We start from the raw sequence: 72,089 nt of genomic DNA on the forward strand, positions 1-72,089 counted from the left end.
CCAATGTGTTCACTTTGATGGGCTGTCTTCTGAGTGGTCAAACATTGCTAATGGTGTTCCTCAAGGTTGTGTTTTAGGTCCACTTTTATTCTCCATGTATATCAACAGTTTAGGTGAAAATGTGAATGAAGCTACTTTACATTTCTTTGCGGATGATACCATTATGTACTGTGCAGGTCCCTCCATTAAAGAGGCTGGTGTTAAATTACAGCCTGTTTTAAACATTATTCAGACTCAGCTCTCTGAACTAAAGCTTCTTTTAAATGTTGATAAAACCAATGTAATGCTCTTTTCAAAAGCTAAAAAGACACCAGAGCCTGTTGTAGATATTGTTACTATGCAAGGACAAGTACTTGAAGTGGTTACCTGTTATAAATACCTTGGTATCTGGCTTGATGATTGTCTTACTTTTAAACTTCATGTCAATAACCTGCTTAAAAAGCTGAGGGTTAGACTAGGTTTCTTTTTCAGAAACAAGTCCTGTTTCTCGCTTGAGGCCAGGAAAACGCCAGGAAAAGGCTAGTCACTGTGACCTGTGCTTGGTGATTTGTTGTATATGAATGCACCTGCCCATTGCCTGAACAAGTTAGATGCCACCTATCACAGCGCACTGAGATTTGTCACAAATTGTAAAGCACTTACACATCACTGTACCCTGTATGTCAAGGCAGGTTTGCCATCACTTACTGTAAAGAGGCTCAGTCATTGGTACACGTTTATTTATAAAGCTTTGTTGGGTAAACTCCCGTATTATATCTGCTCTCTGATAACACAGAGAGTTGCAAGCAGCTATTGTCTGAGATCGCATGATGTAGTATTGTTAGATGTGCCAAGAGGACTGGACTTAGGTAAGACAGCTTTTATGTGCGCAGCTCCACTTGCTTGAAACAATCTTCAGCAAGAATTGAAACTGAGCAATCTCATTCCTCTGCATGTTTTTAAAGCTAGGCTAAATTAAATGCTCGTTGATACTATGGGCACTTGTAAATGTCTGTAACTATGTAAATGTATCCTGTGAATATAATGTATGATGTCCTTTATTGTTTTTTGTTTCATGTGGAACCTATATGCTGCAGGTCTCCCTTGAAAAAGAGATCTATGATCTCAATGGGACCAATCTGGTTAAATAAAAGCTTGAAATTAAATGAAAAAAAGTTCATTGAGCGGTTTCACACAACAAAAGTCTTGCTTCACAGTTTTACGGCAAATAAAAGTATTTTTAACCAGTGTGCTACTTTTAAAGCAAGCAACAACATTTTTTCAAATCTGTAATCAAACAGGTCCGCAAAAACACTATCGAAGCAGTTCCTGCCGTTGCTGCGTTCAAACAGTAACAACGGACTCTTTTTCTTAGTGGATGCATGTCATTTAAAATCAATAATAGCCTATTTTTTAAATCATTAAAAACATTTTCTAAATCTATAAAAGCATTTAAATTAATATTGGGAGTCATTTCGTTACTTAGTTGAGAATGTGGCCTTGTAATAAGAGGGATAATGTGCAGCGAGGTGGTCATTCTGGGGAAAAGAACACCCGACAGGCTGAATACCTATGCTTATTATATTGTAATAGTAGATTACCTGAAGGAATAGATAGGGAGGAGGAACCAGTGTTCATTCTGTCTGGCTTAGCATATTAACAAAGGAATGCATGCACCACCCCCTTCCAGGTGTCCCGATGCGACAAGTATCTGAATCCTATTTACATTGAACACTTAAGTTACACAATACTACCTGGCTTAGCCTATTATCATAATAAAAGCAATACCTACACCCACACATGCAGGTAAACCAGTTTAACAAGTCACACAATGCTGTCTGGCTAATGATAATAGGCTAATTATCATACTAAAAGGGGTACACCAAAGTGTCCCAAAACGTTTCAGAAAGAACTGTTTCCGCCAGAACCAGAGAATAGTTATATGTATTTTTGTAACTAATTAACTGATGAGATACAAGTAGAGTTTAAAATATTGCTACAGATTTTATTTCACATAATGCTATCAGAAATAATGTATTAATTTATTCAATGCTGGTGTTAATTCAACATCTTAACAGAAGACACATTTAGAACTTAGTTATTGTGAATTATCAAAGATATTATAATTATATTTTATTTCCATATGTGAACCTTTAAGAATGTAGCCAGGGCCTGTCATTAAAGGAGGCAATCCAGGAAGCCTTCACTCTCTCAGACCTGCTGCTGACAGAGCCTCTTTGTGATCTCTGATAGATGTGGTCATTATTCTGCCATCTTGTTTTTAGTATTGTTAAATGTGTGTGTGGTGGGAGGGGGAGGATTTGGGTAAGTTTGGGGTTCCCTCTACCTCTCTTCACGTAAAGTCTGTAGACACACTAGGTTAGTAGATTGTTGCACCCTGTAGTTGTTTTGTTTCCTTGTTAGTAGAACAGGTAGTGAGGGCTTTTTTTTGAGTTTTGTTATATTCATTTATTTAATTTGGCATAATCTTCTTTTTCTCCTCACTTAAAGAACATTTGTTGGCATTTATTTTGGCGTAAATAAATAAACTTGTGTTCTCTTTCACCCTGACTGTTATTGGTTGTTGTGTGTTACTGTCTCCATTTTCCCTACACTTTATTAGGGATGTAACAAACACATTCATGTATAACAAATGAAATAATCCAGTAATTCAATATATATGATTCTAAAATTGGACATTATGCACAGTGAGTAGTAAGTAGTGGTTGATGCCAATACGTCTCAGTTTATGCTGCTTTATACTTCTACTGTACTACATTTTAGAAAACAGTCTGTATACTGTTGGAGTCAGAGGGTTCTAACACCCAACTCGGCTCCGCGTGTCCTTTTAGTGAGCTGGGTAAAATCATAAAAGAAGGGATTAAGAAACACCAAGATACAAGTTCAAACAATAATCTGTTTTAATGATAAAAGGTAACAATACAATACAATGAGTACTCTGGGCTCAATTCTACTACCGTGCGATACCAATATCGGAGACGGTCAGTCAGAAGGGGCGCCGAGCATCAAAATATCACAACCTTTATACACAGGTGGGGAGGAGTTGTATCGGAATAATTAAACATGTTTAAGCCAACTACTGCACAATGTTGTAGCAATTTAGTACTCACAGCATGAAAGAATAAAACACAGGTATAGTTGAACAGTAATCACACAGCACATATATTTACTGCAATGAAAACACACACCCATCTGCCCTAAGCATGTGTAACGCACACTCTTTTTTACCATGCAAGCATTCCAGAGATTTGAGCTATTGTCCAAATAAGGATGTCCCCTCGCTCACATCCCACTCCAAACACAAAGGCTTCACCCCTCACATCTCCAGCTTCTGGCCACACAGATCGCTATTATTTGATACAAAGTAATTAAACACACATATATTTAAGCAAACTCATATCTTGATACTGACAACACAGGTTACTTTAATAATCAATAATACACCACTGCATTCATTTGATAGCTTTTATTTACTCATTAGATATAGATTAGTAGATCATTCAAAAATATAAATCAATTATTAAACACACTTTGACAGTTATTTATAGGATAAGATAGCCAGCAGCAGGACATCAAGTTATTCAAATTAGCTCTACATTTACTAACTGTGATAAAACACATCAATAATCATTATAGTAACCCAGTAACTCAATATATATACATATATACGATTCTGAAAAGGGCAATTATGCATAAGGAGTACTTTTACTTTTGGTACTTTAAATATATTTTGATACCAATGCTTTTGTACTTTTACTTGTTACACAGTATTTTTACCCTGTAGTATTTCTACTTTTACTTTAGTAGAATATCTGAGTACTTCTTACACCACTGCTACCATAAGTTTGGAGCTGTGTGCTACGAAAGCCGGAATTTAAAGCAAATATTTTACAGCTGAAGACTGTTTTTAAATGTAGAGCAGGTTGTAAGCGAGACCCCGTTTGTAAATGAGGAAACAGTTCAGCGCTGCTCCTCCTCCTGGAATGATTCAGATTTTTGATAAGCCCTCCCTCTTCTTCCTGTTCTAAGACACAGCCAGCTCCACTCTGTACACGCCCCTGATACAACTTCCTACCGTTAGAGAATATCACCAGTTGTTCGTCCCACATCTTATTTGGCAACAGCGTCTCGTCGCTACGGTTCTCTCTCTCTGTGTTCCTGAGAAAGTGTGTGTGAGCTCCAGCACTACTGATCCATCATCTGTGTGTTTGGATAAACCTCTGAATGGACTGTGTGCTCTTTTTTCTGGAGCGTTTACCTCGGACTATAGGAGCTAGCTTAGCATGCTAGCTGGAAACACGTTAGCAACACTAGTCAGATTAAGAGTTTGATGGAGAGAGAAACGGTGTGTTTAACGGAGTCTGCAGGAAAAGGTGATCTAGTAAACATGAGTAAAGTCCAAATGCTGCTGTCGTTGAAGAAGCAGCGACTCACTGTTGAAGAGATATTTGCTCTGTTTGAAAAAACGATAGGAGAGCTCGAGGAGGAGCTGTCTCTTTCCAAAGAGGAGATCAAGAGACTCCAGAAACTACTGGACGCTGTTTTACAGCCTCAGCTTCGGACACACAGAGCAGGTCTGTTCCCTTTACCCTTAATTAACTCTTCAGTCGCACTTTATTATCACATTAATAACACTTTTAGACCCTTTTTCAGCACTTGCTGCAGGTAGTAAATCCTGAAGTAAAAGTACAAACACCACGCTGTGAAAATACTCCATTGCAAGTTAAAGTACTGCATTAATATCTTATTTAAGTAAAAGCAGTGCTTAATTTGTAAATCATAAGGTGCCGGAACGCAAAGTACATATGACAGCTCAGGGATGACGAGACGCGTACAGGTCCCGGAACGTATACAGAAAAGGTGCTGAAAACAACATGAAAATGTCCACTTGCAACGCTGTGGGACTTACAAGCCTCAATTTCAAATAGTATCCATGGTATAAATGTTATGACGATCATTTATAATTGTTTAGGCTAGTACGCACAACATAGGCAAATGCCCACATCACCACAGGTGGGACTTCAGTATACAGCCAGCAATTAATTTCTCAACAGGTTTAACGTGTAAACATTTTTTTTATTAGGCCTATTCAAAGATTGGCACGGCGGCCTATTAATAGACAGTATGTTTGCTCACCATATTTAGTTGTTTAAAACACCCCACATCACGAGCATGTCCGGATTGTCCTCTATCTCTTTTTTTCTGCTTTTACTGCGTGTGTCTGTGGCAGTTCTGTGTCCTTTGGCCACCCAGGACCTCACGTACGGGACTGGATTGAATTTAGCCAGGGGGGGTCCAACAAGATTTAGGAAGAGTAAAGATGACATGGTAGATGTGAGCAAAGAGCTACGGTTGGGAGTGCAAATCAAGTTCATTTGAGAAAATCCGCGCTCACATTCAGCACTTGCAATGGGAATGCTGTTGACAGCAACAAGTAACTCCATCAGCTCATCGGGGGTGTCTTTACCATCTGAGTCTCTGTACGTTCTGTAGGCCCGTATGACTGCGCGCGGGTTGGCAATGTTGAAGCGCTGACACAGTGACTCGACCTCAGTCTCTCCATACAGCGCACCTGCGTCCTCGGGCCAGTATTGTGCGTAAAGCACCTTCAACTCCTCAATGAACTTGTTATATCCAGTTTTATCTGGCATCCGGCCTCCTTGAGATAACATACGGTCCTCCAAGTTCTTGGCCACAGTTAGAAAAAACTGACCTGTCGCTGGACGTCCCACACTCTTCTACGCTCAATGCGCTCTCCTCTCCTACTGAATCTTCCTGCTGTAAGCCAGCTGATGTCGCGGTTCCGCTCGCCTCTTGCTCCGGCTGTTGTACCGGGCTAGTTGATGCCAGGGTACCTACCCTTTGCTGTTGGTGGTCCACCTGGCTGACGGTAGCTGGCTCCTGTTCCGGCTGGCGGTGAACCTGACCCGCTGCCCCGGTTGGCTAGCTGTCGGTTAGCTAGCTGGCTAGCTGTTGCGGCGCTAACCTCCTCCTGGTTTTGACCATCAACATGACCGCTGCAGCTGCCCTCATCGCTGCTTGTGGAGGCTTTTCTGACTCGTTTTGAAGTGTCTATTACCTCTTCCTTCTTTTTGAAGAAAGACAGTAAATGTAACTGTCTTTTTGACATGCTTGCATTGAATCACCGTTTCTTCCTCTCTGCGACGTGCTCCTCATGTGGCGAATTTCAAAAGTGAAAGACGTTTGTCCGTTGGTCCAGCTTTTCATGCGTCAACACAGATCTCCGACTCTTTCAAATCTTAATCTTAATAAACGACATGAAATTCTTGGGATTTTTTCTGTAAATTAATATCTGCATATTTTATTTCATTTTAACCATTTTTAATTTTTATTTTTTGTGAGAGGTACCGGATCTGCCCAAATAGGTGCCGGAACACAGGGTGGCCAAAATGAAGAGGTGCCGGATCCTGTTCCGGCAGGATCCGGCAAATAATAACAACACTTTCGATTAATTCAAATTGTGCGAGAATAATTCATAAAGAAATCAATGAATAAATATGTTAAATAATAAATTAAACTAATCTAAAATGTTACTTGATAAAGAATAGGGGAACTAGTACAAAGGTCATTAAGTAATTAAAAAATTAATATAAATTAATGTAAAATCTCATCAATCAATTATTGCTAACATGTATTTATAATACATTCTGTATTTATAAAACGGACAAGTCAAATCAAGCAATCTGATTGGTTCTTAGCCGTGATATACTGAGCGTATACCACGGGTAGAATTGTAAGTTACTTTTCACAACAAGTCAGTATCCCTCCGCGTCTAAGAAAAACAGTATACCGTTGCAGTTTGCTTTTCATACTGAAACAAGAAAGCAGCGGAGAAGTAACGGGGCAGAAACCCTCCCTTTTACGCAGCGGTCCAGACATAGACATCAAACGGCAAAACATATTCAGTGTGCAGTTCCTTTGGCATTAGGGCAGGGATATCTAGACACTTTCCAAGGTTTGACATAATGAATTGTGCTACTTTTAAAGCAAGCGACAATGTTTTCAAATCTGTAATCAAAGAGGTCCGCAAAAACACTATCGACCAATCAGATTGCTTGATTTTACTTGTCAGTTTTATAAATATATTTGCATTTCTTCCGTTACGAAACAAAATTACAAAGCATAACATTGAAACATTTAAGATTAACTTCGACCTCCGGGGGGGTCTTACTATGGAGTAGTGGATTGAGCAGTGCCTATCTCCAGAAAAAAAAGCACCTAACGAAGAGCAGGTAGACCAACTGGAAAAGTACCACCATTCAAAAGCTTTCTGATGCAGGTCTTGAAACAAAGCAGAGAAATTATGACCGTTAGTGGCCACAGGTGCGAAAGCTCTCTCCAGAGCTACTGGAAGCCGAATCTCGGGGACCGGAGAAAATGGAGCAATATTCTCGCCACGCCAAGCAACAGCCTAGAACAACCTCAACCTGTACAAGTAACCACGTTAGCCATGCTACTGATGCTGGACAGTTTTTCAGTGGGTGCACAATAAACGGCAACATACAAATGAATGTAAGTAAATAGCCAAATAATGGATCAACGCTCTGTCTAATATGTTCGCTAGCTGTTAGAGTTGTTGCATAGCAACCACCTTTCGTGCAGAAGGCAACGGAGGGACTTTTAATTTGAACATCATTATTTGCTAATAAAAACTATTTAAATTAGATTGTGTATTTTTCTTTCATATTGCCACACTTGGTAACCGTTTTATAAAAGCAATAGCTCACTTCAGGCCGTGATCTATTGCTTAAATATATATATATATATTATATATATATATATATATATATATATATATATCTTTTTTTTGTTGAGGGAGATATACACTAGTATTAGACGCAGTCAAACGTTTGGACACATCTTCTCATTTGAAGTTTTTTATTTATTTAAATTGGTTCTACTTTGTAGATTTATACTGAAGACATTAAAACTATAAAAGAACACATATGGAATGATCTAGTTAACAAGAAAGTGTTACAATAATCCAGAATATGATTTATATTTTGCTGGCTACTGCAGAATGCTTTGGTAGCCATGCTGGTTAAGGGTGCCTTGAATTCTGAATAAATCACCTACAGTGAGACCAGCAAAGCCCCCCACCTCACCTCCTCCTCCATGCTTCACAGTGGAAACCACTTATGCAGAAGCCATCCGCTCACATTCTCTGCTTCTCCCAAAGACACAGAGGTTGGAACCAAAAACCTCTAATTTGGACCGATCAGACCAAAGTACAGATTTCCACTGGTCTAATGTCCAATCCTTGTGTTTTCTTGGCCCAAACAATTCTCTTCGTCTTGTTGTTCATCCTCATTAGTGGATCTTTGCACCAATTGGACCACGAAGGCCTAATTCACGCAGTCTCCTCTGAACAGTGCATGTTAAGATTGTCTGCTCCTTGAGCTCTGTGATCATTTATGTGGGCTCTAATCTGAGGTGCTTTAATTTGCGGTTTCTGAGGCTGGTAACTCTGATGTATTTTTCCTCTGCAGCAGAGGTAACTATTGCTCTTCCTTTCCAGGAGGGGTCATCATGAGAGCCAGTTTCATAATAGCATTCGATGGTTTTTGCGACTGCGCTTGAGGATACATTCAAAGTTCTTGACATTTTCCGGATCGACTGGGCTTCATTTCTTAAAGTGACGATGGACGGTCGTTTCTCTTTACTGGGTTGAGTCGTTCTTGCTATAATATGGATTACAACAGCAGTCAAATAGGGCTTTCCACTGTGGACTAACTCTACCTCTGCACAAAACAACTGATGGTGTCAAACACATTAAGAAGGCAAGTCATTCCACAAATTGACTCTTGACAAGGCACCCGTGTTAATTGAAAACCATTCCAGGTGTCTACCTCATTAAGCTGACTGAGAGAAGCCAAGAGTGTGCAAAGCTGTCATCAAGGCAAAAGGGGGCGACTTTGAAGAATCTAAAATAAAAATCATATTCTTGAATTCTTAACAATTTTTTGTTAACTAGATAATTCCATATGTGTTCTTCCATAGTTTTGATGTCTTCAGTATTAATATACAAAGTAGAAATAAATTAAAATAAACAAAAACCATTGAATGAGAAGGAGTCCAAACTTTTGATTGGTACTGTATATAGAAAACACACATTTTAATATTTAGCAGGTTCCTTCATCTATAATCATTTATACAAGCGCAACTTTGAACATGTACAGCAGTAAAATGCAACATACATAATAATCAAGAAACATCATAAATTAAACACTGACAAGGAACATTTTACTGCACCATCATTACTTTTACATAAGAAGGTGCTGTAAAATGTTCTGTTAATACTTGGATACTTTTACTTAAATAAGGTTTGAATGCAAGATTTCAATTTGTAACAGAGTATTTAAATTCTATACTGTAGGCCAGGGGTGCCCACACTTTTTTGGCTGGTGAGCTACTTTTGAAATGACCAGCTAACCGAGGTCTACCAACCAAAAATAAAAACCCAAATTGCAAGGGTTGCTGAATAACACGTTTTATTTTTACATGGGATAACTACAATAGGGCTGCAACAAACGACTAATTTGATTATCGATTAATCTATAGATTAATGAAACGATTAATCGACTATTCGGACTACTACTGTGTGCCTTGCACAATTTCTCAAACGCTCTTATTTAGCCATCAACTTTTAGATTTAGTTTGAGGTTGTTTTAGGCATGTGGAAACTAACAATGAAGACAATAAAGATGAATACTTAATTCAAAAATACATATATTATTAAATTAACTTAACAAATTGTGAACAAAATTAACATTGCTTTTTATTTGAATTAAATAAATAATATTTCACATCAAAAGAAACAACAATGTTTTAACAAATCTTATTAAATAATCTGATGACAGAACTGGAAAGAGAATAGCTGAAACTTTAACAAAATAAATAACTCAGTTCCTCTAATCATTAACCCATGTTTGTATAATGTAGTTAACTCCGTGTGTTGCTGCTAGCATACATAACACCTGACGTGGAAACGTTACTCGTGGATGGGGCTACAGAGCTACTCGAAAGACAGTCGAACCCGGTGCATTCCTCCGTCTGAATGTGGTGCACTTTTGCTAAATGTTTAGACAAATTGCTCGTGTTACCGCCCTTACATGCTAAACACTTTTGGTGACGAGCATTGTCCACCTCAAGACGGGTAACATGTAACCACACCTTGGAGCGCTTCTCTCCACCATCTCCTCCGTGTGTTGCTGCATGTAGCAGATGCGTGTGTGTAAACTGCCCCGCCCCCTTGCAAACAGACGGGGGAGAGAGAGATCTCTTCTGGATTGGAAAGATAGAAAATACACCGACCATAGACGCATTTGTTTGTCTTTTTGCATGTTAGAAACGAGTTGGCGACACTAAGACTAAGAGATAATGTTTGTGTAGCAATAATACATGACCTTTCTCTTTCTCAACTCGCTACTCGGAGGGAAGTCGCTGTCATATGCCTTGTGAACACTCCGATAATGCCTCTCCACGTTACCTTTCTTTGGCAGAGCGACGCTTGCTTTACAAATAAGGCAAATAACCTTTGAATGTGACATCACAAAAAAAGATTCTCCCTCCCATTCTGTGTGGAAGTGGTATGTCTTTAGCTTTTTGCTCGTTCCCGCACTCATTTTGTTGTTTGTCTCTCCCGGCACTTGACTGATTTTGTATCGCTTTGCATTCTGTGTTAACAGACTGGAAAGCAATAGGTTGCTTTTTCTGTCAATCAAGTCAACTCCTGAATTAAGTGGCAGGGAGGCCAAAGGAGGAGGGATCAAAACCTGTTTTGTCTATTTTAACGGAGCTGGATTTTTTTTAATTTATGAATGACTCGCGATCTACCAGCATTGCCCCCGCGGTCGACCGGTCGACCGCGGTCGACGTACTGGGCACCTCTGCTGTAGGCGTAGTGTATCTGTGAACGATCCCAAATACAATTGTTTGCATTGCAGCTAGTGCTATACCAGAAGAAAAAAACCTTTTTCATTTTTAACTGGAAGTGGAAAGGGGCGGGGCTACATGAGGTGAATTGAGCCAACAAAAATACACAATAGGTGGGACTAAGAAAGATAAGGTGAAAATATAAAAACAAAGGCATTAATAAGGGCTGCAAAATCTCTCCCATTGTAATGGTGATTTGATGTTTAAATGCTAACACTTAACAGTTTGTTCTGACTGTGTGTTTCCTATTTCCTGCAGATGTCCAGCTGCCGGTGGTGGTTAAGGAAGAGCTTCTCCCTGACCAGCAGGAGTGGAGCACCAGTCTGGACCAGGAGGACCCAGTGCCCCCCCCACACATTAAGCAGGAACAGGAGGAACTCAGGATCAGTCAGGAGGGAGAGCAGCTTCAGGAGCTGGAGGAGGCTGATATCACCAAATCCACTTTCGCTCCTGACCCTGTGAAGAGTGAAGATGATAAAGAGAAACCTCAGTCCTCACAGCCTCATCAAAGACAAACTGAACACATGGAAACAGAAGCTGATGGAGATGACTGTCGAGGACCAGAACCAGCCAGGAACTCAGATCCAGAGAGCAGTTTACAAACAAAGACTGAGGACGACACTGACGACTCTTCTGAACCTGATGCAGGAGACTCTTCTGAACCTGACACTGAAGACAGTGCTGATTGGAAAGAGACCAGAGAACCTGCATCAGGCTCAAACTCACTGAAAAATAGACATGAATCTGTCAGTGATCCACAACGTAGTGCTGAAAATAAACCATCCAGCTGCTCAGTCTGTAAGAAAGCTTTTTCAAAGAGTGGACATTTAAAGGTGCACATGAGAAGACACACAGGAGAGAAACCATTCACCTGTACAGTCTGTAAGAAAGCTTTTTCACAGATTGGAAGTTTAAATGTACACATGAGAGTCCACACAGGAGAGAAACCATTCACCTGTACAGTCTGTAAGAAAGCTTTTTCACATAGTGGAAATTTAAAGGAACACATGAGAGTCCACACAGGAGAGAAACCATTCACCTGTACAGTCTGTAAGAAAGCTTTTTCACAGAGTAGAAGTTTAACAGGACACATGAGAGTCCACACAGGAGAAAAACCATTCACATGTACAGTCTGTAAAAAAACTTTTACATGGAGGGATAATTTAATGGCACACATGAGAGTCCACACAGCAGAGGAAAAATAGAGCTGCAATGTTTGTGACAAAATATTTGAATGGCATAATCATTTCAAAAGACACAAGTGTGTTGGTCGTCAGCTGCTTCTGTAACTGTAAGAGCGTACATTCGTCTATTTTGTATCCTGATGACCTAATGCATGTAATACGTTACTCCCTAAGCCTGATTTCACCCACCTGCAACCGATTTGCGAGTAATCACAAATGTTCATTTTTTTGACCCCTTGACTTGACTATTTTTTGTTTAATAATCTTTACATCTCCTCGGGATCAAGTTCCCGTGTCCTGCCTTTCACCTGCTGATCACCCACTGCTCATTTAAGGTGGACTGACCTTTACAAGGGACCAGCTAGTCTTAGTGTCTTAATGCAAACGTTTTGTAAAGTGATGCCAGAACAAAAATGTGCTGTTGGGTTGTGTGCTCTCTGCAGGACGGTGTCTGTACTCAAAGATTGTCTATGAAATGAGAGCTTCACTCTGTTTTTGTTGTCTAAACCAGGGGTTCCCAAAGTGGGGGTCGCGACCCCCCGGGGGTTCGCGAGACCCAGAGTGGGGGTCGCGAGATAATTACAAAATAAAAATGGAAAATTAAAAAATATATATTATAAAAAAAATGTATTAATATTTTTTATAATTTTTTTTTCAATTATTCTTAATAATAACATTTGCATAGACATTTTTTTCTTTGACAATCCACAAGCGCAGTGTTTCTCAAACTTTTTTTTTTTTTTCGGAAATTAATTCACTAGCAACCCCCACTAGTCATTCAATGACTAAATTATTACATCATACAGTCATTACATCATGGGTTTGCATTGCAATAATAGAACGCCTAAAACTCAACTTTATTTCTTCCAAGTTGCAGGTGTTCATTGTTTAGAAGTTCGCTGTGTTTCATCCAAGCTTCCACTTCGTGCTCCGATAATGCTGAAAGTATCTGTTGTATGCTTTACCTGCTCCAGTAACAAAAGTGTAATTCACTGGACAGAGACAAGAGATAGTGGATAGGTCCAGAAAAGAACAAGAAGATAGTCCGTATAGTCAGAAAAGAAAAGAGACTCACTCAAGAAAAAAGGTTCTGAACCAGTGAGAGTTCTTCATTTGCACATAAACATGGTCAAATATTTAAAGTTGTGACCAGATGGTGTCTCCCTAATCAGTGTATCTACGGTCCATTTGTTTTTCTTTATTACACAAGTAAGCGGAAGAGCGTCTGAGATGCCTTTTTGTTTTTTTACCTTACTAAATGTTCTAATGGTGATTGGAGCGAGGGGCGGGGCGAAACTCGCGGAAGTGATTTAAAAACAAAAGCCCTCGTTTGCTTGGAACGGTGATATTATAAACAAGGGGAAACAAGGTGAATTTAGCAATCACAACGAAAACGGCCAAGACACATATTGAGCCCAGAAAATGAATATTATTAAGGGCTGTAAATATAATAGGCCTATGTCTAAAACGGACAACATTGTTAGAAGATTTAAACTATACAGCGATTCTGCACTGCGGTCAAATCAGCCGTCTCTCGAGTTTGTTTTTTCAAATCAACTGCTCTTCACTTTTTTTCCCTGCTATATTCAATGAGTGATACAAATATTTTTTTTTACCACAACTTCTTAATAAAACTGACACTGTTGGACTCGGTACTCATTTGACTGCTACCAGAAATGAAATGAAGTACTTTCATCCTCTGTCAAATTCCCCTCCATAGTACATATTGCATGTTTTCTGCTGTCTTTGAAGAGTGATAAAGATACAATTTTACCATTAGTTCTTAATGAAATTGATACTGTTTGACTTTGTATTAGTTAGCCTACTACTAACAATACATTTGTGGGGGAGACTTCTGAGTTTTGATGGCAAACACTGACGGTTTATTTGGAGCTTCAACATATCACGGGCCACGAGTTGACCACACGGTTGAGATGCCACAATCAATTCTGAAGAACTCTACCCCAGACCCATGTATTTAGCTAGTTCAGAGAGAATAATTAACATTGTGCATAACAAGATAGAATCATAACACCTCTATCAGCTGATGCAAACAGGCAGGAACAGGGAGACAAAACACTGAGAGCACAGCAGCCAAGGTTACAGGTGCGTGTGCTCAGTCAGGACAGTATGAACTGATCAACTGGGTCAAAGTTATGGGCCTTGGAAAATATTTCCCCAACAGTTCCTCTCTTTTGATGCATTTTGAAGACCTAAAAAACCTTAGTCTAATAATATTTTGTTCAATACTTAAATCAATGGGAATCTTCAGATTTGATTGTGGACTTACACAACATTGATTGCCTCAATAACAATCACATTAAGAACAACATAATAAGAATGAAACATTCAATCAAAATGATCGAGACAGCCAATCATAATAGAAACATCATCTCTCGTCAGTGTTTGGAGCATCTTTTGTCAAAAGCATAATAATGAACACATATACAATCACAGATACATAATAGCAAAACCATTTATTAAACTATGTTTTAACATTTAATCATTAGTTAATCTTATTTATCAAATTATAAAATAAAAACCAGCTGGCAACTTAAAGATTTATTTAAGGCAATCACTAGTCAAAAGCGTTTAAAATCAGGATGATAAGAGATCCAGCTAAGGTATAAGAAATTCAGACTGGTGATCTAATCAATCTGTAATATGCAAAATTGCAGTGTCTTCAATTTAGGATTATATTTACGTTAGCTTCATTAAATATTAAATCAAAAAGACTATGGCATGATAACATAATTCCATTACTTAAAGTATCAATCCAATGTCATTTCAAAATCTGAAGGGAAAAGTTAAACAATTCTCAAAATGTTTAACAATCTGAAAAGGAACAGTTAGGTAAATATTCAAAGACTATTTCAAATGTGTGGTCTAAAATTATATTTATAAATTATCATTATTATAAGCAAGACAATAAATGGCAAAGATATGTAGAAAATAAATGTATTTAAGATACGTTTATAACAAACGTAACGTGGGAGAAAATACGTTTCTCGCTAAACGTAATTGAGAATGCAGTTTAGTTCTTTGGGAACGTCATTTTTAGGGGACAGGGTTGCCCAGCTCGAAAAGCATTGCTTTTCGGCCAAACTGTATAGAGAGGCGAAGTCCCTCCCTTTCCGGTGGACCTCATGGCACCTTATTTCGGAAAAATTATGTATTGAAGTCAATGGCGAGAGAAAATTGAATTGTGCCACGAATTACACATATGATGTTTGTCAATCTTAAAAAATGATTTCCAGTTTATCGTAAAACTGTTGAAATATAAGACTATGAAAAATACGCAACTAGAAAGACTACAAATTCCAGAGTCGCGTAAAGGATGTCAAAACTGATGTCATAATTGTTTTCCTCCACTAAATATAAGAGATAGCTAAGTTAAGGAAACTTCAACAAGATGCCTGTGTGCTTTGTACCAGGTTGTAATCATACCAGCAATGGGTCTTGCTCGTTATTTCGCTTCCCGTCTGATGAAAGGACCAGGAGTGGTTGGATCAAGTTAGCTAACTAGCTAGTAGCGAGCACGTTAGTTAGCATTACAGCCTTAGCCTTGTCATTTTTATTAGCCTTAACATGAAGTATAAGTAACCCAAAATGTGAAACAGTAAGAGTAGTAGTCATATTTCGTGAATCCTTTGAAGAGTACTGTCACACCGGTGTGATAATACACCATTTAAGCCCGGGGGAGACATGCTAACGCTAACTCTACATTAGCATCGGCGATCTTTTCTACTTCATGCTATCTGCACAAATGGTTAACATTGAACATTAAAAAAAACAGGCAGTTCAGGGAGAATCGAAGGAAGGCAGGCACATTTGCATGACATTCTTCCCTTGTTTGGCAAGACAGTAGTGACGGCCATCTTGGTGACGTGTGTTGTTGTGCGAGACCAGAGATTTAGTTGGGGGAAAATCGATCTCTGTGCTGATGTAGAAACTGCATGGTCTTATTTTTATCTTGGTTTTATGGAGATCATTGATAGACATGCACCCCTGCATAAATTTAGAGTGAAGGGACGAGACAATCCTTGGTTTTCTGCTGAACTGTCCAGTCTCCTGCATGAGAGAAACAAGGCCTGGGCAAAGGCTAGGAAATCAGGCTCAGAGGTAGAATGGCTGCGTTTTAGGCAGCTAAGGAATAGCTTCACTTCACATGTCAAAAGTGCTAAGTCGAAGTACTGTTTGTCCGTTACCACAGAAAACCTAAATAATCCTAGGAAATTTTAGAAAGCCATAAAATCGATATCCACCGGTGAGATCCGTAATGAGCTACCTCCGTGCCTTACCACAGCATCTGGCTCTATATCGGACAGGGCCACCATGTTAAATTGCTTTAATAAGCACTTTGTGTCCTGCGGTTCTCTGTTTGATTCTGTTTCTAACTCTGCTTCTGTGAACACCCCAATCCGTGACTCTGAACAATGTGGTCTGGAAAACCCTTTCAGTTTTACTCCTTTTACTGTTAATGTTGTTCATGAAGCCTTAACCAAGCTAGGTTCTAATAAACCGATAGATAGCTGCAGACTTTATTGCTCCTCCTCTCACTACTCTTTTTAACCTCTCCCTCAGCACAAATGCAATTCCAAAAATATTGAAGTCAGCTTATGTCTTGCCTTTACTAAAAGGAGGGGAGGCAACTATTTTAAATAACTATAGGCCAATCTCTAAATTATCAGTTCTGGCGAAGGTGCTCGAACACCGAGTGAGTGAACAAGTAAAGTAGTTTTTATGTAAAAATGATATCCTGTCTAAACATCAGTCAGGCTTCAGAAAGCAACATAGCACCGTCACTGCGACAATGAAAGTGGTGAATGACATTACGAGTATTTTAGATAATAAGCAGAGTTGTGCAGCTCTATTTATTGACCTTTCCAAAGCGTTTGATACCGTCGATCATCGCATCTTAAAGCAGAGGCTACTCAGTATTGGCATATCCAGCCATGCAGTGGGGTGGTTTGTGAACTACCTCTCTGAAAGGTCCCAATGTGTTCACTTTGATGGGCTGTCTTCTGAGTGGTCAAACATTGCTAATGGTGTTCCTCAAGGTTGTGTTTTAGGTCCACTTTTATTCTCCATGTATATCAACAGTTTAGGTGAAAATGTGAATGAAGCTACTTTACATTTCTTTGCGGATGATACCATTATGTACTGTGCAGGTCCCTCCATTAAAGAGGCTGGTGCTAAATTACAGCCTGTTTTAAACATTATTCAGACTCAGCTCTCTGAACTAAAGCTTCTTTTAAATGTTGATAAAACCAATGTAATGCTCTTTTCAAAAGCTAAAAAGACACCAGAGCCTGTTGTAGATATTGTTACTATGCAAGGACAAGTACTTGAAGTGGTTACCCGTTATAAACACCTAGGTATCTGGCTTGATGATTGTCTTACTTTTAAACTTCATGTCAATAACGTGCTTAAAAAGCTGAGGGTTAGACTAGGTTTATTTTTCAGAAACAAGTCCTGTTTCTCGCTTGAGGCCAGGAAAAGGCCAGGAAAAGGCTAGTCACTGTGACCTGTGCTTGGTGATTTGTTGTATATGAATGCACCCGCCCATTGCCTGAACAAGTTAGATGCCACCTATCACAGTGTTCTGAGATTTGTCACAAGTTGTAAAGCACTTACACATCACTGTACCCTGTATGCCAAGGCAGGTTTGCCATCACTTACTGTAAAGAGGCTCAGTCATTGGTACACGTTTATTTATAAAGCTTTGTTGGGTAAACTCCCGTATTATATCTGCTCTCTGATAACACAGAGAGTGGCAAGCAGCTATTGTCTGAGATCGCATGATGTAGTATTGTTAGATGTGCCAAGAGGACTGGACTTAGGTAAGACAGCTTTTATGTGCGCAGCTCCACTTGCTTGAAACAATCTTCAGCAAGAATTGAAACTGAGCAATCTCATTCCTCTGCATGTTTTTAAAGCTAGGCTAAATTAAATGCTCGTTGATACTATGGGCACTTGTAAATGTCTGTAACTATGTAAATGTATCCTGTGAATATAATGTATGATGTCCTTTATTGTTTTTTGTTTCATGTGGAACCTATATGCTGCAGGTCTCCCTTGAAAAAGAGATCTATGATCTCAATGGGACCAATCTGGTTAAATAAAAGCTTGAAATTAAATGAAAAAAAGTTCATTGAGCGGTTTCACACAACAAAAGTCTTGCTTCACAGTTTTACGGCAAATAAAAGTATTTTTAACCAGTGTGCTACTTTTAAAGCAAGCAACAACATTTTTTCAAATCTGTAATCAAACAGGTCCGCAAAAACACTATCGAAGCAGTTCCTGCCGTTGCTGCGTTCAAACAGTAACAACGGACTCTTTTTCTTAGTGGATGCATGTCATTTAAAATCAACAATAGCCTATTTTTTAAATCATTAAAAACATTTTCTAAATCTATAAAAGCATTTAAATTAATATTGGGAGTCATTTCGTTACTTAGTTGAGAATGTGGCCTTGTAATAAGAGGGATAATGTGCAGCGAGGTGGTCATTCTGGGGAAAAGAACACCCGACAGGCTGAATACCTATGCTTATTATATTGTAATAGTAGATTACCTGAAGGAATAGATAGGGAGGAGGAACCAGTGTTCATTCTGTCTGGCTTAGCATATTAACAAAGGAATGCATGCACCACCCCCTTCCAGGTGTCCCGATGCGACAAGTATCTGAATCCTATTTACATTGAACACTTAAGTCACATAATACTACCTGGCTTAGCCTATTGTCATAATAAAAGGAATACCTACACCCACACATGCAGGTAAACCAGTTTAACAAGTCACACAATGCTGTCTGGCTAATGATAATAGGCTAATTATCATACTAAAAGGGGTACACCAAAGTGTCCCAAAACGTTTCAGAAAGAACTGTTTCCGCCAGAACCAGAGAAGAGTTATATGTATTTTTGTAACTAATTAACTGATGAGATACAAGTAGAGTTTAAAATATTGCTACAGATTTTATTTCACATAATGCTATCAGAAATAATGTATTAATTTATTCAATGCTGGTGTTAATTCAACATCTTAACAGAAGACACATTTAGAACTTAGTTATTGTGAATTATCAAAGATATTATAATTATATTTTATTTCCATATGTGAACCTTTAAGAATGTAGCCAGGGCCTGTCATTAAAGGAGGCAATCCAGGAAGCCTTCACTCTCTCAGACCTGCTGCTGACAGAGCCTCTTTGTGATCTCTGATAGATGTGGTCATTATTCTGCCATCTTGTTTTTAGTATTGTTAAATGTGTGTGTGGTGGGAGGGGGAGGATTTGGGTAAGTTTGGGGTTCCCTCTACCTCTCTTCCCGTAAAGTCTGTAGACACACTAGGTTAGTAGATTGTTGCACCCTGTAGTTGTTTTGTTTCCTTGTTAGTAGAACAGGTAGTGAGGGCTTTTTGTTTGAGTTTTGTTATATTCATTTATTTAATTTGGCATAATCTTCTTTTTCTCCTCACTTAAAGAACATTTGTTGGCATTTATTTTGGCGTAAATAAATAAACTTGTGTTCTCTTTCACCCTGACTGTTATTGGTTGTTGTGTGTTACTGTCTCCATTTTCCCTACACTTTATTAGGGATGTAACAAACACATTCATGTATAAAAAATGAAATAATCCAGTAATTCAATATATATGATTCTAAAATTGGACATTATGCACAGTGAGTAGTAAGTAGTGGTTGATGCCAATACGTCTCAGTTTATGCTGCTTTATACTTCTACTGTACTACATTTTAGAAAACAGTCTGTATACTGTTGGAGTCAGAGGGTTCTAACACCCACCTCTGCTCCGCGTGTCCTTTTAGTGAGCTGGGTAAAATCATAAAAGAAGGGATTAAGAAACACCAAGATACAAGTTCAAACAATAATCTGTTTTAATGATAAAAGGTAACAATACAATACAATGAGTACTCTGGGCTCAATTCTACTACCGTGCGATACCAATATCGGAGACGGTCAGTCAGAAGGGGCGCCGAGCATCAAAATATCACAACCTTTATACACAGGTGGGGAGGAGTTGTATCGGAATAATTAAACATGTTTAAGCCAACTACTGCACAATGTTGTAGCAATTTAGTACTCACAGCATGAAAGAATAAAACACAGGTATAGTTGAACAGTAATCACACAGCACATATATTTACTGCAATGAAAACACACACCCATCTGCCCTAAGCATGTGTAACGCACACTCTTTTTTACCATGCAAGCATTCCAGAGATTTGAGCTATTGTCCAAATAAGGATGTCCCCTCGCTCACATCCCACTCCAAACACAAAGGCTTCACCCCTCACATCTCCAGCTTCTGGCCACACAGATCGCTATTATTTGATACAAAGTAATTAAACACACATATATTTAAGCAAACTCATATCTTGATACTGACAACACAGGTTACTTTAATAATCAATAATACACCACTGCATTCATTTGATAGCTTTTATTTACTCATTAGATATAGATTAGTAGATCATTCAAAAATATAAATCAATTATTAAACACACTTTGACAGTTATTTATAGGATAAGATAGCCAGCAGCAGGACATCAAGTTATTCAAATTAGCTCTACATTTACTAACTGTGATAAAACACATCAATAATCATTATAGTAACCCAGTAACTCAATATATATACATATATATATATACGATTCTGAAAAGGGCAATTATGCATCAGGAGTACTTTTACTTTTGGTACTTTAAATATATTTTGATACCAATGCTTTTGTACTTTTACTTGTTACACACTATTTCTTACCCTGTAGTATTTCTACTTTTACTTTAGTAGAATATCTGAGTACTTCTTACACCACTGCTACCATAAGTTTGGAGCTGTGTGCTACGAAAGCCGGAATTTAAAGCAAATATTTTACAGCTGAAGACTGTTTTTAAATGTAGAGCAGGTTGTAAGCGAGACCCCGTTTGTAAATGAGGAAACAGTTCAGCGCTGCTCCTCCTCCTGGAATGATTCAGATTTTTGATAAGCCCTCCCTCTTCTTCCTGTTCTAAGACACAGCCAGCTCCACTCTGTACACGCCCCTGATACAACTGCCTACCGTTAGAGAATATCACCAGTTGTTCGTCCCACATCTTATTTGGCAACAGCGTCTCGTCGCTACGGTTCTCTCTCTCTGTGTTCCTGAGAAAGTGTGTGTGAGCTCCAGCGCTACTGATCCATCATCTGTGTGTTTGGATAAACCTCTGAATGGACTGTGTGCTCTTTTTTCTGGAGCGTTTACCTCGGACTATAGGAGCTAGCTTAGCATGCTAGCTGGAAACACGTTAGCAACACTAGTCAGATTAAGAGTTTGATGGAGAGAGAAACGGTGTGTTTAACGGAGTCTGCAGGAAAAGGTGATCTAGTAAACATGAGTAAAGTCCAAATGCTGCTGTCGTTGAAGAAGCAGCGACTCACTGTTGAAGAGATATTTGCTCTGTTTGAAAAAACGATAGGAGAGCTCGAGGAGGAGCTGTCTCTTTCCAAAGAGGAGAACAAGAGACTCCAGAAACTACTGGACGCTGTTTTACAGCCTCAGCTTCGGATACACAGAGCAGGTCTGTTCCCTTTACCCTTAATTAACTCTTCAGTCGCACTTTATTATCACATTAATAACACTTTTAGACCCTTTTTCAGCACTTGCTGCAGGTAGTAAATCCTGAAGTAAAAGTACAAACACCACACTGTGAAAATACTCCATTGCAAGTTAAAGTACTGCATTAATATCTTATTTAAGTAAAAAAGTATGTAAGTATTATTAGACAATTGTACTTTATTATTATAATTAAAATGTATTACGAAAGAGCAAACCTACCAAAATAAATATATTTATAAAAATACATACATTGAATAATATGCCATTTAATTTACTGATTTAAATATTACCCATACATGTAGGCACTAGTTGGTTAAATGTGACATACATTGATACTTTAGTCTTAATGTGCTTCTTTATTCACCTTTTCATTTTAAATGTGTAAAAAGCAAATAATAACAACACTTTCGATTAATTCAAATTGTGCGAGAATAATTCATAAAGAAATCAATGAATAAATATGTTAAATAATAAATTAAACTTATCTAAAATGTTACTTGATAAAGAATAGGGGAACTAGTACAAAGGTCATTAAGTAATTAAAAAATTAATATAAATTAATGTAAAATCTCATCAATCAATTATTGCTAACATGTATTTATAATACATTCTGTATTTATAAAACGGACAAGTCAAATCAAGCAATCTGATTGGTTCTTAGCCGTGATATACTGAGCGTATACACAAGTTATTGAGCCGTTTCCGCTCTACATCCTGAACTCCTCCCTTCGATGCAATGCACTTCCGTTTTGGCGGACTGGGTTTGTTTTGCTAGCTAGCTCCGTTGTGCCGACAAAGCACTGATATCGCAGAGACAAAGAGGATATAACAATTACAACATGAAGAAAAGTGGTTCGGGAACTACGTGTGCGGTAGTTGGTTGCAATCACTCGAGAAAGCACCTGAACGAGTGGTTAGATAGAGAGTGCTACGACCACAAACCAGCACCCAGCACCCAGCCATGTTGTTCATTAAATACAGATAAACACAACAAATACTGCATGCATTGTATTTTTTAATATTATATATGAATATTTTCATAGTGATGTAATTGTGTGGGCTGCTTTTATATTTTAATTTGTAATACCTGTTAGGATTAAACATGTGATCTTTCTTGTTGAAGCCATTTCTTTAGTTTCCTCTCAACAATTAATTAATTCAGTGTTATTTATGTACAGTATGAGCTTAATATGAATGATGAACTGTGTTAAAAGAAATTGTAGCACTCTAAGGAACATATGAAATGCAATAATGCAATAACAGTGCAAAAATGAAATGAAATTACATCAAACTTTATTTTCACTCAAACAGTACAGGCACATATGATATATTGCACAGCATAAAGAGATCATGTAAATTGTGCATTATGTAAACAACAGACAACTGTTGGCTCCTGTGGGCATGACCTAAATAAGGCAGTTTATTTTGGTTTTAAAATGCTGAGATATTTACTGCAGAACTGTAACCTTCCCTCAACAAAATCGTCAACAATTTTCGGGAGCATGTGGGCAAAGTAGAATGTGCGCAGCCTTATGATATGCCCCTGGACAAAGTCTTGGTCGTAGGGTACTTCGATTTCTAGGTGCTCAGTTTTGTTCCAGATCACCAACTTGGAGTGCTGAAGCCCTGTGCAGTGCATCCCAATTTGTACCTGCATATAGTAGCCTTTTGGACCATTGCAGGCAATATGGTAATCTATCCTATTTCCGTTTGCCACAGTTGTGATTTCACAGTTCTTTGTTGCCAAAAATTCTGCAAGTGATCTCCCTGGTCCAGCAACACACGTACATCCCGCAGTTTTGACTTCTCCAGCTTCAGTTACCAGCACCCAAGCATTATGCCACGCATTGTTCAAACACTGGCTAGGCTCTACCTTTGCTTTTAGATAAACAAAACGATCATGTTTGTATGACATGACACAACCAACTTTGTTGCTGTGCAAATATTGATATGCCTCGGAGGCCTTCAGACTGTCCATTGCTTTTCCATCTATTGCCATGGATTGAACGAAGTAGGAGCAAATTTTGCTGTACGTTATGCTGGGCCACGTCGTCATGTTATCCTCCCAGTTTTGCACTGAATTCGGGTGGGGGAGAGTAACGCCATCTCCAGTCAAAGAAGTAGAATCGTGTTCCCAAGCTAGCATCACTGTTAGCATCGAAATCGCTGTGTTTACACCAGTGCCCGTCTGACTGTTTACACCGGTTTACACCGACAGACGCTGTGCAAAAGACTTCCGGCGGAAATGAAGTGCATTTGTGTAGGGTTATGGCGCTACCCGTGGTTTGTCGCGTAAACTTGTCTATACATCCCACCAGTGGCAGCGCCAGGGTATGGCTGGGGTAGGCTACACCCATATCAAGAAATGGCTTAGCCCGACCATGAAAAATGATGTTAAAGTAAGCCAAATAAAGTCTGCCAACTCGCGCCGAGAATTGCACAGACAGCAGTTAGTAAGATTGATTTCAGTAGCCACTTGTCTGGAAATACCGAAGACTAGAAACGGTTTTGAAAACTTTTGTCACGTAGTGATCGTCTTCTCAATAGAACATCTTTGATAATGTCTTCTGGCAAATCAGAATCAAGATAACGGCGTGGTGTTGTTGCAGGAAGTCCCGACGGAGAATACTTTTGCTGTAGTACAGGGGTGCACATAACTGGTACGCAGGTTATGTGCGTAATTTGAAATGCGTACCGGCACTTGTGTCACAAAGCGCATTTGCGTACCGACGTACTTGTGAAGCTTTTCCAGAAGGCGGTTAGATCATCGGACGATAGAGTCGGTCTCCGTTTGCACAGACAGGGCTGCTGTTAACGTCGATCTCTACAACGGAATTGTGCCAAAACTACGCCAACCGGCTGCGGAGGGAGACTCCCCCCCCCCCCCTTCACTGGAGAACTGCGCTAAAACAGCTGATCACAACGTTCACGCTCTGTGGTCACGAAGTACTCCACTAGCCCCCCCGTCGACTTTACTGAATTACTCCCCCATTGATAGAACTCAACACATAATGAATTAAGACCCCACGGTTTGATGATTGATAGGTGTGTGGGCTGTCTTTCATTTTGACACACAGAAAAATGTTATAATAAACATACATACTGTATGTTAAATGGATATATCCGCCTTCTTCATTTATCTTTCCATTCCCACAACAATATACATAAAGAAATGGCATATTTTGGACATAGTTCGAATGGTGATTAATCATGATTAATTCATTTTTAAGCTGTGATTAATCTGATTAAGCATTTTAACCGTTTGACAGCCCTAATATATATATACAGAATATATATTTTGAGAGAGATATACACTAGTATTAGACGCAGTCAAAAGTTTGGACACATCTTCTCATTCAAAGTTTTTTATTTATTTATCGGACAGGGCCACTATGTTAAATTGTTTGAATGAGCATTTTGTGTCCTGTGGCTCTCTGTTTGATTCTGTCACTAACTCTGCTTCTGTGAACACCACAGTCCGTGTTTTGGAAAACCATTTTAGTTTTACTCCTTTTACTGTTGATGTTGTTTGTGAAGCTTTAACCAAGTTAGATCCGAAGAAACCGGCTGGCCCGGACAACGTAGAACCTTTCTTTTTAAAGATAGCTGCAGATTTTATTGCTCCACCTCTTACTACTCTTTTTAACCTCTCCCTCAGCACAAATACAATTCCAAAATTGTGGAAGTCAGCGTATGTCCTGCCTCTACTAAAAGGTGGGGAGGCCACTTTATTAAATAATGATCGGCCCATCTCTAAATGATCAGTTCTGGCTAAAGTTCTTGAACGCCTAGTGACTGAACAGGTAAAGGATTTTTTTATGTACAAATGACATCCTGTCTAAACATCAGTCAGGCTTCAGAAAGCAACATGGTTTGTCGCGTAAACTTGTCTATACCACGGGTAGAATTGTAAGTTACTTTACACAACAAGTCAGTATCCCTCCGCGTCTAAGAAAAACAGTATACCGTTGGGCTGAAAAGCAAACTGCCTGCAGTTTGCTTTTCATACTGGAACAAGAAAGCAGCGGAGAAGTAACGGGGCAGAAACCCTCCCTTTTACGCAGCAGTCCAGACATAGACATCAAACGGCAAAACATATTCAGTGTGCAGTTCCTTTGGCATTAGGGCAGGGATATCTAGACACTTTCCAAGGTTTGACATAATGAATTGTGCTACTTTTAAAGCAAGCAACAATGTTTTCAAATCTGTAATCAAAGAGGTCCGCAAAAACACTATCGACCAATCAGATTGCTTGATTTTACTTGTCAGTTTTATAAATATATTTGCATTTCTTCCGTTACGAAACAAAATTACAAAGCATAACATTGAAACATTTAAGATTAACTTCGACCTCCGGGGGGGTCTTACTATGGAGTAGTGGATTGAGCAGTGCCTATCTCCAGAAAAAAAAGCACCTAACGAAGAGCAGGTAGACCAACTGGAAAAGTACCACCATTCAAAAGCTTTCTGATGCAGGTCTTGAAACAAAGCAGAGAAATTATGACCGTTAGTGGCCACAGGTGCGAAAGCTCTCTCCAGAGCTACTGGAAGCCGAATCTCGGGGACCGGAGAAAGTGGAGCAATATTCTCGCCACGCCAAGCAGCAGCCTAGAACAACCTCAACCTGTACAAGTAACCACGTTAGCCATGCTACTGATGCTGGACAGTTTTTCAGTGGGTGCACAATAAACGGCAACATACAAATGAATGTAAGTAAATAGCCAAATAATGGATCAACGCTCTGTCTAATATGTTCGCTAGCTGTTAGAGTTGTTGCATAGCAACCACCTTTCGTGCAGAAGGCAACGGAGGGACTTTTAATTTGAACATCATTATTTGCTAATAAAAACTATTTAAATTAGATTGTGTATTTTTCTTTCATATTGCCACACTTGGTAACCGTTTTATAAAAGCAATAGCTCACTTCGCGTCGGGCCGAACCACGCCCCTTAGCTGTGATATAATGAGCATATACCACGGCCTGTCGTGATCTATTGCTTAAATATATATATATTATATATATATATATATATATATATATATATTTTTTTTTTGTTGAGGGAGATATACACTAGTATTAGACGCAGTCAAACGTTTGGACACATCTTCTCATTTGAAGTTTTTTATTTATTTAAATTGGTTCTACTTTGTAGATTTATACTGAAGACATTAAAACTATAAAAGAACACATATGGAATGATCTAGTTAACAAGAAAGTGTTACAATAATCCAGAATATGATTTATATTTTGCTGGCTACTGCAGAATGCTTTGGTAGCCATGCTGGTTAAGGGTGCCTTGAATTCTGAATAAATCACCTACAGTGAGACCAGCAAAGCCCCCCACCTCACCTCCTCCTCCATGCTTCACAGTGGAAACCACTTATGCAGAAGCCATCCGCTCACATTCTCTGCTTCTCCCAAAGACACAGAGGTTGGAACCAAAAACCTCTAATTTGGACCGATCAGACCAAAGTACAGATTTCCACTGGTCTAATGTCCAATCCTTGTGTTTTCTTGGCCCAAACAATTCTCTTCGTCTTGTTGTTCATCCTCATTAGTGGATCTTTGCACCAATTGGACCACGAAGGCCTAATTCACGCAGTCTCCTCTGAACAGTGCATGTTAAGATTGTCTGCTCCTTGAGCTCTGTGATCATTTATGTGGGCTCTAATCTGAGGTGCTTTAATTTGCGGTTTCTGAGGCTGGTAACTCTGATGTATTTTTCCTCTGCAGCAGAGGTAACTCTTGCTCTTCCTTTCCAGGAGGGGTCATCATGAGAGCCAGTTTCATCATAGCGTTCAATGGTTTTTGCGACTGCGCTTGAGGATACATTCAAAGTTCTTGACATTTTCCGGATCGACTGGGCTTCATTTCTTAAAGTGACGATGGACGGTCGTTTCTCTTTACTGGGTTGAGTGGTTCTTGCTATAATATGGATTACAACAGCAGTCAAATAGGGCTTTCCACTGTGCACTAACTCTACCTCTGCACAACACAACTGATGGTGTCAAACACATTAAGAAGGCAAGTCATTCCACACATTGACTCTTGACAAGGCACACGTGTTAATGGAAAACCATTCCAGGTGTCTACCTCATGAAGCTGACTGAGAGAAGCCAAGAGTGTGCAAAGCTGTCATCAAGGCAAAAGGGGGCGACTTTGAAGAATCTAAAACAAAAGATATTCTTAATTTTTTTTTTAACAGTTTTATGCTCACTAGATAATTCCATATGTGATCTTTCATAGTTTTATGTCTTCAGTATTAATATACAAAGTAGAAATAAATTAAAATAAACAAAAACCATTGAATGAGAAGGAGTCCAAACTTTTGACTGGTACTGTATATAGGAAACAGACATTTTAATATTTAGCAGGTTCCTTCATCTATAATCATTTATACAAGCGCAACTTTGAACATGTACAGCAGTAAAATGCAACATACATAATAATCAAGAAACCTCATAAGTTAAACACTGACAAGGAACATTTTACTGCACCATCATTACTTTTACATAAGAAGGTGCTGTAAAATGTTCTGTTAATACTTGCATACTTTTACTGAAATAAGGTTTGAATGCAGGATTTTTATTTGTAACAGAGTATTTACATTCTATACTGTAGGCGTAGTGTATCTGTGAACAATCCCAAATACAATTGTTTGCATTGCAGCCAGAAGAAAAAAACCTTTTTCATTTTTAACTGGAAGTGGAAAGGGGCGGGGCTACATGAGGTGAATTGAGCCAACAAAAATACACAATAGGTGGGACTAAGAAAGATAAGGTGAAAATATAAAAACAAAGGCATTAATAAGGGCTGCAAAATGTCACCCATGTTAATGGTGATTAGATTTTTGAATGCTAACACTTAACAGTTTGTTCTGACTGTGTTTCCTGTTTCCTGCAGATGTCCAGCTGCCGGTGGTGGTTAAGGAAGAGCTTCTCCCTGAACAGCAGGAGTGGAGCACCAGTCTGGACCAGGAGGACCCAGTGCCCCCCCCACACATTAAGCAGGAACAGGAGGAACTCAGGATCAGTCAGGAGGGAGAGCAGCTTCAGGAGCTGGAGGAGGCTGATATCACCAAATCCACTTTCACTCCTGACCCTGTGAAGAGTGAAGATGATAAAGAGAGACCTCAGTCCTCACAGCCTGATCAAAGACAAACTGAACACATGGAAACAGAAGCTGATGGAGATGACTGTCGAGGACCAGAACCAGCCAGGAACTCAGATCCAGAGAGCAGTTTACAACCAAAGACTGAAGACGACACTGAAGAGTCTTCTGAACCTGATGCAGGAGACTCTTCAGAACCTGACACTGAAGACATTGCTGATTGGAAAGAGACCAGAGAACCTGCATCAGGCTCAAACTCACTGAAAAATAGACATGAATCTGTCAGTGATCCACAACGTAGTGCTGAAAATAAACCATCCAGCTGCTCAGTCTGTAAGCAAGCTTTTTCACAGAGTGGACATTTAAAGGTGCACATGAGAGTCCACACAGGAGAGAAACCATTCACCTGCTCAGTCTGTAAGAAAGCTTTTTCACAGATTGGAAGTTTAAATGTACACATGAGAAGACACAGAGGAGAGAAACCATTCACCTGCTCAGTCTGTAAGAAAGCTTTTTCACAGATTGGAAGTTTAAATGTACACATGAGAGTCCACACAGGAGAGAAACCATTCACCTGTACAGTCTGTAAGAAAGCTTTTTCACATAGTGGAAATGTAAAGGAACACATGAGAGTCCACACAGGAGAGAAACCATTCACCTGTACAGTCTGTAAGAAAGCTTTTTCACATAGTGGAAATGTAAAGGAACACATGAGAGTCCACACAGGAGAGAAACCATTCACATGTACAGTCTGTAAAAAAACTTTTACATGGAGGGATAATTTAAAGGCACACATGAGAGTCCACACAGCAGAGGAAAAATAGAGCTGCAATGTTTGTGACAAAATATTTGAATAGCATAATCATTTCAAAAGACACAAGTGTGTTGGTCGTCAGCTGCTTCTGTAACTGTAAGAGCGTACATTCGTCTATTTTGTATCCTGATGACCTAATGCTGTTACATGTAATACGTTACTCCCTAAGCCTGATTTCACCCACCTGCAACCGATTTGCGAATAATCACAAATGTTAATTTCTTTGACCCCTTGACTTGACTATTTTTTGTTTAATAATCGTTACATCTCCTCTGGATCAAGTTCCCGTGTCCTGCCTTTCACCTGCTGATCACCCACTGCTCATTTAAGGAGGACTCACCTTTACAAGGGACCAGCTAGTCTTAGTGTCTTAATGCAAACGTTTTGTAAAGTGATGCCAGAACAAAAATGTGCTGTTGGGTTGTGTGCTCTCTGCAGGACGGTGTCTGTACTCAAAGATTGTCTATGAAATGAGAGCTTCACTCTGTTTTTGTTGTCTAAACCAGGGGTTCCCAAAGTGGGGGTCGCGACCCCCCGGGGGTTCGCGAGACCCAGAGTGGGGGTCGCGAGATAATTACAAAATAAAAATGGAAAATTAAAAAATATATATTATAAAAAAAATGTATTAATATTTTTTATAATTTTTTTTTCAATTATTCTTAATAATAACATTTGCATAGACATTTTTTTCTTTGACAATCCACAAGCGCAGTGTTTCTCAAACTTTTTTTTTTTTTTCGGAAATTAATTCACTAGCAACCCCCACTAGTCATTCAATGACTAAATTATTACATCATACAGTCATTACATCATGGGTTTGCATTGCAATAATAGAACGCCTAAAACTCAACTTTATTTCTTCCAAGTTGCGGGTGTTCATTGTTTAGAAGTTCGCTGTGTTTCATCCAAGCTTCCACTTCGTGCTCCGATAATGCTGAAAGTATCTGTTGTATGCTTTACCTGCTCCAGTAACAAAAGTGTAATTCACTGGACAGAGACAAGAGATAGTGGATAGGTCCAGAAAAGAACAAGAAGATAGTCCGTATAGTCAGAAAAGAAAAGAGACTCACTCAAGAAAAAAGGTTCTGAACCAGTGAGAGTTCTTCATTTGCACATAAACATGGTCAAATATTTAAAGTTGTGACCAGATGGTGTCTCCCTAATCAGTGTATCTACGGTCCATTTGTTTTTCTTTATTACACAAGTAAGCGGAAGAGCGTCTGAGATGCCTTTTTGTTTTTTTACCTTACTAAATGTTCTAATGGTGATTGGAGCGAGGGGCGGGGCGAAACTCGCGGAAGTGATTTAAAAACAAAAGCCCTCGTTTGCTTGGAACGGTGATATTATAAACAAGGGGAAACAAGGTGAATTTAGCAATCACAACGAAAACGGCCAAGACACATATTGAGCCCAGAAAATGAATATTATTAAGGGCTGTAAATATAATAGGCCTATGTCTAAAACGGACAACATTGTTAGAAGATTTAAACTATACAGCGATTCTGCACTGCGGTCAAATCAGCCGTCTCTCGAGTTTGTTTTTTCAAATCAACTGCTCTTCACTTTTTTTCCTGCTATATTCAATGAGTGATACAAATATTTTTTTTTACCACAACTTCTTAATAAAACTGACACTGTTGGACTCGGTACTCATTTGACTGCTACCTGAAATGAAATGAAGTACTTTCATCCTCTGTCAAATTCCCCTCCATAGTACATATTGCATGTTTTCTGCTGTCTTTGAAGAGTGATAAAAATACAATTTTACCATTAGTTCTTAATGAAATTGATACTGTTTGACTTTGTATTAGTTAGCCTACTACTAATAATACATTTGTGGGGGAGACTTCTGAGTTTTGATGGCAAACACTGACGGTTTATTTGGAGCTTCAATATATCACGGGCCACGAGTTGACCACACGGTTGAGATGCCACAATCAATTCTGAAGAACTCTACCCCAGACCCATGTATTTAGCTAGTTCGGAGAGAATAATCAACATTGTGCATAACAAGATAGAATCATAACACCTCTATCAGCTGATGCAAACAGGCAGGAACAGGGAGACAAAACACTGAGAGCACAGCAGCCAAGGTTAGAGGTGCGTGTGCTCAGTCAGGACAGTATGAACTGATAAACTGGGTCAAAGTTATGGGCCTTGGAAAATATTTCCCCAACAGTTCCTCTCTTTTGATCAATTTTGATGACCTAAAAACCTGAGTCTAATAATATTTTGTTCAATACTTAAATCAATGGGAATCTTCAGATTTGAGTGTGGACTTCCACAACATCGATTGCCTCAATAACAATCACATTAAGAACAACATAATAAGATTGAAACATTCAATCGCAATGATCGAGACAGCCAATCATAATAGAAACATCATCTCTCGTCAGTGTTTGGAGCATCTTTTGTCAAAAGACACATATACAATCACAGATACATAATAGCAAAACCATTTATTAAACTAATATGTTTTAACATTTAATCATTAGTTAATCTTATTTATCAAATTATAAAATAAAAACCAGCTGGCAACTTAAAGATTTATTTAAGGCAATCAGTCAAAAGCATTTCAAATCAGGATCATAAGAGATCCAGCTAAGGTATAAGAAATTCACACTGGTGATCTAATCAATCTGTAATATGCAAAATTGCAGTGTCTTCAATTTAGGATTATATTTACTTAAGCTTCATTAAATATTAAATCAAAAAGACAATGGTATGATAACATAATTCCATTACTTAAAGTATCAATCCAATGTCATTTCAAAATCTGAAGGGAAAAGTTAAACAATTCTCAAATGTTTAACAATCTGAAAAGGAACAGTTAGGTAAATATTCAAAGACTATTTCAAATGTGTGGTCTAAAATTATATTTATAAATTATCATTATTATAAGCAAGACAATAAATGGCAAAGATATTTAGAAAATAAATGTATTTAAGATATGTTTATAACAAACGTAACGTGGGAGAAAATACGTTTCTCGCTAAACGTAATTGAGAATGCAGTTTAGTTCTGTGGGAACGTCATTTTTAGGAGACAGGGTTGCCCAGCTCGAAAAGCATTGCTTTTCGGCCAAACTGTATAGAGAGGCGAAGTCCCTCCCTTTCCGGTGGACCTCATGGGACCTTATTTCGGAAAAATTATGTATTGAAGTCAATGGCGAGAGAAAATTGAATTGTGCCACGAATTACACATATGATGTTTGTCAATCTTAAAAAATGATTTCCAGTTTATCGTAAAACTGTTGAAATATAAGACTATGAAAAATACGCAACTAGAAAGACTACAAATTCCAGAGTCGCGTAAAGGATGTCAAAACTGATGTCATAATTGTTTTCCTCCACTAAATATAAGAGATAGCTAAGTTAAGGAAACTTCAACAAGATGCCTGTGTGCTTTGTACCAGGTTGTAATCATACCAGCAATGGGTCTTGCTCGTTATTTCGCTTCCCGTCTGATGAAAGGACCAGGAGTGGTTGGATCAAGTTAGCTAACTAGCTAGTAGCAAGCACGTTAGTTAGCATTACAGCCTTAGCCTTGTCATTTTTATTAGCCTTAACATGAAGTATAAGTAACCCAAAATGTGAAACAGTAAGAGTAGTAGTCATATTTCGTGAATCCTTTGAAGAGTACTGTCACACCGGTGTGATAATACACCATTTAAGCCCGGGGGAGACATGCTAACGCTAACTCTACATTAAAATCGGCGATCTTTTCTACTTCATGCTATCTGCAAAAATGGTTAACATTGAACATTTAAAAAAACAGGCAGTTCAGGGAGAATCGAAGTAAGGCAGGCACATTTGCATAACATTCTTCCCTTGTTTGGCAAGACAGTAGTGACGGCCATCTTGGTGACGTGTGTTGTTGTGCGAGACCAGAGATTTAGTTGGGGAAAAATCGATCTCTGTGCTGATGTAGAAACTGCATGGTCTTATTTTTATCTTGGTTTTATGGAGATCATTGATAGACATGCACCCCTGCATACATTTAGAGTGAAGGGACGAGACAATCCTTGGTTTTCTGCTGAACTGTCCAGTCTCCTGCATGAGAGAAACAAGGCCTGGGCAAAGGCTAGGAAATCAGACTCAGAGGTAGAATGGCTGCGTTTTAGGCAGCTAAGGAATAGCTTCACTTCACATGTCAAAAGTGCTAAGTCGAAGTACTGTTTGTCCGTTACCACAGAAAACCTAAATAATCCTAGGAAATTTTAGAAAGCCATAAAATCGATATCCACCGGTGAGATCCGTAATGAGCTACCTCCGTGCCTTACCACAGCATCTGGCTCTATATCGGACAGGGCCACCATGTTAAATTGCTTTAATAAGCACTTTGTGTCCTGCGGTTCTCTGTTTGATTCTGTTTCTAACTCTGCTTCTGTGAACACCCCAATCCGTGACTCTGAACAATGTGGTCTGGAAAACCCTTTCAGTTTTACTCCTTTTACTGTTAATGTTGTTCATGAAGCCTTAACCAAGCTAGGTTCTAATAAACCGATAGATAGCTGCAGACTTTATTGCTCCTCCTCTCACTACTCTTTTTAACCTCTCCCTCAGCACAAATGCAATTCCAAAAATATTGAAGTCAGCTTATGTCTTGCCTTTACTAAAAGGAGGGGAGGCAACTATTTTAAATAACTATAGGCCAATCTCTAAATTATCAGTTCTGGCGAAGGTGCTCGAACACCGAGTGAGTGAACAAGTAAAGTAGTTTTTATGTAAAAATGATATCCTGTCTAAACATCAGTCAGGCTTCAGAAAGCAACATAGCACCGTCACTGCGACAATGAAAGTGGTGAATGACATTACGAGTATTTTAGATAATAAGCAGAGTTGTGCAGCTCTATTTATTGACCTTTCCAAAGCGTTTGATACCGTCGATCATCGCATCTTAAAGCAGAGGCTACTCAGTATTGGCATATCCAGCCATGCAGTGGGGTGGTTTGTGAACTACCTCTCTGAAAGGTCCCAATGTGTTCACTTTGATGGGCTGTCTTCTGAGTGGTTAAACATTGCTAATGGTGTTCCTCAAGGTTGTGTTTTAGGTCCACTTTTATTCTCCATGTATATCAACAGTTTAGGTGAAAATGTGAATGAAGCTACTTTACATTTCTTTGCGGATGATACCATTATGTACTGTGCAGGTCCCTCCATTAAAGAGGCTGGTGTTAAATTACAGCCTGTTTTAAACATTATTCAGACTCAGCTCTCTGAACTAAAGCTTCTTTTAAATGTTGATAAAACCAATGTAATGCTCTTTTCAAAAGCTAAAAAGACACCAGAGCCTGTTGTAGATATTGTTACTATGCAAGGACAAGTACTTGAAGTGGTTACCTGTTATAAATACCTTGGTATCTGGCTTGATGATTGTCTTACTTTTAAACTTCATGTCAATAACCTGCTTAAAAAGCTGAGGGTTAGACTAGGTTTCTTTTTTAGAAACAAGTCCTGTTTCTCGCTTGAGGCCAGGAAAACGCCAGGAAAAGGCTAGTCACTGTGACCTGTGCTTGGTGATTTGTTGTATATGAATGCACCTGCCCATTGCCTGAACAAGTTAGATGCCACCTATCACAGCGCACTGAGATTTGTCACAAATTGTAAAGCACTTACACATCACTGTACCCTGTATGTCAAGGCAGGTTTGCCATCACTTACTGTAAAGAGGCTCAGTCATTGGTACACGTTTATTTATAAAGCTTTGTTGGGTAAACTCCCGTATTATATCTGCTCTCTGATAACACAGAGAGTTGCAAGCAGCTATTGTCTGAGATCGCATGATGTAGTATTGTTAGATGTGCCAAGAGGACTGGACTTAGGTAAGACAGCTTTTATGTGCGCAGCTCCACTTGCTTGAAACAATCTTCAGCAAGAATTGAAACTGAGCAATCTCATTCCTCTGCATGTTTTTAAAGCTAGGCTAAATTAAATGCTCGTTGATACTATGGGCACTTGTAAATGTCTGTAACTATGTAAATGTATCCTGTGAATATAATGTATGATGTCCTTTATTGTTTTTTGTTTCATGTGGAACCTATATGCTGCAGGTCTCCCTTGAAAAAGAGATCTATGATCTCAATGGGACCAATCTGGTTAAATAAAAGCTTGAAATTAAATGAAAAAAAGTTAATTGAGCGGTTTCACACAACAAAAGTCTTGCTTCACAGTTTTACGGCAAATAAAAGTATTTTTAACCAGTGTGCTACTTTTAAAGCAAGCAACAACATTTTTTCAAATCTGTAATCAAACAGGTCCGCAAAAACACTATCGAAGCAGTTCCTGCCGTTGCTGCGTTCAAACAGTAACAACGGACTCTTTTTCTTAGTGGATGCATGTCATTTAAAATCAATAATAGCCTATTTTTTAAATCATTAAAAACATTTTCTAAATCTATAAAAGCATTTAAATTAATATTGGGAGTCATTTCGTTACTTAGTTGAGAATGTGGCCTTGTAATAAGAGGGATAATGTGCAGCGAGGTGGTCATTCTGGGGAAAAGAACACCCGACAGGCTGAATACCTATGCTTATTATATTGTAATAGTAGATTACCTGAAGGAATAGATAGGGAGGAGGAACCAGTGTTCTTTCTGTCTGGCTTAGCATATTAACAAAGGAATGCATGCACCACCCCCTTCCAGGTGTCCCGATGCGACAAGTATCTGAATCCTATTTACATTGAACACTTAAGTTACACAATACTACCTGGCTTAGCCTATTATCATAATAAAAGCAATACCTACACCCACACATGCAGGTAAACCAGTTTAACAAGTCACACAATGCTGTCTGGCTAATGATAATAGGCTAATTATCATACTAAAAGGGGTACACCAAAGTGTCCCAAAACGTTTCAGAAAGAACTGTTTCCGCCAGAACCAGAGAATAGTTATATGTATTTTTGTAACTAATTAACTGATGAGATACAAGTAGAGTTTAAAATATTGCTACAGATTTTATTTCACATAATGCTATCAGAAATAATGTATTAATTTATTCAATGCTGGTGTTAATTCAACATCTTAACAGAAGACACATTTAGAACTTAGTTATTGTGAATTATCAAAGATATTATAATTATATTTTATTTCCATATGTGAACCTTTAAGAATGTAGCCAGGGCCTGTCATTAAAGGAGGCAATCCAGGAAGCCTTCACTCTCTCAGACCTGCTGCTGACAGAGCCTCTTTGTGATCTCTGGTAGATGTGGTCATTATTCTGCCATCTTGTTTTTAGTATTGTTAAATGTGTGTGTGGTGGGAGGGGGAGGATTTGGGTAAGTTTGGGGTTCCCTCTACCTCTCTTCACGTAAAGTCTGTAGACACACTAGGTTAGTAGATTGTTGCACCCTGTAGTTGTTTTGTTTCCTTGTTAGTAGAACAGGTAGTGAGGGCTTTTTGTTTGAGTTTTGTTATATTCATTTATTTAATTTGGCATAATCTTCTTTTTCTCCTCACTTAAAGAACATTTGTTGGCATTTATTTTGGCGTAAATAAATAAACTTGTGTTCTCTTTCACCCTGACTGTTATTGGTTGTTGTGTGTTACTGTCTCCATTTTCCCTACACTTTATTAGGGATGTAACAAACACATTCATGTATAAAAAATGAAATAATCCAGTAATTCAATATATATGATTCTAAAATTGGACATTATGCACAGTGAGTAGTAAGTAGTGGTTGATGCCAATACGTCTCAGTTTATGCTGCTTTATACTTCTACTGTACTACATTTTAGAAAACAGTCTGTATACTGTTGGAGTCAGAGGGTTCTAACACCCAACTCGGCTCCGCGTGTCCTTTTAGTGAGCTGGGTAAAATCATAAAAGAAGGGATTAAGAAACACCAAGATACAAGTTCAAACAATAATCTGTTTTAATGATAAAAGGTAACAATACAATACAATGAGTACTCTGGGCTCAATTCTACTACCGTGCGATACCAATATCGGAGACGGTCAGTCAGAAGGGGCGCCGAGCATCAAAATATCACAACCTTTATACACAGGTGGGGAGGAGTTGTATCGGAATAATTAAACATGTTTAAGCCAACTACTGCACAATGTTGTAGCAATTTAGTACTCACAGCATGAAAGAATAAAACACAGGTATAGTTGAACAGTAATCACACAGCACATATATTTACTGCAATGAAAACACACACCCATCTGCCCTAAGCATGTGTAACGCACACTCTTTTTTACCATGCAAGCATTCCAGAGATTTGAGCTATTGTCCAAATAAGGATGTCCCCTCGCTCACATCCCACTCCAAACACAAAGGCTTCACCCCTCACATCTCCAGCTTCTGGCCACACAGATCGCTATTATTTGATACAAAGTAATTAAACACACATATATTTAAGCAAACTCATATCTTGATACTGACAACACAGGTTACTTTAATAATCAATAATACACCACTGCATTCATTTGATAGCTTTTATTTACTCATTAGATATAGATTAGTAGATCATTCAAAAATATAAATCAATTATTAAACACACTTTGACAGTTATTTATAGGATAAGATAGCCAGCAGCAGGACATCAAGTTATTCAAATTAGCTCTACATTTACTAACTGTGATAAAACACATCAATAATCATTATAGTAACCCAGTAACTCAATATATATACATATATATATATATATATACGATTCTGAAAAGGGCAATTATGCATAAGGAGTACTTTTACTTTTGGTACTTTAAATATATTTTGATACCAATGCTTTTGTACTTTTACTTGTTACACAGTATTTTTACCCTGTAGTATTTCTACTTTTACTTTAGTAGAATATCTGAGTACTTCTTACACCACTGCTACCATAAGTTTGGAGCTGTGTGCTACGAAAGCCGGAATTTAAAGCAAATATTTTACAGCTGAAGACTGTTTTTAAATGTAGAGCAGGTTGTAAGCGAGACCCCGTTTGTAAATGAGGAAACAGTTCAGCGCTGCTCCTCCTCCTGGAATGATTCAGATTTTTGATAAGCCCTCCCTCTTCTTCCTGTTCTAAGACACAGCCAGCTCCACTCTGTACACGCCCCTGATACAACTGCCTACCGTTAGAGAATATCACCAGTTGTTCGTCCCACATCTTATTTGGCAACAGCGTCTCGTCGCTACGGTTCTCTCTCTCTGTGTTCCTGAGAAAGTGTGTGTGAGCTCCAGCGCTACTGATCCATCATCTGTGTGTTTGGATAAACCTCTGAATGGACTGTGTGCTCTTTTTTCTGGAGCGTTTACCTCGGACTATAGGAGCTAGCTTAGCATGCTAGCTGGAAACACGTTAGCAACACTAGTCAGATTAAGAGTTTGATGGAGAGAGAAACGGTGTGTTTAACGGAGTCTGCAGGAAAAGGTGATCTAGTAAACATGAGTAAAGTCCAAATGCTGCTGTCGTTGAAGAAGCAGCGACTCACTGTTGAAGAGATATTTGCTCTGTTTGAAAAAACGATAGGAGAGCTCGAGGAGGAGCTGTCTCTTTCCAAAGAGGAGAACAAGAGACTCCAGAAACTACTGGACGCTGTTTTACAGCCTCAGCTTCGGATACACAGAGCAGGTCTGTTCCCTTTACCCTTAATTAACTCTTCAGTCGCACTTTATTATCACATTAATAACACTTTTAGACCCTTTTTCAGCACTTGCTGCAGGTAGTAAATCCTGAAGTAAAAGTACAAACACCACGCTGTGAAAATACTCCATTGCAAGTTAAAGTACTGCATTAATATCTTATTTAAGTAAAAGTATGTAAGTATTATTAGACAATTGTACTTTATTATTATAATTAAAATGTATTACGAAAGAGCAAACCTACCAAAATAAATATATTTATAAAAATACATACATTGAATAATATGCCATTTAATTTACTGATTTAAATATTACCCATACATGTAGGCACTAGTTGGTTAAATGTGACATACATTGATACTTTAGTCTTAATGTGCTTCTTTATTCACCTTTTCATTTTAAATGTGTAAAAAGCAAATAATAACAACACTTTCGATTAATTCAAATTGTGCGAGAATAATTCATAAAGAAATCAATGAATAAATATGTTAAATAATAAATTAAACTAATCTAAAATGTTACTTGATAAAGAATAGGGGAACTAGTACAAAGGTCATTAAGTAATTAAAAAATTAATATAAATTAATGTAAAATCTCATCAATCAATTATTGCTAACATGTATTTATAATACATTCTGTATTTATAAAACGGACAAGTCAAATCAAGCAATCTGATTGGTTCTTAGCCGTGATATACTGAGCGTATACACAAGTTATTGAGCCGTTTCCGCTCTACATCCTGAACTCCTCCCTTCGATGCAATGCACTTCCGTTTTGGCGGACTGGGTTTGTTTTGCTAGCTAGCTCCGTTGTGCCGACAAAGCACTGATATCGCAGAGACAAAGAGGATATAACAATTACAACATGAAGAAAAGTGGTTCGGGAACTACGTGTGCGGTAGTTGGTTGCAATCACTCGAGAAAGCACCTGAACGAGTGGTTAGATAGAGAGTGCTACGACCACAAACCAGCACCCAGCACCCAGCCATGTTGTTCATTAAATACAGATAAACACAACAAATACTGCATGCATTGTATTTTTTAATATTATATATGAATATTTTCATAGTGATGTAATTGTGTGGGCTGCTTTTATATTTTAATTTGTAATACCTGTTAGGATTAAACATGTGATCTTTCTTGTTGAAGCCATTTCTTTAGTTTCATCTAAACAATTAATTCATTCAGTGTTATTTATGTACAGTATGAGCTTAATATGAATGATGAACTGTGTTAAAAGAAATTGTAGCACTCTAAGGAACATATGAAATGCAATAATGCAATAACAGTGCAATAATGAAATTAAATTACATCAAACTTTATTTTCACTCAAACAGTAGGCCTACAGGCACATATGATATATTGCACAGCATAAAGAGATCATGTAAATTGTGCATTATGTAAACAACAGACAACTGTTGGCTCCTGTGGGCATGACCTAAATAAGGCAGTTTATTTTGGTTTTAAAATGCTGAGATATTTACTGCAGAACTGTAACCTTCCCTCAACAAAATCGTCAACAATTTTCGGGAGCATGTGGGCAAAGTAGAATGTGCGCAGCCTTATGATATGCCCCTGGACAAAGTCTTGGTCGTAGGGTACTTCGATTTCTAGGTGCTCAGTTTTGTTCCAGATCACCAACTTGGAGTGCTGAAGCCCTGTGCAGTGCATCCCAATTTGTACCTGCATATAGTAGCCTTTTGGACCATTGCAGGCAATATGGTAATCTATCCTATTTCCGTTTGCCACAGTTGTGATTTCACAGTTCTTTGTTGCCAAAAATTCTGCAAGTGATCTCCCTGGTCCAGCAACACACGTACATCCCGCAGTTTTGACTTCTCCAGCTTCAGTTACCAGCACCCAAGCATTATGCCACGCATTGTTCAAACACTGGCTAGGCTCTACCTTTGCTTTTAGATAAACAAAACGATCATGTTTGTATGACATGACACAACCAACTTTGTTGCTGTGCAAATATTGATATGCCTCGGAAGCCTTCAGACTGTCCATTGCTTTTCCATCTATTGCCATGGATTGAACGAAGTAGGAGCAAATTTTGCTGTACGTTATGCTGGGCCACGTCGTCATGTTATCCTCCCAGTTTTGCACTGAATTCGGGTGGGGGAGAGTAACGCCATCTCCAGTCAAAGAAGTAGAATCGTGTTCCCAAGCTAGCATCACTGTTAGCATCGAAATCGCTGTGTTTACACCAGTGCCCGTCTGACTGTTTACACCGGTTTACACCGACAGACGCTGTGCAAAAGACTTCCGGCGGAAATGAAGTGCATTTGTGTAGGGTTATGGCGCTACCCGTGGTTTGTCGCGTAAACTTGTCTATACATCCCACCAGTGGCAGCGCCAGGGTATGGCTGGGGTAGGCTACACCCATATCAAGAAATGGCTTAGCCCGACCATGAAAAATGATGTTAAAGTAAGCCAAATAAAGTCTGCCAACTCGCGCCGAGAATTGCACAGACAGCAGTTAGTAAGATTGATTTCAGTAGCCACTTGTCTGGAAATACCGAAGACTAGAAACGGTTTTGAAAACTTTTGTCACGTAGTGATCGTCTTCTCAATAGAACATCTTTGATAATGTCTTCTAGCAAATCAGAATCAAGATAACGGCGTGGTGTTGTTGCAGGAAGTCCCGACGGAGAATACTTTTGCTGTAGTACAGGGGTGCACATAACTGGTACGCAGGTTATGTGCGTAATTTGAAATGCGTACCGGCACTTGTGTCACAAAGCGCATTTGCGTACCGACGTACTTGTGAAGCTTTTCCAGAAGGCGGTTAGATCATCGGACGATAGAGTCGGTCTCCGTTTGCACAGACAGGGCTGCTGTTAACGTCGATCTCTACAACGGAATTGTGCCAAAACTACGCCAACCGGCTGCGGAGGGAGACTCCCCCCCCCCCCCCCCCTTCACTGGAGAACTGCGCTAAAACAGCTGATCACAACGTTCACGCTCTGTGGTCACGAAGTACTCCACTAGCCCCCCCGTCGACTTTACTGAATTACTCCCCCATTGATAGAACTCAACACATAATGAATTAAGACCCCACGGTTTGATGATTGATAGGTGTGTGGGCTGTCTTTCATTTTGACACACAGAAAAATGTTATAATAAACATACTGTATGTTAAATGGATATATCCGCCTTCTTCATTTATCTTTCCATTCCCACAACAATATACATAAAGAAATGGCATATTTTGGACATAGTTCGAATGGTGATTAATCATGATTAATTCATTTTTAAGCTGTGATTAATCTGATTAAGCATTTTAACCGTTTGACAGCCCTAATATATATATACAGAATATATATTTTGAGAGAGATATACACTAGTATTAGACGCAGTCAAAAGTTTGGACACATCTTCTCATTCAAAGTATTTTATTTATTTATCGGACAGGGCCACTATGTTAAATTGTTTGAATGAGCATTTTGTGTCCTGTGGCTCTCTGTTTGATTCTGTCACTAACTCTGCTTCTGTGAACACCAAAGTCCGTGTTTTGGAAAACCATTTTAGTTTTACTCCTTTTACTGTTGATGTTGTTCGTGAAGCTTTAACCAAGTTAGATCCGAAGAAACCGGCTGGCCCGGACAACGTAGAACCTTTCTTTTTAAAGATAGCTGCAGATTTTATTGCTCCACCTCTTACTACTCTTTTTAACCTCTCCCTCAGCACAAACACAATTCCAAAATTGTGGAAGTCAGCGTATGTCCTGCCTCTACTAAAAGGTGGGGAGGCCACTTTATTAAATAATGATCGGCCCATCTCTAAATGATCAGTTCTGGCTAAAGTTCTTGAACGCCTAGTGAGTGAACAGGTAAAGGATTTTTTTATGTACAAATGACATCCTGTCTAAACATCAGTCAGGCTTCAGAAAGCAACATGGTTTGTCGCGTAAACTTGTCTATACCACGGGTAGAATTGTAAGTTACTTTACACAACAAGTCAGTATCCCTCCGCGTCTAAGAAAAACAGTATACCGTTGGGCTGAAAAGCAAACTGCCTGCAGTTTGCTTTTCATACTGGAACAAGAAAGCAGCGGAGAAGTAACGGGGCAGAAACCCTCCCTTTTACGCAGCGGTCCAGACATAGACATCAAACGGCAAAAGATATTCAGTGTGCAGTTCCTTTGGCATTAGGGCAGGGATATCTAGACACTTTCCAAGGTTTGACATCATGAATTGTGCTACTTTTAAAGCAAGCAACAATGTTTTCAAATCTGTAATCAAAGAGGTCCGCAAAAACACTATCGACCAATCAGATTGCTTGATTTTACTTGTCAGTTTTATAAATATATTTGCATTTCTTCCGTTACGAAACAAAATTACAAAGCATAACATTGAAACATTTAAGATTAACTTCGACCTCCGGGGGGGTCTTACTATGGAGTAGTGGATTGAGCAGTGCCTATCTCCAGAAAAAAAAGCACCTAACGAAGAGCAGGTAGACCAACTGGAAAAGTACCACCATTCAAAAGCTTTCTGATGCAGGTCTTGAAACAAAGCAGAGAAATTATGACCGTTAGTGGCCACAGGTGCGAAAGCTCTCTCCAGAGCTACTGGAAGCCCAATCTCGGGGACCGGAGAAAGTGGAGCAATATTCTTGCCACGCCAAGCAACAGCCTAGAACAACCTCAACCTGTACAAGTAACCACGTTAGCCATGCTACTGATGCTGGACAGTTTTTCAGTGGGTGCACAATAAACGGCAACATACAAATGAATGTAAGTAAATAGCCAAATAATGGATCAACGCTCTGTCTAATATGTTCGCTAGCTGTTAGAGTTGTTGCATAGCAACAACCTTTCGTGCAGAAGGCAACGGAGGGACTTTTAATTTGAACATCATTATTTGCTAATAAAAACTATTTAAATTAGATTGTGTATTTTTCTTTCATATTGCCACACTTGGTAACCGTTTTATAAAAGCAATAGCTCACTTCAGGCCGTGATATAATGAGCATATACCACGGCCTGTCGTGATCTATTGCTTAAATATATATATATTATATATATATATATATATATATATATATATATCTTTTTTTTGTTGAGGGAGATATACACTAGTATTAGACGCAGTTAAACGTTTGGACACATCTTCTCATTTGAAGTTTTTTATTTATTTAAATTGGTTCTACTTTGTAGATTTATACTGAAGACATTAAAACTATAAAAGAACACATATGGAATGATCTAGTTAACAAGAAAGTGTTACAATAATCCAGAATATGATTTATATTTTGCTGGCTACTGCAGAATGCTTTGGTAGCCATGCTGGTTAAGGGTGCCTTGAATTCTGAATAAATCACCTACAGTGAGACCAGCAAAGCCCCCCACCTCACCTCCTCCTCCATGCTTCACAGTGGAAACCACTTATGCAGAAGCCATCCGCTCACATTCTCTGCTTCTCCCAAAGACACAGAGGTTGGAACCAAAGACCTCTAATTTGGACCGATCAGACCAAAGTACAGATTTCCACTGGTCTAATGTCCAATCCTTGTGTTTTCTTGGCCCAAACAATTCTCTTCGTCTTGTTGTTCATCCTCATTAGTGGATCTTTGCACCAATTGGACCACGAAGGCCTAATTCACGCAGTCTCCTCTGAACAGTGCATGTTAAGATTGTCTGCTCCTTGAGCTCTGTGATCATTTATGTGGGCTCTAATCTGAGGTGCTTTAATTTGCGGTTTCTGAGGCTGGTAACTCTGATGTATTTTTCCTCTGCAGCAGAGGTAACTCTTGCTCTTCCTTTCCAGGAGGGGTCATCATGAGAGCCAGTTTCATCATAGCATTCGATGGTTTTTGCGACTGCGCTTGAGGATACATTCAAAGTTCTTGACATTTTCCGGATCGACTGGGCTTCATTTCTTAAAGTGACGATGGACGGTCGTTTCTATTTACTGGGTTGAGTCGTTCTTGCTATAATATGGATTACAACAGCAGTCAAATAGGGCTTTCCACTGTGGACTAACTACCTCTGCACAAAACAACTGATGGTGTCAAACACATTAAGAAGGCAAGTCATTCCACACATTGACTCTTGACAAGGCACACGTGTTAATGGAAAACCATTCCAGGTGTCTACCTCATTAAGCTGACTGAGAGAAGCCAAGAGTGTGCAAAGCTGTCATCAAGGCAAAAGGGGGCGACTTTGAAGAATCTAAAATAAAAATCATATTCTTGAATTCTTAACAATTTTTTGTTAACTAGATAATTCCATATGTGTTCTTCCATAGTTTTGATGTTTTCAGTATTAATATACAAAGTAGAAATAAATTAAAATAAACAAAAACCATTGAATGAGAAGGAGTCCAAACTTTTGACTGGTACTGTATATAGAAAACACACATTTTAATATTTAGCAGGTTCCTTCATCTATAATCATTTATACAAGCGCAACTTTGAACATGTGCAGCAGTAAAATGCAACATACATAATAATCAAGAAACATCATAAATTAAACACTGACAAGGAACATTTTACTGCACCATCATTACTTTTACATAAGAAGGTGATGTAAAATGTTCTGTTAATACTTGCATACTTTTACTTAAATAAGGTTTGAATGCAGGATTTTTATTTGTAACAGAGTATTTAAATTCTATACTGTAGGCGTAGTGTATCTGTGAACAATCCCAAATACAATTGTTTGCATTGCAGCCAGAAGAAAAAAACCTTTTTCATTTTTAACTGGAAGTGGAAAGGGGCGGGGCTACATGAGGTGAATTGAGCCAACAAAAATACACAATAGGTGGGACTAAGAAAGATAAGGTGAAAATATAAAAACAAAGGCATTAATAAGGGCTGCAAAATGTCACCCATTGTAATGGTGATTAGATTTTTGAATGCTAACACTTAACAGTTTGTTCTGACTGTGTTTCCTGTTTCCTGCAGATGTCCAGCTGCCGGTGGTGGTTAAGGAAGAGCTTCTCCCTGACCAGCAGGAGTGGAGCACCAGTCTGGACCAGGAGGCCCCAGTGCCCCCCCCACACATTAAGCAGGAACAGGAGGAACTCAGGATCAGTCAGGAGGGAGAGCAGCTTCAGGAGCTGGAGGAGGCTGATATCACCAAGTTCACTTTCACTCCTGACCCTGTGAAGAGTGAAGATGATAAAGAGAGACCTCAGTCCTCACAGCCTCATCAAAGACAAACTGAACACATGGAAACAGAAGCTGATGGAGATGACTGTCGAGGACCAGAACCAGCCAGGAACTCAGATCCAGAGAGCAGTTTACAACCAAAGACTGAGGACGACACTGAAGAGTCTTCTGAACCTGACACTGGAGACTCTTCTGAACCTGACACTGAAGACAGTGCTGATTGGAAAGAGACCAGAGAACCTGCATCAGGCTCAAACTCACTGAAAAATAGACATCAATCTGTCAGTGATCCACGACGTAGTGCTGAAAATAAACCATCCAGCTGCTCAGTCTGTAAGAAAGCTTTTTCACAGAGTGGACATTTAAAGGCACACATGAGAATCCACACAGGAGAGAAACCATTCACCTGCTCAGTCTGTAAGAAAGCTTTTTCACAGATTGGAAATTTAAAGGAACACATGAGAATCCACACAGGAGAGAAACCATTCACCTGCTCAGTCTGTAAGAAAGCTTTTTCACATAGTGGAAATTTAAAGGAACACATGAGAGTCCACACAGGAGAGAAACCATTCACCTGCTCAGTCTGTAAGAAAGCTTTTTCACAGATTGGAAGTTTAAATGTACACATGAGAGTCCACACAGGAGAGAAACCATTCACCTGTACAGTCTGTAAGAAAGCTTTTTCACATAGTGGAAATTTAAAGGAACACATGAGAGTCCACACAGCAGAGGAAAAATAGAGCTGGAATGTTTGTGACAAAATATTTGAATGGCATAATCATTTCAAAAGACACAAGTGTGTTGGTCGTCAGCTGCTTCTGTAACTGTAAGAGCGTACATTCGTCTATTTTGTATCCTGATGACCAAATGCATGTAATACGTTACTCCCTAAGCCTGATTTCACCCACCTGCAACCGATTTGCGAATAATCACAAATGTTAATTTCTTTGACCCCTTGACTTGACTATTTTTTGTTTAATAATCTTTACATCTCCTCGGGATCAAGTTCCCGTGTCCTGCCTTTCACCTGCTGATCACCCACTGCTCATTTAAGGAGGACTCACCTTTACAAGGGACCAGCTAGTCTTAGTGTCTTAATGCAAACGTTTTGTAAAGTGATGCTAGACCAAAAATGTGCTGTTGGGTTTTGTGCTCTCTGCAGGACGGTGTCTGTACTCAAAGATTGTCTATGAAATGAGAGCTTCACTCTGTTTTTGTTGTCTAAACCAGGGGTTCCCAAAGTGGGGGTCGCGACCCCCCGGGGGTTCGCGAGACCCAGAGTGGGGGTCGCGAGATAATTACAAAATAAAAATGGAAAATTAAAAAATATATATTATAAAAAAATGTATTAATATTTTTTATAATTTTTTTTTCAATTATTCTTAATAATAACATTTGCATAGACATTTTTTTCTTTGACAATCCACAAGCGCAGTGTTTCTCAAACTTTTTTCTTTTTTTTCGGAAATTAATTCACTAGCAACCCCCACTAGTCATTCAATGACTAAATTATTCGTAATGACTGTCATTACATCATGGGTTTGCATTGCAATAATAGAACGCCTAAAACCCAACTTTATTTCTTTCAAGTTGCAGGTGTTCATTGTTTAGAAGTCCGCTGTGTTTCATCCAAGCTTCCACTTCGTGCTCCGATACTGCTGAAAGTATCTGTTGTATGCTTTACCTGCTCCAGTAACAAAAGTGTAATTCACTGGACAGAGACAAGAGATAGTAAATGGATCCAGAAAAGAACCAGAAGATAGTCCGTATAGTCAGAAAAGAAAAGAGACTCACTCAAGGAAAAAGGTTCTGAACCAGTGAGAGTTCTTCATTTGCACATAAACATGGTCAAATATTTAAAGTTGTGACCAGATGGTGTCTCCCTAATCAGTGTATCTATGGTCCATTTGTTTTTATTTATTACACAAGTAAGCGGAAGAGCGTCTGAGATGCCTTTTTGTTTTTTTACCTTACTAAATGTTCTAATGGTCATTGGAGCGAGGGGCGGGGCGAAACTCGCGGAAGTGATTTAAAAACAAAAGCCCTCGTTTGCTTGGAACGGTGATATTATAGACAAGTTTACGCGCCAAAACACGGGTAGCGCCATGACACTACACAAATGCACTTCATTTCCGCCGGAAGTCTTTTGCACAGCGTCTGTCGGTGTAAACCGATGTAAACAGTCAGACGGGCACTGGTGTAAACACAGCGATTTCGATGCTAACAGTGATGCTAGCTTGGGAACACGATTCTACTTCTTTGACTGGAGATGGCGTTACTCTCCCCCACCCGAATTCAGTGCAAAACTGGGAGGATAACATGACGACGTATTAAAGACGCATCTCACTCCAGGGTGATAGCAGGACACCCCACCTAGTCACTCAGAAAAAATCAGGACATTCTGATTTAGAATTTCAAAATAAAATACCTTTGAAATCTCATATATGAGCTATCATCCCTGTTTTTAGATGGGAATAAAACAAACACTGTCCAGTATCAAAGACTCAATCTAACTCCATGGTGATAGCAGGACACCCCATCAAGTCACTCAGAAAAAATCAGGACATTCTGATGTAGAGTTTCAAAATAAAAAACCTTTTTCTACACGGACCACTATTGCGGTAAGCATGTTGTAACTTCCGGTTGTTGTTGTCATCTCCGGGTATCCCGTGTGCCTGTTCTGTTGCTGATAGCTTGTTATCTTAACTTAATCGATCGTTTTAAAACTCTTGATCACGGCAACTGCCTGACGTTGTAATCACACGTTACTACAGCTTAAGCACTCACAAACTCTCCTTCTCTTAGCGACTGTAACTCCACAGTTGCCTACACTCTTTTCGGGTTTGCTAACGGTAGCTACTTTAGCTTGATAGCTAGCCATGGCTCTTTCCCCACCCTCGGGTGCTATTTCCTGCTCTAACTGTCTCATGTTTGGTTACTCCCCTACCTCCTTTACTGGTACCGATACATGTGTTAAATGTAGTATAGTTGTTAGGTTGGAGGCGGGAATCATAGCCATAGAAGCCCGGCTCCGCATCTTAGAAAATAACTCAGCTACAGTAAAGCCCATGTTAGCCGGTGCGGACCGGCAAAAGGTAGCTCCTCTTAGCCGTCCCCCGGCAACTCCCGAGCAGCAGGGAGAATGGGTGACTGTTCAGAAGGGGCATAACGCGAAACCCGCAGGTCCCCACCAACCCGTTCACGTATCTAACAGATATTCCCCACTCAGCGAGACACCCGCTGAGAAGCCCACTCTGGTTATTGGTAGCTCTATTATGAGACACGTGAATTTAGAGATCGAAGCGTCCACAGTCACATGCATTCCGGGGGCCAGAGCGGGCGACGTTGAGGCGCATCTTAGACTGCTGGCTAAAAATAAACGTAAATACAGTAGGATTGTTATTCACGTCGGTGGTAATGATGTTCGTTTACGCCAATCAGAATGCACCAAACTTAATGTGGCGTCGGTGTGTAGTTATGCTAAAACAATGTCGGACACCGTAATCTTCTCTGGTCCCCTCCCCAATCTGATCAATGATGACATGTATAGCCGCATGTCATCATTTCAGCGCTGGTTGTCTTGGTGGTGCCCAGCAAACAATGTGGGCTTCGTGAATAATTGGACAGCCTTCTGGGGAAAACCTGGTCTGATTAAGAGAGACGGCATTCATCCTACTTTGGAAGGTGCAAATCTCATTTCGGCAAACATTTCAGGGCTCTGTGGACTTAATCCATGACAAACTGGAGTTGAGACCAGGAGGCAGAGTCGCAGTCTTACACGCTTCTCTGCGCTCTCTCCTAGGCAGTCATCCATAGGAATCCCGACCCCAATAAAATACCCAATATTAACGGTGTGTGTGTCTGCCCAAGGACAATTTAAGGTAAAACCTAATAGAGGTGTCATACATAATAACCTAATAAAAGTAAATGTAACAACTACTACAGTGCAACAAAACAGGAAGATTAAATGTGGTCTCTTAAACATAAGATCTCTAGCATCTAAAGCAATACTGGTAAATGATTTAATATCAGATTATAATATTGATATATGCTGTCTCACTGAAACTTGGTTGAGACATGAAGAATATGTCAGCATAAATGAGGCCAATCCACCCAGCCATATCAATACTCATATTGCCCGAGGCACGGGCCGAGGAGGTGGAGTTGCAGCAATCTTTGACTCAAGTTTACTTATCAATACTAAACAAAAATTAAATTATACCTCCTTTGAAAGCCTCATTTTCAGTCTTACGCATCCGACCTGGAAAACTTTGCAGCCAATCTTATTTGTTACAGTGTACCGTGCACCAGGTCCTTATTCAGAATTCTTATCAGAATTCTCTGAGTTTTTATCAGCTTTGGTTCTTAAAACAGATAAAGTAATTATCGTAGGTGACTTTAATATTCATGTTGACGATGATAAAAATAGCCTTACTGTTGCATTTAACTCTATATTAGATTCTGTTGGTTTCTGTCAGAGTGTAAATAAACCAACCCACTGCTATAATCACACTCTTGACCTTGTTCTGACTTATGGTATTGAAATTGAGCAACTATTAGTCGAACCGCATAATCCTGCTTTATCCGACCATTTCTTAGTAACTTTTGAAGTACTGTTACTAGACTACAAAGCATTAGCCAAAAGCTCCTGCAGCAGAAACCTATCTGTTAGTGCTATAGCCAAATTTAAGGAAGAGATTCCACCAATACTTAACTCGATAGCATGTCTGCATGTAGGGGAGGAAACTTATACAAAATGTACACCACCCCAAATTGATCATGTTGTTGATAGTGCTACAGATGCGCTGCGAATAAAATTAGACTCTGTTGCTCCTTTGAAAAAGAAGAAAATAAAACAACATAGATTAGCTCCATGGCATAATGCCGAAACCCGCAAAATAAAGCAAAAGTCGAGACAACTTGAAAGGATATGGCGTTCCACTAAACTTGAAGAATCTCTTTTAATTTGGCATATTACTCTCAATGAATATAAGAAAGCACTGCGTAAAGCGAGAGCAGCCTACTACTCTTCATTAATAGATGAGAATAAGAATAATGCAAGATTTCTTTTCAGCACTGTAGCCAGGCTGACAGAGAGCCACAGCTCGACTGAGCCTTCTATTCCCATAGCACTCAGTAGTAATGATTCTATGTGCTTTTTTAACGATAAAATTGTTACTCTTAGAAACAAAATCAATGACCTCTTGCCTTTGACCAGTATAGTGTTATCAACAGCTCCCGGAAACGTAAGTTCTAATAATATTACACTAGATAGTAAACTAGAATGCTTTTCAGCCATAAACCTTGAACAATTAAATTCAATGATTCTCTCTTCTAAACCATCAACGTGTATCTTAGACCCGATTCCAACTAAGCTGTTAAAAGAAGTTTTTCCATTAATTAGCACTTCTTTATTAAATATTATGAATATGTCTTTATTATCAGGCTATGTTCCAAAATCATTCAAAGTAGCAGTGATAAAACCGCTTCTTAAAAAGCACAACCTCGATCCAGAGGTTTTAGCCAACTATAGACCTATTTCTAATCTTCCGTTCCTCTCAAAAATTCTTGAGAAAGCAGTCGCAAAACAGCTGTGTGATTACTTAAGAAACTATGATTTATTTGAAGATTTTCAGTCTGGCTTTAGAACACAACATAGCACAGAGACAGCTCTGGTTAAAGTCACAAATGACATTCTAATAGCCTCTGACAAGGGACTTGTCTCTATTCTTGTCTTGCTCGATCTTAGTGCTGCATTTGATACTATCGACCATGATATCCTATTGCAAAGACTAGAGCACTTAGTTGGCATACAGGGAACTGCTTTAGGCTGGTTTAGGTCTTATCTATCTGAACGCTCTCAGTTTGTACGTGTCAACGATGAATCTTCCATGCAAACCAAAGTTAGCCATGGAGTGCCACAGGGCTCAGTGCTTGGACCTATTTTGTTCACCCTATATATGCTTCCGTTAGGCAATATTATAAGGAATCATTCTGTAAACTTTCATTGTTATGCGGATGATACTCAACTATATTTATCAATCAAGCCTGATGAAATTAATCATCTAAATAAAATTCAAGACTGCCTCAAGGACTTAAAAACGTGGATGACCTTACATTTTTTGATGTTAAACACGACCAAAACTGAAGTTATTGTACTTGGCCCGAAGAATCTACGAAACAAATTATCTAAAGATATACTAACTATGGATGGCATTAATTTGGCCTCCAGTGAGACTGTAAGGAATCTTGGTGTTATATTTGATCAGGATTTATCCTTTAACACCCACATAAAATCCATTTCAAGGACCGCCTACTTCCATCTACGTAACATTGCAAAAATCACACATATCTTGCCTCAAAACGATGCAGAGAAACTAGTCCATGCATTTGTTACTTCAAGGCTGGATTATTGTAACTCCTTATTATCAGGGTGTACCAAGAAGTCAGTCAAGTCGCTTCAGCTGATTCAAAATGCTGCAGCTCGTGTACTAACCAGAGTTAGGAAAAGGGACCACATTACTCCTGTTCTGGCTGCCTTACACTGGCTCCCTATAGAACACAGGATAGAATTTAAAATTCTTCTTCTCGCCTACAAAGCCCTTAATGGGCAGGCGCCATCTTACCTTAAAGAACTCATTATACCCTATTGTCCTACTAGGGCATTGCGTTCTAAGAATGCAGGGTTGTTGGTTGTTCCTAGAGTCTCTAAAAGTACAATGGGAGCCAGAGCCTTTTCTTATCAAGCTCCACTTTTGTGGAATCAGCTTCCAGTTTGTGTTCGGACGGCAGACACCCTATCCGTTTTTAAGAGTGCGCTTAAGACCTTCCTTTTTGATAAAGCTTATAGTTAGGGCTGATTAGATTCAGCCCCTAGTTTTGCTGATATAGGCTTAGTTTGTCGGGGGACATCTTACTTCTTCCTTCTCTCTGTCTATACCTGTGTACTCTCATGTTCCGATTAACCCAGCTTCTCCAAATTTCTTTCTTTTTGGTGTCTATATACGCCGGGATCCGGAGTCATGGATGATCCTGCGGTCCTGTGTCATGGATCGCGAGTCCTGGATCTTGAGTCGTGGCTGTGGTCCTGGATCATAAGTCCTGGATGGATATACTCATGAATTCATCTTCTTATTATACACACATGCATTTCAAAACATTTGGACTACCTATGTTGCAAATGTATTATCTTTTCAATTTACACACGGCATCTATTGCACGTCTGTCCGTCCTGGGAGAGGGATCCCTCCTCTGTTACTCTCCCTGAGGTTTCTCCCATTTTTCCCTTTAAACTGTGGGGTTTTCTCTGGAAGTTTTTCCTTGTACGATGTGAGGGTCTAAGGACAGAGGGTGTCGTATTGTCATACTGATATTCTGTACAAACTGTGAAGTCCACTGAGACAAATGTAACATTTGTGATATTGGGCTATATAAATAAACATTGATTGATTGATTGACGTGGCCCAGCATAAAACCAAAATAAACTGCCTTATTTAGGTCATGCCCACAGGAGCCAACAGTTGTCTGTTGTTTACATAATGCGCAATTTACATGATCTCTTTATGCTGTGCAATATATCATATGTGCCTGTACTGTTTGAGTGAAAATAAAGTTTGATGTAATTTAATTTCATTATTGCACTGTTATTGCATTATTGCATTTCATATGTTCCTTAGAGTGCTACAATTTCTTTTAACACAGTTCATCATTCATATTAAGCTCATACTGTACATAAATAACACTGAATTAATTAATTGTTGAGAGGAAACTAAAGAAATGGCTTCAACAAGAAAGATCACATGTTTAATCCTAACAGGTATTACAAATTAAAATATAAAAGCAGCCCACACAATTACATCACTATGAAAATATTCATATATAATATTAAAAAATACAATGCATGCAGTATTTGTTGTGTTTATCTGTATTTAATGAACAACATGGCTGGGTGCTGGGTGCTGGTTTGTGGTCGTAGCACTCTCTATCTAACCACTCGTTCAGGTGCTTTCTCGAGTGATTGCAACCAACTACCGCACACGTAGTTCCCGAACCACTTTTCTTCATGTTGTAATTGTTATATCCTCTTTGTCTCTGCGATATCAGTGCTTTGTCGGCACAACGGAGCTAGCTAGCAAAACAAACCCAGTCCGCCAAAACGGAAGTGCATTGCATCGAAGGGAGGAGTTCAGGATGTAGAGCGGAAACGGCTCAATAACTTGTGTATAAACAAGGGGAAACAAGGTGAATTTAGCAATCACAACGAAAACGGCCAAGACACATATTGAGCCCAGAAAATGAATATTATTAAGGGCTGTAAATATAATAGGCCTATGTCTAAAACGGACAACATTGTTAGAAGATTTAAACTATACAGCGATTCTGCACTGCGGTCAAATCAGCCGTCTCTCGAGTTTGTTTTTTCAAATCAACTGCTCTTCACTTTTTTTCCCTGCTATATTCAATGAGTGATACAAATATTTTTTTTTACCACAACTTCTTAATAAAACTGACACTGTTGGACTCGGTACTTATTTGACTGCTACCAGAAATGAAATGAAGTAGCCTACTTTCATCCTCTGTCAAATTCCCCTCCATAGTACATATTGCATGTTTTCTGCTGTCTTTGAAGAGTGATAAAGATACAATTTTACCATTAGTTCTTAATGAAATTGATACTGTTTGACTTTGTATTAGTTAGCCTACTACTAACAATACATTTGTGGGGGAGACTTCTGAGTTTTGATGGCAAACACTGACGGTTTATTTGGAGCTTCAACATATCACGGGCCACGAGTTGACCACACGGTTGAGATGCCACAATCAATTCTGAAGAACTCTACCCCAGACCCATGTATTTAGCTAGTTCAGAGAGAATAATTAACATTGTGCATAACAAGATATAATCAGAAAACACCTCTATCAGCTGATGCAAACAGGCAGGAACAGGGAGACAAAACACTGAGAGCACAGCAGCCAAGGTTACAGGTGCGTGTGCTCAGTCAGGACAGTATGAACTGATCAACTGGGTCAAAGTTATGGGCCTTGGAAAATATTTCCCCAACAGTTCCTCTCTTTTGATGCATTTTGAAGACCTAAAAAACCTTAGTCTAATAATATTTTGTTCAATACTTAAATCAATGGGAATCTTCAGATTTGATTGTGGACTTACACAACATTGATTGCCTCAATAACAATCACATTAAGAACAACATAATAAGATTGAAGCATTCAATCAAAATGATCGAGACAGCCAATCATAATAGAAACATCATCTCTCGTCAGTGTTTGGAGCATCTTTTGTCAAAAGCATAATAATGAACACATATACAATCACAGATACATAATAGCAAAACCATTTATTAAACTATGTTTTAACATTTAATCATTAGTTAATCTTATTTATCAAATTATAAAATAAAAAACAGCTGGCAACTTAAAGATTTATTTAAGGCAATCACTAGTCAAAAGCGTTTAAAATCAGGATCATAAGAGATCCACCTAAGGTATAAGAAATTCACACTGGTGATCTAATCAATCTGTAATAGCGAAATTGCAGTGTCTTCAATTTAGGATTATATTTACGTTAGCTTCATTAAATATTAAATCAAAAAGACTATGGCATGATAACATAATTCCATTACTTAAAGTATCAATCCAATGTCATTTCAAAATCTGAAGGGAAAAGTTAAACAATTCTCAAAATGTTTAACAATCTGAAAAGGAACAGTTAGGTAAATATTCAAAGACTATTTCAAATGTGTGGTCTAAAATTATATTTATAAATTATCATTATTATAAGCAAGACAATAAATGGCAAAGATATGTAGAAAATAAATGTATTTAAGATACGTTCATAACAAACGTAACGTGGGAGAAAATACGTTTCTCGCTAAACGTAATTGAGAATGCAGTTTAGTTCTTTGGGAACGTCATTTTTAGGAGACAGGGTTGCCCAGCTCGAAAAGCATTGCTTTTCGGCCAAACTGTATAGAGAGGCGAAGTCCCTCCCTTTCCGGTGGACCTCATGGCACCTTATTTCGGAAAAATTAAGTATTGAAGTCAATGGCGAGAGAAAATTGAATTGTGCCACGAATTACACATATGATGTTTGTCAATCTTAAAAAATGATTTCCAGTTTATCGTAAAACTGTTGAAATATAAGACTATGAAAAATACGCAACTAGAAAGACTACAAATTCCAGAGTCGCGTAAAGGATGTCAAAACTGATGTCATAATTGTTTTCCTCCACTAAATATAAGAGATAGCTAAGTTAAGGAAACTTCAACAAGATGCCTGTGTGCTTTGTACCAGGTTGTAATCATACCAGCAATGGGTCTTGCTCGTTATTTCGCTTCCCGTCTGATGAAAGGACCAGGAGTGGTTGGATCAAGTTAGCTAACTAGCTAGTAGCAAGCACGTTAGTTAGCATTACAGCCTTAGCCTTGTCATTTTTATTAGCCTTAACATGAAGTATAAGTAACCCAAAATGTGAAACAGTAAGAGTAGTAGTCATATTTCGTGAATCCTTTGAAGAGTACTGTCACACCGGTGTGATAATACACCATTTAAGCCCGGGGGAGACATGCTAACGCTAACTCTACATTAGCATCGGCGATCTTTTCTACTTCATGCTGTCTGCACAAATGGTTAACATTGAACATTAAAAAAAACAGGCAGTTCAGGGAGAATCGAAGTAAGGCAGGCACATTTGCATGACATTCTTCCCTTGTTTGGCAAGACAGTAGTAACGGCCATCTTGGTGACGTGTGTTGTTGTGCGAGACCAGAGATTTAGTTGGGGAAAAATCGATCTCTGTGCTGATGTAGAAACTGCATGGTCTTATTTTTATCTTGGTTTTATGGAGATCATTGATAGACATGCACCCCTGCATAAATTTAGAGTGAAGGGACGAGACAATCCTTGGTTTTCTGCTGAACTGTCCAGTCTCCTTCATGAGAGAAACAAGGCCTGGGCAAAGGCTAGGAAATCAGGCTCAGAGGTAGAATGGCTGCGTTTTAGGCAGCTAAGGAATAGCTTCACTTCACATGTCAAAAGTGCTAAGTCGAAGTACTATTTGTCCGTTACCACAGAAAACCTAAATAATCCTAGGAAATTTTAGAGAGCCATAAAATCGATATCCACCGGTGAGATCCGTAATGAGCTACCTCCGTGCCTTACCACAGCATCTGGCTCTATATCGGACAGGGCCACCATGTTAAATTGCTTTAATAAGCACTTTGTGTCCTGTGGTTCTCTGTTTGATTCTGTTTCTAACTCTGCTTCTGTGAACACCCCAATCCGTGACTCTGAACAATGTGGTCTGGAAAACCCTTTCAGTTTTACTCCTTTTACTGTTAATGTTGTTCATGAAGCCTTAACCAAGCTAGGTCCTAATAAACCGGCTGGCCCGGACAACGTAGAACCTTGCTTTTTAAAGATAGCTGCAGATTTTATTGCTCCTCCTCTCACTACTCTTTTTAACCTCTCCCTCAGCACAAATGCAATTCCAAAAATATTGAAGTCAGCTTATGTCTTGCCTTTACTAAAAGGAGGGGAGGCAACTATTTTAAATAACTATAGGCCAATCTCTAAATTATCAGTTCTGGCGAAGGTGCTCGAACACCGAGTGAGTGAACAAGTAAAGGAGTTTTTATGTAAAAATGATATCCTGTCTAAACATCAGTCAGGCTTCAGAAAGCAACATAGCACCGTCACTGCGACAATGAAAGTGGTGAATGACATTACGAGTATTTTAGATAATAAGCAGAGTTGTGCAGCTCTATTTATTGACCTTTCCAAAGCGTTTGATACCGTCGATCATCGCATCTTAAAGCAGAGGCTACTCAGTATTGGCATATCCAGCCATGCAGTGGGGTGGTTTGTGAACTACCTCTCTGAAAGGTCCCAATGTGTTCACTTTGATGGGCTGTCTTCTGAGTGGTCAAACATTGCTAATGGTGTTCCTCAAGGTTGTGTTTTAGGTCCACTTTTATTCTCCATGTATATCAACAGTTTAGGTGAAAATGTGAATGAAGCTACTTTACATTTCTTTGCGGATGATACCATTATGTACTGTGCAGGTCCCTCCATTAAAGAGGCTGGTGCTAAATTACAGCCTGTTTTAAACATTATTCAGACTCAGCTCTCTGAACTAAAGCTTCTTTTAAATGTTGATAAAACCAATGTAATGCTCTTTTCAAAAGCTAAAAAGACACCAGAGCCTGTTGTAGATATTGTTACTATGCAAGGACAAGTACTTGAAGTGGTTACCCGTTATAAACACCTTGGTATCTGGCTTGATGATTGTCTTACTTTTAAACTTCATGTCAATAACCTGCTTAAAAAGCTGAGGGTTAGACTAGGTTTCTTTTTCAGAAACAAGTCCTGTTTCTCGCTTGAGGCCAGGAAAAGGCCAGGAAAAGGCTAGTCACTGTGACCTGTGCTTGGTGATTTGTTGTATATGAATGCACCCGCCCATTGCCTGAACAAGTTAGATGCCACCTATCACAGTGTTCTGAGATTTGTCACAAGTTGTAAAGCACTTACACATCACTGTACCCTGTATGCCAAGGCAGGTTTGCCATCACTTACTGTAAAGAGGCTCAGTCATTGGTACACGTTTATTTATAAAGCTTTGTTGGGTAAACTCCCGTATTATATCTGCTCTCTGATAACACAGAGAGTGGCAAGCAGCTATTGTCTGAGATCGCATGATGTAGTATTGTTAGATGTGCCAAGAGGACTGGACTTAGGTAAGACAGCTTTTATGTGCGCAGCTCCACTTGCTTGAAACAATCTTCAGCAATAATTGAAACTGAGCAATCTCATTCCTCTGCATGTTTTTAAAGCTAGGCTAAATTAAATGCTCGTTGATACTATGGGCACTTGTAAATGTCTGTAACTATGTAAATGTATCCTGTGAATATAATGTATGATGTCCTTTATTGTTTTTTGTTTCATGTGGAACCTATATGCTGCAGGTCTCCCTTGAAAAAGAGATCTATGATCTCAATGGGACCAATCTGGTTAAATAAAAGCTTGAAATTAAATGAAAAAAAGTTAATTGAGCGGTTTCACACAACAAAAGTCTTGCTTCACAGGTTTACGGCAAATAAAAGTATTTTTAACCAGTGTGCTACTTTTAAAGCAAGCAACAACATTTTTTCAAATCTGTAATCAAACAGGTCCGCAAAAACACTATCGAAGCAGTTCCTGCCGTTGCTGTGTTCAAACAGTAACAACGGACTCTTTTTCTTAGTGGATGCATGTCATTTAAAATCAATAATAGCCTATTTTTTAAATCATTAAAAACATTTTCTAAATCTATAAAAGCATTTAAATTAATATTGGGAGTCATTTCGTTACTTAGTTGAGAATGTGGCCTTGTAATAAGAGGGATAATGTGCAGCGAGGTGGTCATTCTGGGGAAAAGAACACCCGACAGGCTGAATACCTATGCTTATTATATTGTAATAGTAGATTACCTGAAGGAATAGATAGGGAGGAGGAACCAGTGTTCATTCTGTCTGGCTTAGCATATTAACAAAGGAATGCATGCACCACCCCCTTCCAGGTGTCCCGATGCGACAAGTATCTGAATCCCATTTACATTGAACACTTAAGTCACATAATACTACCTGGCTTAGCCTATTGTCATAATAAAAGGAATACCTACACCCACACATGCAGGTAAACCAGTTTAACAAGTCACACAGTGCTGTCTGGCTAATGATAATAGGCTAATTATCATACTAAAAGGGGTACACCAAAGTGTCCCAAAACGTTTCAGAAAGAACTGTTTCCGCCAGAACCAGAGAAGAGTTATATGTATTTTTGTAACTAATTAACTGATGAGATACAAGTAGAGTTTAAAATATTGCTACAGATTTTATTTCACATAATGCTATCAGAAATAATGTATTAATTTATTCAATGCTGGTGTTAATTCAACATCTTAACAGAAGACACATTTAGAACTTAGTTATTGTGAATTATCAAAGATATTATAATTATATTTTATTTCCATATGTGAACCTTTAAGAATGTAGCCAGGGCCTGTCATTAAAGGAGGCAATCCAGGAAGCCTTCACTCTCTCAGACCTGCTGCTGACAGAGCCTCTTTGTGATCTCTGATAGATGTGGTCATTATTCTGCCATCTTGTTTTTAGTATTGTTAAATGTGTGTGTGGTGGGAGGGGGAGGATTTGGGTAAGTTTGGGGTTCCCTCTACCTCTCTTCACGTAAAGTCTGTAGACACACTAGGTTAGTAGATTGTTGCACCCTGTAGTTGTTTTGTTTCCTTGTTAGTAGAACAGGTAGTGAGGGCTTTTTGTTTGAGTTTTGTTATATTCATTTATTTAATTTGGCATAATCTTCTTTTTCTCCTCACTTAAAGAACATTTGTTGGCATTTATTTTGGCGTAAATAAATAAACTTGTGTTCTCTTTCACCCTGACTGTTATTGGTTGTTGTGTGTTACTGTCTCCATTTTCCCTACACTTTATTAGGGATGTAACAAACACATTCATGTATAAAAAATGAAATAATCCAGTAATTCAATATATATGATTCTAAAATTGGACATTATGCACAGTGAGTAGTAAGTAGTGGTTGATGCCAATACGTCTCAGTTTATGCTGCTTTATACTTCTACTGTACTACATTTTAGAAAACAGTCTGTATACTGTTGGAGTCAGAGGGTTCTAACACCCAACTCGGCTCCGCGTGTCCTTTTAGTGAGCTGGGTAAAATCATAAAAGAAGGGATTAAGAAACACCAAGATACAAGTTCAAACAATAATCTGTTTTAATGATAAAAGGTAACAATACAATACAATGAGTACTCTGGGCTCAATTCTACTACCGTGCGATACCAATATCGGAGACGGTCAGTCAGAAGGGGCGCCGAGCATCAAAATATCACAACCTTTATACACAGGTGGGGAGGAGTTGTATCGGAATAATTAAACATGTTTAAGCCAACTACTGCACAATGTTGTAGCAATTTAGTACTCACAGCATGAAAGAATAAAACACAGGTATAGTTGAACAGTAATCACACAGCACATATATTTACTGCAATGAAAACACACACCCATCTGCCCTAAGCATGTGTAACGCACACTCTTTTTTACCATGCAAGCATTCCAGAGATTTGAGCTATTGTCCAAATAAGGATGTCCCCTCGCTCACATCCCACTCCAAACACAAAGGCTTCACCCCTCACATCTCCAGCTTCTGGCCACACAGATCGCTATTATTTGATACAAAGTAATTAAACACACATATATTTAAGCAAACTCATATCTTGATACTGACAACACAGGTTACTTTAATAATCAATAATACACCACTGCATTCATTTGATAGTGTTAACTGTGTTCGTTATTCTCCCGACCAGGAGAGAAGCTTTAAAATAGGAGACTAAATGGAGTCTCTGTGAAAGTTCAATTGGGTACTTTAATTTAAAAAGGCGCGGTAGTGTTACAGACAGAATATTGTTCAGTCAGACAAACAGCTGTGATCCGCTCCTCGATAGGGAAGAGAAAAGGAGCCTGGATCTCTCCTCCGTGGCTGTTTATATATGGTGTGCTGGCTCCTCCCCGCCAGCCGGCTCGCCTCGTCTCCAATGTCCGTTATTGCATTTAAACAGAGGATAGGTTCTTTTCACATTCAATATATGCTTAACACGCTGTTTCTCCTCATATTCTCTTTCATCACTTTTCATTTAACACATTCTAAACGCTGTAATCAATACTCTAAACAATACTTCTCGGCTCGTTTGGTTTCCGGTCATTCCGGATGTTGTCACATGCTACTCTTGTCTGTAAACAATGTATTCAAATAAACTGTTCCTCCATTTAATATTCAGCATGGTAGTATCTCGACATCTATAGTTGTAGTGTTAAATCAGTAGGCTTCGGTTTGCACCACTCTATATCATTTCGCTACTAAATTCACCTCTTCAGGAAATCGTATATTAGCCACATGCTAAATGCTAACCGGAGATGAAGGATTTTCAGAATAAAAGCTTAACTGCTTGTGCACAAGAATTTCTGGTTTTTCAGTATAAAAGAGCATTAAAACTGACGGCATGTTTAAACTACATTTCCCCATTAAAACATTGATTTTAATTTCTAACAGTCCCTCCTTACACACCTAAAAGGTGTGTATAATACTGAAATCAATGAGTTCTTCATCTGAACTTTGCATATTACATATCTCATATTAACAAACATACAATCAAATGGAATGGTTTTACAGCCGGCTTTACAAAAATACAAAATAAATTCTTGTCTGTGTTCAAACATAAAAGTTTTCCCTTGTGCATAACTTCTAGTGTTTACATTCAATATCATTCTTCAAAATAGCAGCAATGGCTTGGTATCAGAACATTTCTTCCTCCCTCCTTTCACAGAAACCGTTCTCATACCACGCTCAGTGTTAAGGCACTTGTTTTTACAAAGTGAAAAGATATAAACCATTTTAGAATAGCAATAAAATAGTAAAGTCAAATAAAATAGACCATCTTGGTATAGTATAAAATAAATTGAAAATAAAAATACACTATCTTGGAATAGTATAAAATAAATTGAAAATAAAAATACACTATCTTGGAATAGTATAAAATAAATTGAAATGGATTCACTCCATTTTAGCATTTTATTTTGCTCACTTCTTCACATGATATCATGTAAAGAATCACATCAGCTGGACATTCATTGATCAATCTCATCTCCGAACATCCATCATTTAAACTAACTCATCATTGTCATCAACATCTGTATACGGGGGTGGGTCGTCTTGTTCTGCTAGCATTTGTAATTATCTCCTCACGAGAAATTTACCCTCCCTCCTTTCATACCATTTAAGGTATGAAAGTAATATGTTCTCTAGAAGGGGCCGTTGTACGTTCTACTCTGGGGTACGGCATTCTAGACAGTCATTTCTGGGAGAAGATTTTGCTCAGTTACAACAGTTGTAGAGTTTCATCACTTAAAAGTTCCTTCTCATTACCTTTGGGTGGTCTGTTCTAATGCAGTGATCAAGTCCCTGAGATGGTGTGAGAACCAGTGGAATATCAATAACTCATTATACTAATTTATTTTCAATTCTTGTCTACTTAAATAGCTATGCTAACCCCTTTAACAGTGTGTGGAACCTTGGGTGCCCGAGCATGTGATAATCACTCCCTCCTTTAACAAGAACTTTAAAACAGAAGTCATTTCATTAATGGTTTGCAGTTCAATTCCGGAATTTACATTAATGGCAGATATGTTTCTCCTTTAAATAACATCTCTAAAAGTCAGGTCATCACTGATTGAATGGATGACTTTTAGGAGCTGGTGGCGCTTGAATTTTAAAACTCATACTCTGGTGCCGTGCGCTCCCTCTGAAGCTGCAAGTAAGATTTAAAACATCTGCAGGGTGGGTTGAGCGACCCCTTCTCCCTAAACGATGTTTGTTGTAACAAATATGCACCATCACAATGAGTGATCCAAGGCCCCGCATGTATTACTCCCAACTACATTAGTTTTTTTTTTTTTTTTTAATTAAACTTTGCTTTCGCTCTTTGCCCAGTGTCATTTTAAAACTCTACATCTTGGACGAAAAACAAGTGTTATTTCCACCTTAATCTTCCCTCTTGAGGTAATAACCATGCTAAAATGGAGAAATCAATACTCTAGATTGGAATACTATCTTTGGCTTGGTACTAGCTCTACCTTTAACATTTTCCATACAAATAAAGATTTGTCTGCTTTTATAGAGTGGTTACTAAAACCATCCCTTTAAACTGTAGGTCGATACTGTAACAAATTCAATCTTCCCCAAATTCACACATGAATAAAAAAACTCTTAAAGAATAATTTGTTCATATGATGAAAAGATTGAATAATATGTTCTACCCTCAGTGTGTTTTTAGGGTTATTTAATAGTTTCCTCTTTTTTCTTTATAAATTCACCAATTGATTAATTCATGGCTAATAAATCTTTTTCTTTACGTATTTCTCGTTGGTGAAGAAGTGTGTTTATGTGTAAACTCACTCACTCCCGTTTTCCTTCTCTCCCCCTCTGGTTGTCAAGCCACGACCCTCACGTTCTGCCGGACCATGCCAACTCCTCCGTCCTGTCCTATTCTCCGTCCACCTTCTCCTCAGTCCATCTGCGCTTGGACCCTTCCGCTGTAACTCTTTTCAGTGTCCCATTTGCTTTGCTTTTCATCTCCTCCTTTAGTCTCTACTTTGTTGCATGGAGGGCGTATTCCGCTCTCATGTCCCACACTCTGCTCTTGTGTCCAAATCTTGTGGCTCAGCTTGGAACTTCGTGTCCTGTGGGGGACCGATGAGAGTGTGCCTTTTTATGTCACCTGTAGTTCTGGATGCCTCAGGTGGAGATGGTTCAGGATAAAGTCTTGTCATTGTTGGTTCAGCTCTGCTTTTCTGTCTGTTCGATGGAGGAGGAGGAGTCTTCCGTGGTGAGGTCTTTTGTCTGCTTGGAAGTTGGGGTCGTAGCGTTCTGACAGGCGGAGAGAGAGAGAGAGAGAGATCTCGGGACGCATTATCTATAGTTAACACACTGAGGTAAAATAAATCCAATCTTTCCCACTCCTTTTTCTTAACCATACTATCTTTCTTTGATGTTAAATGTCATCTAAGCCCAGTTAATGTTTTCTAATAATTGTACCAAATCCCTAAACATTGTTTTCACCCACTGTAACATGTTTACTCCAATTAACTTTCAGGAAACCACTTTCTTCCATACATTTAAATACCTAGATGCTTCAAGCACCACATATTTCACACACTATAAAGGAACGTCTCCATATTTTCTCCATCACTTTAAATCTCACTGTTATTTAGAACATAAGTAACTTTGGTGACTGGACATATCTGCAATGTCGCCACTGTCTGCTGGGAAATTTTGTTCATAGAGTTTGTACGTACAAAGCTGTACTTTTGGGTTAGTAGCCTGTGTACTCTTATCCCTAGGGGACCCCACAATTGGTTTGGCTTTGTTCTCGTCATCATCTCTATTTTATCCCTGGTTGTGTCCGTTACAGAATTTAAATAACGAGTCCAAAAATAACATACAAAAAAATTGGACTCTTTTTCAGATGTAAAACAAAAAAATAGGTTTTCACATTAATGTACAATCTATAAAAATCTATAGACAATTTGTCTTTTGAGCTGTTTCTATCTTTATCTTATTTCTATTTATTGTTTTGTTCCAGCTCTGCCAAATCAGTCCTAACTCCCAATAATGTTCTGGAAGTTGCCAGTGAAGGGTGACAATGTGTGAGGTGGTGTCAATTTGCTCCTTTTTCTTTACCTTTAAACCGGAGCGCGTGTGAAGTTTGTTACAACCTTTCACGCTTCCGTCCACCGGGGATCAGCCACTGTCTTTTGTGAACTTTCACCCTCACCCAATCACCTGGCCGAACAGGAGTCTCTTCTGGTGTCTCTTCTGGTATCTCTGTAGTTTTCCTAGCCTGTGTAGACAAAACTTGCATAATATTACTCAGAGTTCTGACATATTCATCCACTTCTATTTGTCTAATATCTCAAACTGGACCACTCCCTCCTTGGAGAAGGCCCGAGCTTCGGCATACCTCTTGTTGACTACATGTTATTATTTATTAACTACAACGTCACTGAAATCAACATATCTGTATAATCATGACACTCCCTCCTTTGAGCATAAAATGCTCAATTAATATTGCAATGATTACCCTATTCTGAACAGGACATGTAAAACCCATAACGTTGCATTAAAGAAATATAACTTCTCCGTGTACCCACAAGGGGTACAAAAATATCGTATGATTTATGGTTTTCTGATGGTATAAATGCATATTCACTATAAAAAAAATCAGCAATTAGCACTTCTAATAGTTTACTTGTTTCAATGATGGCTTTTGTAATGGTATTATGCATCATCGTTGCTGCGAAAAACAATACCTCTGGTGTCGCTAATGCGTCTCGATAACTCTAGGATTAGAGGATTGGTTGACACTGCTGAACTACCATATGATAAAATAATATTTCCCCAAACTGGAGGGAAAATATGAACTATTCTCACAGAGAGTGACCTGCATGAAGGGGTGCCCCTCACTCAAATGAGATATTGCCTTACGCACTACACTATAAATCAGTAAAGTTACTCAAGAATAAATAAATAAAGACTGATTCTTGAAACTGTTGTAAAAACCCTACAACTTCTTCATCCAAGCTCTCAATCAGTGTTATGTTATTTAATCTGCGGCTCATGCCTTAAAACAGATACTTCAGACCGATTATAAAATTGTGTTTGAGAAAAATGTAATCTGACTCCATAAATCACATAATTGTTTGATTAAAAACTACACTTCTGGCTAAGAATAAGTGAAGTTCCCCTTTAAACACAGCCCCGGTCTTCTGACGGGGTCCATTTATGTACTGGCTGGAAAATGTTGGGCCAGTCTCCGTCGCTCCGTCACTGTTCTCCCGCTAACAGTCACTCTCTAGTTCAGCTGGGTTCTTGTTGACTTCTTCACTGGTTTGAGACAAGCGACCCTATCGGACACCTCCCTTTGTCTTTCGGCAATAATGTCATTATGGGCTTCAACTGCCTTTCGTCTCTCTTCCATTCCTCTGTTGAGTTCCTTTTCCATTCTTCTGTTGAGTTCCTTTTCCATTCTTCTGCTGAGTTCTTCCATTCTTCTGTTGGTCTCCTCTTCCATTCTTCTGCTGAGTTCTACCACATGTAAGCTGTTTGTCAATCCTTGGCTGGCATCTTCCAGATGGAATACCAGACTTGCAACCATAGCTTTTCTTTTTTCAGCTCTGTTCATAGCAATGTTTTCAGGTCCATACCAAGAGGGTTGTCCGGCTTTGATCCATGCTTGTTGTTCTCGCAGGTATTCTCCATTTTCATGGTCAATTACTGCTTTTCTATGGGCTTTCGTTGGTTCAGGCTGATTATCTGCTGGAAGCAGTCCTCTCGTTTGCCACTGTTCCAACAGTTTCTTATATTGGGTCCATGTCTTCCATCTAAGATTTGGAACTGTTGTAGCATCTGATCTGATTTTTACCCTTTCCTTAATAACTGCAGTTGTGCATGGTTCTGCGTCTGGTCTCAACTTAGTGTCTTTAAGTGACATGTTCTCTTCTTATTCGAATGAAATTATGAAGTTTATCAAGGATTGAAGCACTAATCCTCCGACTAGCACCTTTGTTCCTGATTTTAATATCCTATGTCATCCGATCTTAACTTTAAATCAGGTTTTTTTTTTTTTTAATTTTTTTTTTTTTTTTTTAATTTTTTATATTATTAAAGTAAATTAAAATATAAAATTTTTTGCAAATTCTAAATTGTTTAAAAAATAAAAATTGTACAGTGTACAGTATAGTTTTGAAATATGAATTTGGTTCAAATTCACAATGTTATGGTGTTTCTGCTATTTGGGTAATAATTCTGTACTACCACCAGAGTGCGCTATTTTAAATTCCAGCTTAATCCACTAGGGAATAGCTGTTTCAAAACTGACTCGTTTTTAACAAGGAGAAACTTAGTTTCCTCAAAAATATCTTTAAAATAGGAATTTACACTATGGTTAAACAACACAACACATAACCGCCAAAACACATTTGCAAAGAAGAATATTCACAATGTTATGGTGTTTCCGCTATTTGGGTAATCATTCTGTACTACCACCAGAGTGCGCTATTTTAAATTCCAGCTTGTTCCACTAGGGAATAGCTGTTTCAAAACTGACTCGTTTTTAACAAGGAGAAACTTAGTTTCCTCAAAAATATCTTTAAAATAGGAATTTACACTATGGTTAAACACACATAACACACATAACCGCCAAAACACATTTGCAAAGAAGAATATTTCAAAAACCGCCAAAACACATTTGCCAGCAGCAATACTTCAAAAACGGCCAAAACACATTTGCCAGCAGCAATACTTCAAATCTTTGGAAATACAACAATCCTTCTCTCTAATATCCAAAAATTGATTCAGCCTTCTAGTTCCAACTGTGACAAGAAGTATTATTCGTTCTTCACAAGATGGAGGTCAGGAAAATGCCTCATTGGAGTGAAACCAGCTGCATAAGAACAAAGAAAGGAGTGCTTTGAATTAGCATTTCACGAAATGGCGATTGCCCTGTCTTTGTTTTTCCACATGTGGGGTGTAAACAAGATGGCACCCGATTATTTCGCACTCTGACCTGTAGACAAAGAGATTTGTCCATGCGGCTCCCAGGTGGGAGTTTAAACAATGGCTAGGTGATCTTTAAACGAACAGTAACAAAGTAAACCACTGGTGTGGTATCATAAACCCTGAAATACAAGCCAAAACAACACTTAGTTTAAAATAACCACATTTCTATCTAGTTTACTATGAAAAAATGGGCTTTATCTTATTGATATCATCACTTAAAGTTAGGAACCCTTACGCACTAGCTATAAACCTGTTCACGTAATATTTGACTTTATAGTCGACTATGGGCTTTATCTTATTGATATCATCACTTAAAGTTAGGAACCCTTACGCACTAGCTATAAACCTGTTCACGTAATATTTGACTTTATAGTCGACTATGGTTAACTGTTGCTATTTGGACACGCCAAACTGGGACTAATATGGAGACCTATCAGCCACTGATAATAGACCGTCGTCTTATTACTGCACTGCTGCTGTAACTCCGATTACCGTAACCCACCCGCAATATCTTTTTTTAAACAGAACAGTTTTAACCACTGATAAAGGCCTAGACCTTAACCAAGCCTTTCTTGAAAAGGACTTTCTTCACTGACTTCGGTCTTAGCCCTTAACTGATTCACTATGCCCCGCTACTTTTCACTTTCTCGGCCCTTAACCGATTCGCTATGTCTCCAGATCTTAACAAAAAGTCGTTAAATGGGCTATATACCCTTACGTCATAGGCTAAATAACTATTAACGTAACAAGAGACACCCATGTGAAAGCAGCAAGGCACCTATCCGAAGTACAATGTCCACACACTATATATTTAAAATTCAACACCCACACGTGGTTAATAGCATGCAGGGTTAATGGAACAAAAGAAAGTGTGAACTCACCCTGCTTGTGACAAAACAACGCCTCGTGGTTTTAGAGTGATTATTTTATGAATTTGGGTTGTTTTAACATTAAAATGCACAGCTATTTTCAGGATCAGCCGGCTGCCATCAAACACACAAATCTAACTTTGCCTAGTTTAACTAGTGAAGAATCTTTGTCATAACAGGCATCTTATTACCGATTGATTTGAGCTCTTGTGTGTCGAATGGCTGCAAGCGTCTCCAGAAAACAGCCGGTTGGTTTTCTCTCCTCGGTCAGCGAGATCACGTCAGGGAACTCACCAGATTGTTAACTGTGTTCGTTATTCTCCCGACCAGGAGAGAAGCTTTAAAATAGGAGACTAAATGGAGTCTCTGTGAAAGTTCAATTGGGTACTTTAATTTAAAAAGGCGCGGTAGTGTTACAGACAGAATATTGTTCAGTCAGACAAACAGCTGTGATCCGCTCCTCGATAGGGAAGAGAAAAGGAGCCTGGATCTCTCCTCCGTGGCTGTTTATATATGGTGTGCTGGCTCCTCCCCGCCAGCCGGCTCGCCTCGTCTCCAATGTCCGTTATTGCATTTAAACAGAGGATAGGTTCTTTTCACATTCAATATATGCTTAACACGCTGTTTCTCCTCATATTCTCTTTCATCACTTTTCATTTAACACATTCTAAACGCTGTAATCAATACTCTAAACAATACTTCTCGGCTCGTTTGGTTTCCGGTCATTCCGGATGTTGTCACATGCTACTCTTGTCTGTAAACAATGTATTCAAATAAACTGTTCCTCCATTTAATATTCAGCATGGTAGTATCTCGACATCTATAGTTGTAGTGTTAAATCAGTAGGCTTCGGTTTGCACCACTCTATATCATTTCGCTACTAAATTCACCTCTTCAGGAAATCGTATATTAGCCACATGCTAAATGCTAACCGGAGATGAAGGATTTTCAGAATAAAAGCTTAACTGCTTGTGCACAAGAATTTCTGGTTTTTCAGTATAAAAGAGCATTAAAACTGACGGCATGTTTAAACTACATTTCCCCATTAAAACATTGATTTTAATTTCTAACAATAGCTTTTATTTACTCATTAGATATAGATTAGTAGATCATTCAAAAATATAAATCAATTATTAAACACACTTTGACAGTTATTTATAGGATAAGATAGCCAGCAGCAGGACATCAAGTTATTCAAATTAGCTCTACATTTACTAACTGTGATAAAACACATCAATAATCATTATAGTAACCCAGTAACTCAATATATATACATATATATATATATACGATTCTGAAAAGGGCAATTATGCATAAGGAGTACTTTTACTTTTGGTACTTTAAATATATTTTGATACCAATGCTTTTGTACTTTTACTTGTTACACAGTATTTTTACCCTGTAGTATTTCTACTTTTACTTTAGTAGAATATCTGAGTACTTCTTACACCACTGCTACCATAAGTTTGGAGCTGTGTGCTACGAAAGCCGGAATTTAAAGCAAATATTTTACAGCTGAAGACTGTTTTTAAATGTAGAGCAGGTTGTAAGCGAGACCCCGTTTGTAAATGAGGAAACAGTTCAGCGCTGCTCCTCCTCCTGGAATGATTCAGATTTTTGATAAGCCCTCCCTCTTCTTCCTGTTCTAAGACACAGCCAGCTCCACTCTGTACACGCCCCTGATACAACTGCCTACCGTTAGAGAATATCACCAGTTGTTCGTCCCACATCTTATTTGGCAACAGCGTCTCGTCGCTACGGTTCTCTCTCTCTGTGTTCCTGAGAAAGTGTGTGTGAGCTCCAGCGCTACTGATCCATCATCTGTGTGTTTGGATAAACCTCTGAATGGACTGTGTGCTCTTTTTTCTGGAGCGTTTACCTCGGACTATAGGAGCTAGCTTAGCATGCTAGCTGGAAACACGTTAGCAACACTAGTCAGATTAAGAGTTTGATGGAGAAAGAAACGGTGTGTTTAACGGAGTCTGCAGGAAAAGGTGATCTAGTAAACATGAGTAAAGTCCAAATGCTGCTGTCGTTGAAGAAGCAGCGACTCACTGTTGAAGAGATATTTGCTCTGTTTGAAAAAACGATAGGAGAGCTCGAGGAGGAGCTGTCTCTTTCCAACGAGGAGAACAAGAGACTCCAGAAACTACTGGACGCTGTTTTACAGCCTCAGCTTCGGACACACAGAGCAGGTCTGTTCCCTTTACCCTTAATTAACTCTTCAGTCGCACTTTATTATCACATTAATAACACTTTTAGACCCTTTTTCAGCACTTGCTGCAGGTAGTAAATCCTGAAGTAAAAGTACAAACACCACGCTGTGAAAATACTCCATTGCAAGTTAAAGTACTGCATTAATATCTTATTTAAGTAAAAGTATGTAAGTATTATTAGACAATTGTACTTTATTATTATAATTAAAATGTATTACGAAAGAGCAAACCTACCAAAATAAATATATTTATAAAAATACATACATTGAATAATATGCCATTTAATTTACTGATTTAAATATTACCCATACATGTAGGCACTAGTTGGTTAAATGTGACATACATTGATACTTTAGTCTTAATGTGCTTCTTTATTCACCTTTTCATTTTAAATGTGTAAAAAGCAAATAATAACAACACTTTCGA

The 72,089-nt window shown here is 38.7% G+C and overlaps 4 protein-coding genes across 9 annotated transcripts in view; all 4 read left to right on the forward strand.

Moving 5' to 3' along the window:
* Window positions 1-4,060: 4,060 nt before the first annotated feature.
* LOC307017889 (uncharacterized protein) lies at window positions 4,061-13,788 on the forward strand. 3 transcript variants are annotated; one of them, XM_079647792.1, is made up of 3 exons: window positions 4,061-4,373; window positions 4,473-4,574; window positions 11,215-13,788. In XM_079647792.1, exons 1-3 carry the CDS (start codon window positions 4,331-4,333, stop codon window positions 12,159-12,161), a joined length of 1,092 nt encoding a protein of 363 aa, XP_079503918.1. In that variant the 5' UTR covers window positions 4,061-4,330; the 3' UTR covers window positions 12,162-13,788. The 3 variants fall into 3 exon arrangements, 2 of the variants coding, with proteins under 2 accessions (XP_079503918.1, XP_079503917.1); XR_013802298.1 differs by lacking the exon at window positions 11,215-13,788 and adding an exon at window positions 6,366-6,461 and having other exon boundaries at window positions 4,061-4,574; XM_079647791.1 differs by having other exon boundaries at window positions 4,061-4,574.
* A 7,251-nt stretch (window positions 13,789-21,039) lies between these two features.
* On the forward strand, window positions 21,040-31,320 carry LOC307018209 (uncharacterized protein). 3 transcript variants are annotated; one of them, XM_079648358.1, is made up of 3 exons: window positions 21,040-21,516; window positions 21,616-21,717; window positions 28,660-31,320. In XM_079648358.1, the coding sequence occupies exons 1-3, from the start codon at window positions 21,474-21,476 to the stop codon at window positions 29,688-29,690; spliced, it is 1,176 nt and encodes a 391-aa protein (XP_079504484.1). In that variant the 5' UTR covers window positions 21,040-21,473; the 3' UTR covers window positions 29,691-31,320. The 3 variants fall into 3 exon arrangements, with proteins under 3 accessions (XP_079504484.1, XP_079504483.1, XP_079504485.1); XM_079648357.1 differs by having other exon boundaries at window positions 21,041-21,717; XM_079648359.1 differs by lacking the exons at window positions 21,040-21,516; window positions 21,616-21,717 and adding an exon at window positions 26,804-27,666.
* Window positions 31,321-38,457: 7,137 nt separating this feature from the next.
* LOC307019382 (uncharacterized protein) lies at window positions 38,458-54,892 on the forward strand. Of its 2 annotated transcripts, XM_079650236.1 has the most exons (3): window positions 38,458-39,042; window positions 39,142-39,243; window positions 46,166-54,892. In XM_079650236.1, the coding sequence occupies exons 1-3, from the start codon at window positions 39,000-39,002 to the stop codon at window positions 47,110-47,112; spliced, it is 1,092 nt and encodes a 363-aa protein (XP_079506362.1). In that variant the 5' UTR covers window positions 38,458-38,999; the 3' UTR covers window positions 47,113-54,892. The 2 variants fall into 2 exon arrangements, with proteins under 2 accessions (XP_079506362.1, XP_079506361.1); XM_079650235.1 differs by having other exon boundaries at window positions 38,458-39,243.
* Window positions 54,893-70,828: 15,936 nt separating this feature from the next.
* The window catches only part of LOC307018343 (uncharacterized protein), a 10,430-nt gene continuing 9,169 nt past the window's right edge, over window positions 70,829-72,089 (forward strand). The window contains exon 1 of the mRNA XM_079648559.1: window positions 70,829-71,642. Within this exon, the coding sequence (XP_079504685.1) occupies window positions 71,399-71,642 (244 nt within the window). The 5' untranslated portion in view covers window positions 70,829-71,398. The remainder of the gene's footprint in view (window positions 71,643-72,089) is intronic.

This window comes from Notothenia rossii, assembly GCF_949606895.1.
Source record: "Notothenia rossii genome assembly, chromosome: 9".
Classification (NCBI taxonomy): domain Eukaryota; kingdom Metazoa; phylum Chordata; class Actinopteri; order Perciformes; family Nototheniidae; genus Notothenia; species Notothenia rossii.

Bases quoted from the DNA above. Each gene is read 5' to 3' on its own strand.
- LOC307017889 (XM_079647791.1), top strand. From the start codon at position 4,331: ATGGAGAGAGAAACGGTGTGTTTAACGGAGTCTGCAGGAAAAGGTGAT. The intron at 4,575-11,214 runs GTCTGTTCCCTT...TATTTCCTGCAG, and splicing joins GCTTCGGACACACAGAGCAG to ATGTCCAGCTGCCGGTGGTG.
- LOC307018209 (XM_079648357.1), top strand. From the start codon at position 21,474: ATGGAGAGAGAAACGGTGTGTTTAACGGAGTCTGCAGGAAAAGGTGAT. The intron at 21,718-28,659 runs GTCTGTTCCCTT...TGTTTCCTGCAG, and splicing joins GCTTCGGATACACAGAGCAG to ATGTCCAGCTGCCGGTGGTG.
- LOC307019382 (XM_079650235.1), top strand. From the start codon at position 39,000: ATGGAGAGAGAAACGGTGTGTTTAACGGAGTCTGCAGGAAAAGGTGAT. The intron at 39,244-46,165 runs GTCTGTTCCCTT...TGTTTCCTGCAG, and splicing joins GCTTCGGATACACAGAGCAG to ATGTCCAGCTGCCGGTGGTG.